Source organism: Sabethes cyaneus, chromosome 2 (genome assembly GCF_943734655.1).
Source record: "Sabethes cyaneus chromosome 2, idSabCyanKW18_F2, whole genome shotgun sequence".
In the NCBI taxonomy this organism is placed as follows: Eukaryota; Metazoa; Arthropoda; class Insecta; order Diptera; family Culicidae; genus Sabethes; species Sabethes cyaneus.
The window spans coordinates 5,794,943-5,867,031 of record NC_071354.1 but is presented as its reverse complement, the minus strand read 5'-3'; the positions used below and the strand labels follow the sequence as shown (position 1 = coordinate 5,867,031).

Below are 72,089 nucleotides of genomic sequence, written 5' to 3'. Positions count from 1 at the left end.
TGTCCTGCCCAACGTATCCGTCCAGCTTTAACCACTTTCTGAATACTTGGTTCGCCGTAGAGACGCGCGAGCTCGTGGTTCATTCTTCGCCTCCATGCACCGTTCTCTTGCACTCCGCCAAAGATGGTTCTTAGCACCCGCCGTTCGAAAACTCCGAGTGCTCGTAGGTCCTCTTCTAGCAGTGTCCACGTTTCGTGCCCATGATTGCTTAACTTGTGGTTTTTAAATTTGAAATTAAATAAAAAGAAAACTATTCCAATTAAATTCTACTATCGATATTTATTCGCGACAGATACGTATTTGCAGGCTTCCTCAATGTCTGTTTTCGACCTAGTTCAGGTTTCGTATTCGACTAAGACGCTCCAAATGAGGGATTAATTGCCGGAGCTAATAAAGCAGAGGTAAAAACCCTACCCGCCGATAGCAAATTGGAAACGAGAGACAACGAAGAGGTAACTAGAGCCCTTCTTAGGGAACAAAGAAGAGAGAATTACCTTAGCGGAGCAGCGAGAAAAAGATACAAAAAGCTAATCGACCTAGGAGTCGATAAGGAGAACGCTCGAAAAATAGCAAAATAGTCTCCCCATGGTCAAGAAAAACTTGAAAACATCAAAAGACCAAGACACCTTGATACGTCCAATTGTAGCGAAGGCAATCCTGAACCCAAAAGGAAGAGGGAGGGTAATAATCCTACAGTTGGTCAGAGGCAGTCGGTCAATAAAAGGTTGGATCTTATTAGAGCCAACAATACCGGGAATGCAAATAGCCCGGACAAGCGAGGTAGAGCTACGAGTTCCTACAGCGATGTAGTTAAAACTATTAGGGTAGGTATACTCCCTAGAGACTACCCTAATATCGAATTCACTGCGGCCAATTTGGAACCTATCGAAGAGTCCATTTTGGCGAAAGCTGTTGAGCAAAGGCGGGAACCTGTGAAGCCCAAATTTGCCAACTGTAGCCTAAAAAATGGTTTTATGGTTGTTTCCTGTCAGGACGAATACACAGCGGACTGGCTGAAAAGCACAATCCCAAACTTACGGCCCTGGGACACAGCCGAAATAATAGCTGTGGATGAAAATCGCATCCCAAAGCCGGACGTGGTTGTTGTATTTTTTCCAAAAAGTGCAGGAAATAACAACGAAACAATTCTGGCCTTGGTAGAAAGCCAGAACGATTTGAAAACTCATGCTTGGAGGATTCTGAAAAGAAATCCGTCAACATGCTCAGTTGGTACTTTCAGTGGATGAAGGTTCCATGCGGAAAATCATCAATTGGAAGTACAGACTGAACTATAAGTTTGGGCTGGTCTACCCACGAAAGATCGGCCCAAACCATATGCTTGGGAAATCAGAGCCTGAGGGACGAAGAGCTACAGCACTGATTACAGCTGAACCAAAGCAAAACCCAATAGAACAGACTGACGAAAACTCAAGATCAGAACACGAAACTGTGGGATTGAAAAGAGCCCAACCTTCTCGTGATTCTCCGATTACGGAAGTTGAAGTCATGAAGTACAATCTGGAGGATGCATGCAGCAGTAGGCAGCTGCCAAAAAGGATTGAAAAGTCCTCAAATGTCCCTCCTGAAAGAAAGCAAAAATACAATAACGCAGATAAACAGACTACTCAGAGGGAACGTAAGGAGCCCCGAGAAACTATAAACCCCAAAAATGCGTAAAACTATTGAATTTATACAGGTGAATCTGCACCACGCGAGAGGAGCTACTGGAATCCTCTGCCGCAGATTCACAAAAGAAGATTTTAACGTGGCTTTTATTCAAGAACCATGGGCGTACAATAATAAGATTTCAGGAGTAACATCCAGCACTGGTAAGCTGGTATTCTGATAAACACAGGCATCAGTTATACTTCAATTACAGAATTCATTAAGGGAGATATAGTAGCAGTTCAAATGGAAATACCGACAACAAGAGGAAAAACAGTAATTGTCATTGCCTCTGCCTATTTTCCCGGGGAACTAGAGGAAGCCCCACCCAAAGAAGTAATCGAACTTGTGGAATACTGTAAAAGAAGAAACAAACAGTTCTTTTTGGGGTGTGATGCGAACGCCCACCATACAATATGGGGAAGTAGTGATATCAACAGAAGAGGTGAGTGTCTGCTAGATTTTATATTATCAAACCAAATTGATATATGAAATCGGGGTAGCAGCCCCACTTTTGTAAATGCAATTCGTGAAGAAGTACTGGATCTAATAATGACTAGTACAAAACTTTCTGACAACGTAATAAACTGGCATGTTTCTGACGAAACTTCGCTTTCGGATCATATACACATATGCTTCGAATATACAGCTGGAGAAATGCTGACAACAAGATATAGAAATCCCAAAAATACCAACTGGGATCTATACCCTTCTAATTTGCTAAATGAAGCAGTATTCTTTGAAGCAAAAATCCAAAACAGGGCAGAGCTGGAACTTGCCTCAAAGAATACTATTTCCAAACACTTGGAAGCATACAATGAAAGCTGTCCAATTAAAACGCGAACATCTAACAAAGAAGCGCCTTGGTGGAACAAGGCTCTTGAGGAGAGCCTTAAGAAAACTATTCAATAAGGCAAAACTAACGGGAAATTGGGATGAATATTAAAGAGCCCTATCTAAATATAACATAGAACTAAGGAAATCACGTAGGAAGAGCTGGAGGATGATGTGTGAACAGGTTGAAAGCACTCCTGCAGCTGCTAGACTACAAAAAGCGCTTTTGAAAGACCATAATAATGGACTGGGTAGCTTAAAAAAAGAAGACGGTACCTTTACTAGTGATTCCAAAGAAACATTGAGCCTGATGATGGAAAAACACTTCCCAGGATCTTTTCCCATCAACAACAATCAGATGCTGAATCTAGACGAGTCAGGGCCAGGAACGAATGAAGCTGAACTAGAAGCTCATGAATTAGCCTAGGCCATTTTTACAGAGTCCAAAATAGAATGGGCAATCGACTCCTTTGAACCGTTCAAAGCGCCTGGTACTGATGGGATATTGCCAGTAATGTTGCAGAAGAGCAAGCAGTTAACTATCCCATTATTGAAAGAAATTTTTAGGGCCAGTTTTATATTAAATCACGTACCAACCGCTTGGAGACAAACAAGGGTAATATTCATACCGAAAGCTGGAAAGCGTGATAAAACACTCCCGAAAGCGTTTAGGCCAATCAGTCTGACTTCCATATTCTTAAAAACTATGGAGAAAATTGTCGACTATTACATTAAAGCAATATATTTAGAGAAAGCTCCATTGAGTAAATTTCAATTCGCATTTCAGAGCAATAAATCTACAGTAGATGCATTAAACATGCTAGTTGGCAAGCTTGAGAATTCTGTAGATACAAAAGAAATCTCACTGGTAGCATTCCTTGATATAGAGGGAGCTTTTGACAACGCTTCTCATAGGTCAATGCAAGAAGCTATGAGGAAACATGGGATTGACATCTACACAACAAAATGGATAAAGGCAATGCTAGTAAATCGTGAAATTACTTCCTCGCTTGGGAATGCAACTCAATCGATGAAAACAACAAAAGGCTGTCCTCAAGGTGGAGTTCTTTCTCTTCTATTGTGATCACTAGTTGTTGACGATTTACTGCAAACATTAACCGAAAAAGGCTTTGAGGTAGTGGGATTCGCTGATGACATTGTGATTCTCGTGAGGGGTAAACACGACGATGTCATTTCAAATCGAATGCACTCAGCATTAAATCACACACTGACATGGTGTAAAAAAGAGGGGCTAAACGTAAATCCCTCAAAGACAATTATAGTTCCGTTCACCCGTAAGAGGAAATATACTATTCAGAATTTCTTTAATTCTATTTCTTGCTGGATGGAATTGAAATACAATTATCCAATGAAGTGAAATATTTAGGTGTCATCCTAGATAAAAAGCTAAGCTGGAACGCCCACGTAGAACAAGTTATAAATAAAGCAACATGTGCTATTTGGTTGTGCAATAAATCAATCGACAAAACTTGGGGGCTTAGACCTAGTATGGTCCACTGGGTTTATTTAACAATAGTGAAGCCGAGGATAACTTATGCCTCGCTTATTTGGTGGCCAAAAACGAGAGAGAGACATCAATCCAAAAAAAGCTAAACAAGTTGCAAAGACTTTGCGTGTGGATCAATAACAGGAGCCATGCGAAGCACCCCATTAAAAGCTTTGGAGCCAATGTTACACCTCCTCCCTCTCCATCAAGTGATACAGTTAGAAGCAAAGAAAACAGCATTGCGATTAAACCGCAACAAATCCTTGCTGGAGGGAAACTTAACAGGACATCTTTCGATCTTGAAGGAAGTCCGTATAAATGAAATAACTACCGGAATAGAAGACGAGCACGACGCCAAACTTCGAAATTCCTTATAAAATCATTTTGCCCGAACGCTCAACCTGGGAACACGGTGGTCCTCCTGTGCATCCAGGCTCAGTAATTTTCTATACCGACGGTTCAAAAATGGACCGGTGTACTGGAGCCGGTATTACTGGACCAGGAATAAACAGATCAATAGCTATGGGTCACTGGCCGACAGTGTTCCAAGCGGAAATATATGCGATTTTAGAGTGCTCATACATCTGTCTACGTAGGCAATATAGGTATGCAAATATATGCATTTTCTCAGATAGTCAGGCAGCACTGAACGCTCTAAGTTCACCCACATGTCGTTCCAAATTAGTATGGGAATGTGCCCATTCTCTTCGACAGCTGGCTGAAATGAACCAAATCAATTTGTACTGGGTTCCAGGACACTGCGGGGTAGAAGGAAACGAGAAGGCTGATACATTAGCAAGACAAGGTTCATCCACTAACTTTATTGGTCCAGAACCATTTTGCGGGCTCGCACCAAGTGCCCTGAAAATGGAATTCAAAGAGTGGGAAAACATTACTATAAAAGAAAACTGGATTGCGGCAGTCGAAGATGTTTATTATACCTAGTGGTAAGAAAAGCCTGGAGCTGCTTAGCTTAAATAAAAAAGAACTAAGCATAATGACAGGACTGCTTACAGGACACTGCCCGAGTAAATACCATCTCACGAAGATGGGCATTCTCAGTGAAGATTCATGTCGCTTTTGCGGATACGACACTGAAACATCAGCACATCTACTGTGCGAGTGTGGTGCGTTAATACAACGCAGATTAAGAGTCCTCGGTAAAGGAATATTGGAGCCTTTTAATATTTGGACTGAAAGTCCCAACAAGGTAATCAACTTCATAAGAAGTGCTGTGCCTAATTGGAACAACTGTGCATACTGAGTACTGACAACTGCTCGGATTACTGGTGGTATGTCAGGCAGTGCACATAGATTAAGGATGGAGCATACCACAATAGATCTAAATGCTGGTCGCAGTGGTCTAGTCTCCTATAAACAAAAAAAGACGCTCCAAAAACTTCAGTTTTCAAATTATTACTTAAAATTTTGATAGAACTAATACACGCTCTGTTTCGATATATCGTTGGTCAAATTTTAAATCAAGCTATAGCCGCCGCGCAGCTTCAGTAACTAGCCTTAAAATAGGGATCAAAATCTGCGTGGTTTCCGGCTCTTTACATAGTCAATATTCAAAAAATAACAAAACCATAATTATCGAACAGAAATCGACTGGTAGAAAAAGTTTACACAAAAAACGTACCCAAATAATTGTTGTGTTCCGATAACCTAGAAGAAAATTGAGAGAATTTAGAACACATAAACGAACTAACGCACTTCTCCAACACAGATATCAAATCAAACAAGAAATTTTTTTGGGACGAGTAGATTTTGTCATTCTTTCTGGCGTACTTTCCAAGCAAAGTCATCAAATTGTTCTACGGGTAATCGCTGTGTTAAGAACTTTTGTTCGAACGAGAAGATTTTGTCACTTTTTCCAGCGTACTTCCCAAGCAAAGCCATATCAAACTGGTCTGGGTTTAATTATCGTAAATAATCTTCGACCTGATGGGACGAGGAGATCCTGACACTTTTTTTAGTCTAAGATCACGTTAAAACTTCTACGACGTCCTTTCCAACCAATCACGAAGTGAGGATTCCCAGTTGAAAAATGCTTCATTATTTTCAGTTTTTCAACCGTGCAGCCTAAAGAACCAATAGAAAAAAATTTCTTTAATTTCAACAACAAAATTGTTATTCTTCGAAAAGGTTCAGTGAGTCATGAAATAAGCAGAAGTTTATATTTTAGTAGTTTCTGTAGGGTGCGCGACGTTAGGCATACGGACAATAGGCATAACCCAAGTAACAATTTGGGTTTTATTACACTCTTATGATGGCATTTAAGACCAAAATTGGTCTTGAAGACCACCATAAGAGTACAATAAAACTTACATTGTTGCTTGGGAATGGATATTAGGCATAATGGACGATAGACATAATAGACGATAGGCATAATGGACGTTGGGCATAATTTACAAAACTTCACTTTTCAATGAATATGCACTTGAGCCAATCATCGTTCCCCCGATTTACCATAAATTAGTTTCGCAATTTCGAGGATTCGATGGAATTTATTTCCTAGAGTGCATCTCCTGTAAGCAACTACTTGAGATAGGTGAACTTGTCCATTGAGTTTAGGTGCGGATTTTTTCTAAATTAAGCTCTGAAAGGTATCACGAAAACCTACCATAAAAAATATTTTATGACTTTTCATAGATTATTCAGGGCGAGACGGCCGCTGGCCGCGAGTGTTACTGACAACCCACCGTTGGAAGTTTATTCGCTTTCCTAGGTCTACCGACTCTTGTTAGTTTTCCCTAGTCCTCACATAGACTCACTGCGCTCATCCGAAGACCGTGAATATTTTCTATGACATTCGACCATTTGTGGTTCAGTCATTCACGTTTCGGTTATTTTTGATTCCATTAGATCCCTGCTATACCATTTATTATTTCGTTCAATTGAGTTTCGATCATTCGTGATTTCTGCCAATCGTAGGTAATCTGTTTCGCCCTATATGCAATGATTTTTTAAACTTAGTCGATTGTTCTATTTGCACCGAACTACCATTATTCCTATGATCTATTATGCCTGCCGTCTATTATGGCTAGTGTATTTATGCCTAACGTCCGTATGCCTAATGGGGTACACTCGTTTCTGTAGGCATAACCGGTTTGTCAACTTTGTGGAATTACATAAAAACAAAATTAGACATTCAAATCTGTTTGAATTACTGTTTCAATCCGATTAGATAGATTTATAAATGAGAGGAATAAATCGACCAGTTTTTAACACTCAGTAAGTATAATTACCTACCCATCAATATTTTTCGTTTTCTTCCAACATTATACAGACATAAAATGTACAACCTTAAACAAAATGTCAAATTACTGAAGCTTATTCTGCTCTCAATAAAATAAAAATTAGAATTATCTATTGAATATTTAAAATACAAACATTAGATAACACTTCGAGCTTGGTAAATGTGGACAAGAGAATATTATACGTAAGCGACGGTTTAGTTTTCTAGTATGAAACTGTGATGCTGGTCATAGATAAATATATGCGCTCATCGATTTTGGTCGGAAGATGTTAAAAACCAATCAAATGACGAGCAACGTTTCAAAAGGTTCAATGTGCCAATGAGAGATTTCTAGTGCATCTCCTGTCTTACGCTTATGACGACGGCATAAATGCACTTGAATGCGACTGTTTTGCATGAAACCGTTGCTGGCGTTATTGACTAGCTAACTCTGAAGAAAAATTGGGTTGACATGCATCTATGCCACAGTAATAAACATAAAAGAGGAAACGCATTGGACCTTTCGACATGTTAGTCAAAAATAAGGGCTTAATTTTTTCACAAATAAATGCGGTTATCACAATAACGTGATATCTGTAACAAAATAATTGACAACGTGCTATCTGTTTTATATTTAATGTACCCCATGGGCCACCACTACTGGTACTGTATGGCTTCCGGCAGCGTTCATCCATTTAGTTTGGATAACCGGTTTTGATTACCTTTGGTTTTATTTCGAATTTTCCGCCATTTTCGTTTCCGCGAAAAAAGTTAAATCCATTCCGTTGTGTAACACACTTCCGTGACAAATGCAGTGTCAGTGTGTCAATCGCTTACGTCTTCTCATTACGAAAACAATCTACATTAGTTTCTGAAACGTGCTTTTAATTAGTAAAAACTTGAACTGGATTGGATTAGATAGAGTGCGAATCTTGTATCCACCGATAACCACGCGACTCCATTTGTTTACTAACGATGGATGCACTTTGTTATCAAGGCTGAGGTGAATTTTTCTAACCAAGCTAAGATCGTAGCAAGCGAAGCGTGTGAGATTAATGACCAAATTTTTTACTATCAAATCGATTTCATATTTATTTTTTGAAACAGTTTTCGGTATAAGCGAATTTTTTCATATTAATCAAGTGTCGAAGTTTACGGTCGAAGTTGCCCTCACTTTCTTGCCATCTGGTGGTGGTTTGTTTACAACATTTTAGAATAACGATTCAAAAGATTATTGTAAATATTGTTGACAGCAGCGGAAAAGTACAAGAACTGCCATTCGGCCGGCCAACATCGACATTGAAGACGGATGTTAGTTGATTCCTTTACTAAAGTCTGACCTCATTTTTTGCCAGGTTATGAGAGTATAGAAAGTCCGAATGGAGTTCATTGTAATTTACATATTCGGGAGTTTGGTCCTAATCATTCTTGTAGCTAGCTTTGTGTCAAGCGACACGAGATTGGAATTGGTTGTTAATTTACTGTACGAAACATTACTAAACAAGATTTAACCGATAAAACCGTGCTGTTATTTTACGTCTTTTACCAGGCATTTTTTTCAAACAGGTTTATTTGTCGCATTTCCAAAATCAAACCATTTAACATGGTGGAGACACTTAAAAAAGCACCGAATTTTGTCAAATTTTACCGAAATCTAAACAGCTGAGCATTCGGTAATTTTTTTATTATATTAAACATTACTAAAAATCTTTGAACTTTGATGTGTCACCGAAATTCTTACGTTTAGCTGTTTAAATTTCGAAAATTTTTTACTGCATTCGGTGCTTTTTTAAGTGTGAGAACTTCAGTCAGTCGTGCTAGATCGATATTTCCTGAATTAACTGCAAAAAAGCAGGAACAACAAGAAGAAATTTTGTAAATAAATTTGATTGCAAATCATATAGTTTTACATATAGGATGCCAGTTGCCTTGAGTATTGATGATAACAAAAATAATTTTCAGTTAGAATGAATAATACGACAGGAGATAAAACATATTTATTTAGGACGATTTAATAATATTTGGGAGAGCAACAATAAATAAGGGGATTAAAATTATATAGGAAGCTTCTAGATTGTTTCCACTTCCATTGTTACAAAATGCAATCTTGCCCCTGCTTGCGTTCCTAATTTAATATAAATGACCACCTCACCGAACCAGTATGTAAATCACAAAAACTAAACTCCGGACCGGACTCAATCTGCACAACCCGGTGACCACTATTCCGGTCGCGAGCAGAATACAAATCATCGGTTAGCCCATCTGAATCAGCATATCGTTTCGTGAATTAAATATCATCCCGTTTTGCTTACCCACCAATCTCTCGCAGCAAGCGGCGGCGTCTATCTACGTACAGCCAAAGCATAAACTACGCCATCCAGCATAACAACGGCTGCTTTCGCCGCCTTCTGTGTGCCACACAATGCCACAATGCTTCTGCTTCTTTTTCTTCTCGTTTCACCGACCGTGAGATGCTCTTTTCCACACTACCAATTCCGGAGATCGCTTCAGGGAATGCCTTCGGTTCACCGCTTCCCACTTGGCCTCCTCTCGTAGCAAAAGGAATAAAATCACTTTATTTCCAGCAGCAGCAGCAGCAGCAGCACCCAGCACCCCGATGCGATGGCTTGGTTATATAATCGTGCTTTTGCTCTGCGATCAACGAGGGGAATTCTAAACGCCATCCATCGTTCACTTTAGCGTGCCTTTGTTTATTCGTTTACCACCTGACCCGTCCGTGCAAACCACACTCCGCCCACCGTTTTTTCTTCGGTTCTGGACCGTCAAGGTAATCGATCCTACGACGTACACAATCCACTCCGGTGGGTCACCAGTAACCAGAACTCAAAATGCGATGCCTAACGCGCTTCCGAACCGATTGATTTGGACTTGCTATTTCCGGGTGGGTGGACTGGGTGTGGGAACTCAAACAATCGAACTGCTGCCGAAGGTGTGACTTCTGCTTTCCAATGCTGTCAACCTTGACAGATTTTTAACTTGCTTTCTAAAGCTTATTATTACACTTTTTGTTTCAACACAAATCTCACTTGCCAGTAATCACATTATGTTGGTGCTGATATTGTTACGTTTAGTTTAAAGCAAAAGCATGAAAGTTTTTCTTTTGTCTTTTAAAGCTGGTTTAACTTCAAACACTGGTTGATTGTTGTTTAGTAGAAAATACACAGACACTAGAAAACTAGAAAGTAGTTGCTTAACATCAAGAACCTACGAAAATAAGTGGATTTTTAGTTTTTTTCCCAGTCAGAGTTTTGCTGATTATGCTGCGTTTCTCTGTTGTAATTGATTTCAATGATATAGCTTTCCGATATATGTGCTTATTATAGTGAGTGTGCGATTTAGTTTTTCCTAGTACAGGTTCCACAGTTAATGTCAGACGGCGAGAACGGAACAGAGGAGACTAAACTCGAGTCCTGCTCGGACGCTCCAATTGAAGCCCCGCTGGCTGGTTGGTTACTATACTAGTACGTAGTGCAAAAGCCACTCGTTGATAAGCAGGCGGTGGCGATTTTTGACGTTTTCCCACGAAGCCCACGAGTGGCAGGATTTTCTGCAAATGAGAGAAAGTCCGATGAGAAGTTCGTCACTCTCACTCACTCATTGATGTTTCGTTCGTATTATCGTTAACGCGGGCTCTACGATACGAGAGCTCGTATGTTCGAGTTCGTGTGCTACTCATTGAAGGCCGGCTTTTCACGCGCGCGCTCTCTCTCTCTCTTTCACTATCGCTCTTGCTACCTCTTTCTGTCTCTCCGAGTAGGTAATATGACGTACGAGTTGGGTGAACAGGTTTCGGGCCTTTACCCGTTTTATGTTCCGCTTTCATTAACGTGGTTAAATTAATTTGAATATTTTAAATCGTGCCAAATTTTAATTTTCTCACCTGAAAGACTATTTACCTTTAGGCATTCATATGCAGTGGTTTGTGGTTAAAAAATATGTTAAAAACAAATGACACGTTCTTCGCAGTGGTGTACCCGACTTTTGAATCAATTATCGCGTCCCATTTAATCCTTTTCGCTTTTTATTCCATATTCATTGCTCCTAACCCTAAAAGTAGACTTCTAATTTTTTCAAATTAGCTACCAGATTGAGTAGTTGAGTTTCTACAGTTACTAAGACTACTCAAAAAATAACAAACGTCAAATTACATAAAATAAGTGATATCGCGTTGTCTGCCTTCAGACACTTATCTTATTCTTGTATTTTCGAATAATAAAATACATGTTTGTGCACAACTTTTAAATCCAGTGTAACTAATATTCAAGTATAATCAACTAGTTCTGATAACCTAATATGCTAAATTTAATCAAAATAAAAAAAGTGAAAAAGTGGTTAGATTTTGAACACTTATAACTCTTTTGTTTCATAACGGATTGCCAAGATTTTTCGGTCTATCGATCAGAAATTGTTTTTCGACTTTATGAGACATGAGAATAAAGGTCATATTTCGATTGACATTAGATATTAGAGGGTCAACCTCAATACCTACATTTTTATCATGATTTCCTATCGGATTTGGCGTTCACTGAAGAAGGTCCTAATTATCGTCTTATCTCGAGAAGGAACACTCAATCTAATTCGGACCCCGCCAATGGTAATTCTGCCTAGATTTCGTTACTGGAAAGACACCCGTAGAAGCTACACATTTTTTGATTGGGCTACATGATGTGCTTGGAGTTTCTTGTTAGACGGTTGAAGTCCGCGTCAGGTCCACTTAACGTGTGATCACTCTTTATTGCAATTTGTTTTATAGTCATTGTTCTTGATTGCATTTTCAAGAAATTAATACTTTTTTGAATCAAATCGGTTCGTGATACTTTTGAGATTTCCTACTTTTTTCAGAACGCTTACTCCTAACTTTCGTTCTTAGTCTTTTCATTTTTTCGTGCGTTTTTATTGTCTTTTTGGCATTTCTTTTCGCTCAATTTCCAAAGCATTGAATCAGTAGAAGTTGCACAAAGAGGATGTCATGCTACAAGCACAATTGAATTGGTTTTTTGTGTAATCCTGGTTCGGCAAATCTCGTGCAACTACGGGTCTACGGTCTATTTAAGCTAAGCTAAGATTTTTGGTATTTCTGTTCGCTGTTTTGCTGTGTTTTTATTGTCTCTTCATGATCTTTTGTGTATCTATTTCTAGCCTTGTTGGCCGTTTTTTTATTGTCTTTATTGACACTGGCGTTTTTTCGGCGTCTTTCGTCGTATTTTTGTCGTCCGTTTGCCTACTTGTCACAACTTTTTCGTCATTTTTCTCCTCTTTGTCGTCTTTTTGTCGACAATTTGTTATCTTTCTGTCTTTCTGCTAGAGTCAATAGGATCTAACCTCGTAATCGTGCTGTACTCTAATAACCAACTGTGAAGTCTGTCGATAAAGAAGGGTCAAATCCTATGAGACGTTTATAACCCAAGACATTGCTTGTTTCGTCATTTTATTGTTGTCTTTTCGACGCCTTTTCGCCATGTTTTATCATCCTCTTGTTGTCCTTTCTTCGTCATCTGTTTGCCGTATTTTTGTCGTCATTTCATCGTGCTTTGCCACCTTTTTATCGTATTTCCGTCGTTTTTTATCTTTGTTTTTGGTATTTTTTGTCGCAGGTTTTGGCGGTTTGTATTTTGCTGGTTTGGTATCTTTTCGTCATCATTTTATTTTGTGCCTTGTTTGTTTTTTGTTATTTTTTTTTTTGCCTTTTGTCGTCGCTTTGCCGACGACCCAAAAAATCTGTCTCAGTGCGCCCAATCAAAGATCCCTTCAGAATTTTAAGTTCCTTGGTGTACAGAAAAAACTGGAGAGCCATGAATTGCAAACAGTTGATTGGTAGAATCAAGAGATGCATTCGCAAAGTTGACATGACGGCCGTACAACGCTCCTGCTTCGACGTCAAACGAAAGCTTCCCCTAACAGCCGATTACTGACCGTTTTCAAATGTACACTAATTTTTTTTTAACAATGGTTAATGTACCTTTAATTTCGGTAAACCAGATCTTCTTCATGTATCTTTGTCTTTTTTTGACAGCTTGAAAAAAATTCCAAAATTTTAGTTGCCACCCGTTACAAAACCACTTGATTTACCAATGCGTATCAGGCCATTTCATTCATCCCTGATCTAACCGATCCATATCATTTCATTTAACTATGTTCATACCGAACCATATACTTGACTCAACAATGATCGTACCGAATCATTTTAATTATCAAGGGTTGTACCTAACACTTTCATCCATCTATGGCCGTATCGAACCATGCCCTGCATTCCACAATGAGTTGGATTTAGTCACCGGGCATTTATGTGCATGTGTTCAAATTGATCTCGATCGGTGAAATATTAAACTTTGTTTATTTAGTTTCGGCTTACCGTTTGTGCTTTATTCGGCCATTATCAGATATTTACTTTATTCAACAACTAGCTGACCCGACAAACTTCATATTGCCGCAAATTAACCTGTGTTGTACATAAATCATGAATCTCGGATTATCTTTGTCACAATCTTGAGTTTTGCAAGTTTCTGAGGAGTTCAACCTTAGATGATTCATTTTGGCAGTTACGTAACTATGAAAGCATCCCAGGTAACCAATAAGCATCTCCAATGCTATTCAAATGTAGGCCAATAAACATTTAAGTCGCCTCAAATGCTACTTAAATGCTATTTTGACAAAATGTACAGCTACTTTACTGATAATCTTCTTATAGTGCTGTCAATGCTAATTTACAGCTAATTACCGACACGAAGAATTTAAATACAATTTTGGATGCCAATTTACAACACCTATGCAGTCAAAAAGCTAATATACAACAACGTGCAGTATAAAATGCCAGATATGCTGATTTGCTGCTTATGTTAATGCTTATTAGTTACCAGGAATGGGTAGTTTAATATACAAATTTGCAATTTTTCCTCACAGTAAAGTAGAAAACAACTCCCCTGTCCCCTCATTGCATAGCCAGAAAGCGGATAGTAATATTCGCCATGATTGTACAACATTTCGTCGAATATCATTTTTCGAAAAACCTTAAGCGGAATGTACCATTTCACGGAAAAAATTTTCGTGGAAAGTATCATTTCGCGATCCTCTCCTTACTCGCTGTCGCTCGTCCCAGGAAACCCAGGTAGACCTAGGAAAACAAATAAACCTAGACAGTAGTGATTTCTGCGGGGAGTTGCCTCCCCAAAGTGGGCCGCGCTTCCGACGGCGGGTCACCGGCAACACTCGCGACCGTCTCGTCCTGAATGATCTAGTGTTATTATAGATAGTTTTTGTGGTCTTGTTATTGACTAATGTTTTATGGAAGAGTGTCGAATTTCTCGAGTTCGATTAGTTTTTGAGTTTCGCAAAAATTTCTGTTTTATTTGTATGAGAGTCCATATCCCCCTACCACAGGGGTGAGAGGTCTCTAACTATCGTAAAATAAATTCCAGACTCCAAAATCTGCCACATGCCAAATTTGGTTCCATTTGCTTGATTAGTTCTCAAGTTATAAGGAAATTTGAATTTCATTTGTATGGGAGCTCCCCTCTTAAAAGGGGAAGGAGTCGTAATACACCACAGAAAAAAATTCTGCCATTTAAAACTCCCACATGCCAAATTTGGTTCCATTTGATTGATTAGTTCTCGAGTTATGAGGAAATTTGTTTTTCATTTGTAATGGAGCCCCCCTCCTAAAGTGGGAAGGAGTCCTAATTCACCATAGAAAATATTCTTGCCTACAAAAACACCCACATGCCAAATTTGGTTCCATTTGCTTGATTAGTTCTAGGGTTATGAGGAAATTTGTATTTCGTTTGTATGAGAGCCCTCCTCTTGAAAAGGTAAGGGGTCCTAATTCATCATAGAAAAAATGGTTGCCTCCAAAAACACCCACATGCCAAATATGGTTCCATTTGCTTGATTAGTTCTCGAATTATGAGGAAATTTGCATTTCATTTGTGTAGAAGTACCCCCTCTTAAAGTGGGGAAGGGTCCTAATTCGCCATAGAAACTATTCTTGCCCTCGAAAACTTTCACATGCCAAATTTGGTTCCATTTGCTTGATTAGTTCTCGAGTTATGAGGAAATTTGTATTTCATTTGTATGAAAGCCCCCCATCTTAAAGGGGAGAGGAGTCATAATTCCCCTTGTAAAGAGGGGAGGGGTCCCAATTTACCATAGAATAAATTCTTGTCACCAAAAACACCCACATGCCAAATTTTGTTCTATTTGCTTGATTAATTCTCGAGTTATGCAGAAATTTGTGTTTCATTTGTATGGGAGCCCGCCCTCTTAGTGGGGGGAGGGGTCTCTAACCATCAATAAAACCTTTCCTGGCCCCAAAAACCTCTACATGCAAATTTTCACGCCGATTGGTTCAATAGTTTTCGATTCTATAAGGAACATACGGACAGACAGACAGACAGAAATCCTTTTTTATAGGTATAGATAACCGTACCGAAACATTTCATTTGTCTAAGGTTATTCACCAAGGGTCGTACCGAACCATTTTATCCATCTATGGTCGTACCGTACCGAGATTTTCTACATCGTTACCACTTCATATTTCAATTTTGTTTAAAATAAATCTTTTAAATAACACAGGTCTGCATCAAAAAAACTGCATAGGATTTTTCAACTGATTCTTATAGATTTTTGTCCACTGAATTCAGAAAATATAATAAAAATTGTCCATCACGTCACGTTTTCATGTAATACTTGTTGAATAATCTTGAAAGTTGGTTTTAGACATAAAGCAGCAGAAATATTCCGGATGTAAATTACATTAAAAAATTGATTTTTACATCAGAATTGTATTTATTAATGTAAACCCTTCCATATTTTGGAAGAAAACCATATACGATGGAGAAACTATGGGAATATTATTTTAAAGCAAATTTGGTGCGCTCAAATACACCCACTTGCGCTTAGTCGACTGTACTGCCTTATAGAAGCAAATTTGATAAAAGTCATTTATGAGACATTTGTAGAACTGAATGCAATCTACAATCTTTCTGAATTGAGTACTCCATTACTTTTGTATTTACGTGGTAATAGTATTGCACCTTTATCCTTAACTCAAACAAACGTTCTATTTATATAACAAGGTTTAAAAGCCGTCTTTATTATAAATGGAAAAAAATAATGCACCACTCTATTCAACAAAATTGTAGATTATATTCAGCTCTTCAAATGCTTCTTACATATCTTTTACAGATTTTGCTTCTGTGAGGCACAGCAGTTGAATTTGCGTAAGTGAGCGTACCTGAGTACATTTACCCAGTGTTGAAGGGCAAAAAAAGAGTAAGATTTAAATTTCATTCCAGTAGTACTATTCCTGTATTTATTAAATAAAAATTTACTGAAATAACAGAAAAAAATCTTATTTAGGTTTTTTAATACGAATCTGTGATAATTTTTCTATCTAATTTGTGACTTTTCCATATAAGAAGCGTAATTTGCAAAAAATCTGTACGTGATGGAGAAAAACAAAAATCAGTTTTGGATTCAGCACCCCAAACAACATATGATTCGCCTAAAATATCTCATGCATCTGAAAAATTTTTTATTTTTGCAGACCTGTGTAATCATTAGATTAATTCAGACATTTCATGGAATAATTTTTCGACTTTGCAGTTGCGCGACAGCAATTGAAACAACGTTTTGCTTCGTACCGAACCATTTAATTGATCTATGGTCGTACCGAACCATATACTTCACCAACAATGATTGTACCGAATCATTTCAGTTTATGACCATACAGAAATATTTTGGTTACCATGGATGGGTAAATTGGTACGGTACCTTACTTACTTTACTTTACTTTAGTGGCAACGGTCCGTTACCGATCCTACGCCGAACGAATTATGGTCCTCCAGTACCGTCGGTCCTTGGCTACCGTTCTCCAATCCCCACGAATACCAGCTGAACGTGCATCGTCTTCGACAGCACACACCCACCGGGTGCGGGGTCTGCCTCGCAGTCTACGGTCTCTTCCTGGTTCTCTGCTGAAAATAGTTTTAGCTACTCTTCCATCGGGCATTCTGGCCACGTGTCCAGCACTACCATTGCACTACCTTCACTATATCAGCATATTTGTATACTTGCCACCAAGTATAGATCGCAAAATTTTACGCTCAAAAACCCCAAGCACTCCCCGATCAGCTTCCTTTAGCGTCCATGATTCATGTCCGTACAGGGCCACCGGGAGGATTAGTGTTCTGTAGAGCGCCAGTTTTGTGCGAATTTGCAAACTACGGGACTTCAGCTGGCTACGTAATCCGTAAAAAGCCCGATTCGCGGCTGCAACTCGTCGTTTCACTTCGCGGCTTACATCGTTGTCACATGTCACCAGTGTACCAAGGTATATAAATTCCTCCACTACTTCATATCGTTCCCCATCTAATTCCACCTCGGCACCAACACCACTTGGGGTCCCACGTTCCCTACCAGCAACCATGTACTTCGTTTTGGCGGTATTAATGGTAAGTCCCAATCTCGCAGCTTCCCTTTTAAAGGGCCTGAAGGCCTCTTTCACTGCTCTACGGTTGATTCCGATGATATCGACGTCATCCGCAAAACCAAGAAGCATGTGAGATTTCGTGATGATAGTTCCATTCCTTTCCACGTTTGCCCTTCGTAATTCGTAATTCACCTTCCAAGGCAATGTTGAATAGCAGGTTAGAGAGTGCATCCCCTTGCTTCAGTCCATCCAACGTCACGAAAGCAGCTGAGGTCTCACCCGATATTCTAACGCATGATTTGGATTCGTCCAGCGCCGCACGAATCAGCGTAACTAGTTTCGTCGGAAAACCATGTTCTAGCATTATCTGCCACAGCTCATTTCGTTTAACTGAATCATACGCCGCTTTAAAGTCCACAAACAGATGGTATGACTGCAAGTTGTACTCCCGGAACTTGTCTAGCAACTGACGCAGGGTAAACATCTGATCCGTCCTGGAGCGACCCTCGAAAACCAGCTTGGTACTCGTCGACGAAGGACTCCGCTAACGGTCTCAGTCTGCAGAACAGGATACGGGAAAGCACCTTGTAGGCAGAATTGAGCAATGTAATTCCTCGATAGTTTTTACACTCCATTCGATGTCCCTTTTTGAAAATTGGGCAAATGATGGTACGGTACCATTTCTTTTAATTTAGCTGTGGTCGCATCAGACCGTTTCGTTTATATACGGAGTTCGGAACAATTATGTTGACCATGTGGACCAAGTATTTCATCGGCAGGATGACATCTTTTCGTCATTCCTTCCTTCGTTGTCTTTTCTTGTGTTGTTCATGTCCTCTCTTGGCTTTATCAGTTTAGACCGACTATCGAGAATTTTTCTCAAAATCGGCGAAACGAACGGCGAAGTAAACGAAATTTGACTGTACTTAGTTATCTTTAGATTTGGATTACATCTAGATTGGATCTAGATAGTTGGATTTTGATAGAATTTGGAAGGGATTTGGACTGGATTTCGATTGAATTTGGATTGAATTTGTATTGGATTTAGATTAGATGGATTGGGTTTAGATTTGAATTAAATTTAGAGAGGATTTGGATTGTGTTGTGACGGAATCTAACGACCTTCTCCCGGCATCTGGGAGATGGTCGTTATATTCCGTCACAACAGCTTGGTTTAGATTTGGACTGGATATCGATAGAATTTGAATGAGACTTGGTTTGGATTCAATTGGATCTAGATAGCATTGTAATTGGATTGTATTTGGATTGAATTTGAGAAGGATTTGGATTTGATCTGGAATGGATTTGGATTGAATTGTCTTTGTTTAGTAGTATTCGGTAAAATTTGTCGTCAAAGTGAAAAATGGCAATAAACAAATCTTCCCATTTTTAATTCACTACTCATCAGAATAAACCTTCTTTACTATTCTGTTCGCTTCTTTCTTTAAAAAGATCTTTCATTAGAGACTTTCTTTTCGGCTATTGAAGAAAAAGTTATGAGTTTCGAGGTATTATTCACTAGCATAGTCTTGATTTTTGTAACTGAAAGTAATTACCTTCTCCGTATCACTGCTGGAAGGATCAGGAAAACTCACTCATTGGGTTGCCAAGGCTATGACGTTGACATCTTAGTCTAAGTTCAAATTGAATTCTAATTCCGAATACCCTAGCGCAAGCTCAAGACCAAACCCAGATCCAAGTGAATGTCCCGTCGCTTCAATCGGGCATAGTTTAGGTTAGTCATGCGGGCGTGTATAAAACACAACCATTCTGATTTTTGTTTTATTAGAATTTTTTCCAAATTCCAACCACCAAATACCTACACTGTATGCTTTCCGTTTAGAATTACCACAACCGATTTTCTGTCAATCTAATTGTTCCGGTAAATTTAACCTTCGTGTTTCGGAATTAGATTGGTGGTTAAAAATTAAAATATAGGTCACGACCAAAACGGCTCCCTCACAGTCCGTTCGCTCACCACATTCGCTACCATCATAGATAGTTAGGTAGGTAGGTATAGGTTGCACCGCCCTTCGACATCAATAATTAACTGTCAATCCGGGCTAAACGACAATTGTCACTTCATGCAACCGCACTATACAGCACAGTACAGGGCTTGGTGTGAATCGCAGCAAAACCATTCCCATCGATCAAGCACCGCACCGCACCGCAACGGAGCGAATAAAACCCGCGTGACGAAAATTAAGGCAAAACTATCGCTCTCCCGGTCGTCACAAATAATTAAGGATCATTATCTGTGGGTGCCAAGGTGCAAACGAAGGTTCAGAAAGTGGCATAAGCGCCACAACGCATTGTTGTGTTTCATTCTTCATAAGTTAAATACTTTCGAACTGTCTTCAAATGAACTAAAAGTACGGAGAAATTATTTTAGGAAGGATATGTGACATTTATTCGTATTAAACTGGAGCAAGCAGAGCTTGCTTTGATAGCAAAACGGTAAACATCGGATGCCCGGTTTCACCGGGTGTTTCCGTACGGTATTTAAAAATAGTAGCGATTCTATGAGGTACATCGTCAGCTCAGCTTCAGCTTCAGCTGATTATTATTATCGTTTAATCGATGTCACGCGACAGGTTTCATCGAACCGTCGTTCGACCCGTCCAACAATGTGCGGGTCACGAAAGGTTTCCAATTTTTGCATGCAAAAATTGCCATGCTATTAAATATTTGTGGGTTGTACCAGTATGAGTAATCGCTTGAATAAATTAAGTTTAATGTTTTAGCTAAAGAAAATATACAAAACTGCCAATCTGAATCTGACTCATTTGCCATTATCAGGGTAGTTATCTGACCCACAACATCAAAGTGTGCTGGTAAAAAAAACGCAACATGTGCTGCCAGTGGTAACGCAGCCATAAGAGATAAGCCATCTAGTAAGCCAAGAGCAACCGCAAAGCTTTTCATATTTGACTTCCCCCCTCGGAGACTGCCGCCCACCTTCGCGCGGCACGGGTGGAAGTCATAATGAATGAAAAGCGCCCGTAATATGAACACTTTGCGGAACGCAGTGGAAAGTGAACCTTTATTTTATGCTGTTGCTTTCAAAAGCCATTCACTGCCCTAAATAGTGTATGACTCTCGCTCTCGGCTTGCACTTCCACACCGGCTAGGCTGTCTCCATCACTGACTGTGTTTTTGAAAACGTAAATGTAGCCACGCAAAGATGAAAGGAAAGAGGGCAAATTATTCCATGAGTGGTGGTTTTTCTTTTCATTCATTCACCATAAGATGCTTCCCCGGAAGGCGTTGCTATCAGTTTGAAAGCTTCTAGGATAGGTTTTTTCAATTGCCTGTGAATGAACATGACACATTAAAGATACATAGCTAGGGGACTCCATCGTATTTAATTTTAATGGAGATGCCCAGCAGTTGACAACAAAAAGTAATTTTAAAACAATAAATGATGAACTTTATTTTTAAAAAATCGAACATTTTCGCTAAATTATCAACATTGACCTAGAAAAGTGAAGTGATGGCTTTCTAAATGTGGCAAAGTCCTACGGTACGTTTGCAAATTTCTCCATTATCAAGCGCCGCTTCTCGGCGCGCGCTTCCCGTTCGACCTGTCGTTTCTTCTTCAACCGCTCGTGCACTCGTTTCATTTCAAGGATTTCCTTCATCTCCTCCTTATCCTCATCCTACGGGGTGAGATAAATGAAAGAGAGAAAAAAAGTACAGGAAAAAGTCATTTAAATTAGGTCTCAACACGTGAATAGAGCAACACATTGCAGGTGATAGAAAAATGAAAATAGTAAAAAGAAGGGGGTGCTGGAGGCGTCCTCTCTCTCTATCAAGGATGCAATGAATTGATAATAAAGCTCATTACGGTCATGCTCAAGCGGAGCACCAACGCTCGGCGTCCATCCGACATCGGTTCGCTGTAGCCCATCAGGTTCTTCAGCCGTTCGGCCGGTGGAACGCCTCGCTCCACTACCAGCACGATCCGGGCCCACTGGCGTTGCCATTCGTTTTTCGTTTCCGCAATCTTCGTGTACGTGTTGCCCATCATGGCGATCAGCAAATTCACCAGCAGAACGGCCACGATCACCATGTAGATGACGAACAGAACCTGTGAGTGGTAAGATTAGCTTCGTTCGAATTTCGTGGCAAGTCTGTCTTACCTTGGCACAACCCTCGTGAGCGGTATTCTCCAGTGCTGCATAGTAATCGCCAAAGTTAGTCAACGACATCAGAAACATCGCCACAACGGACTCCATTGGCGATGGCATCGGATTTTCGTCGCTATCCTCTTCGCCTTTGTACGAAAGGAAAATAATATAATAGGCCTGCGAAAAGCCCATCACGAACACCAGATAGATGACAACGAATCGCAACAAATCTCCTATCACCATGCGGTAGATCATCACCACGAATGGACCAACCGTTTTGAAGCCTCTAAAATTGTCAAAACATTAATTAGTACTTCGGAACAACCCAAATTTGACTTTAAACTTACCGACAAAAGAAGAGAAAGTAAGGAGCTGTGGTCAGCATAATCACTACGGCGACGTGATCCTCTAGTTCGGTGAAACACAGAACTTTCAAAAACGGAACAATCATCATAATGCAGCAGGAAAACAAAAACATCACCCTGGAAGGTACCGTCATCTGTGAAGAAATCATTCACAATTAAAATTTCAAGGTTATGTCGAAAACCATTCCGTCTTACCAAATTCTCTATGAACATCTTTCGTCCTAAGAAACGGGACTCCCTCAAAGCGGCAACCAGATAAACAAACGCCCCAATCAGTATGATAATCTCCGAAACCAGCCGTAGCTTTCCTTGCAAACCATCGTACGCCATCGTGGGACACTTGGAGTTGAAAAAAATATTATTTCCCAAACTCGCCGGATCGAAAAAGGCATCGCTCGCATTAAGCCCAACAATCTTCAAACTAATCTCGCCCGCAAGCAGCGTTGTCAGCGAAACATTCCCCAAATCGGAACCATTTTTCGTTTGAGTATTCGCGGCAGTACGGTTCGCTTCGGCATCGTCGAGCTTCACCGGTCCATTCCGGAGGGTGAAGCTTACCAGCGAAACGCAAAAGTAGCAGAAAAACACAATAAACTGGCGGTAGAATTTATCCTTCACGAACGTGTTCCACTTGGTCTTGAGCAGATCGATCAGCACTCCCTCAAGCAGGTCCAGATGCTCGTCCTTATCGCCGAACACCACCAAATTCAGCGCTGAATCCTTTTCAATGTTTCCCGTTTCGATGTCAATCGTATCGATCAACGCCAACGGATAGGCGGCACACGTTATGCTCCCCAATTGCCAATAGATCTCCCGCTCAATGTTCATAATGTGGAAAAACATTTCCACCCGACCCAGCTTCGCTGCCAGCGTCAACGGCGTTAAATTCTGTAAATTTCTTATGTGCAGCGATGATCCCACCTCGTACGCCATGTCGAAGGTCGAAACCTTTTCGTAGATCACCAGCATATGCAGTACAGTATTTCCATTCGAATCCTGATTATCCGGATCAGCTCCCCTTGCAAGAACAAGCCGATAACATTCCTCCTGACCCAAACAAGCAGCAAAGCTCAACGGATACTCCCCCCAGTAAACGTAACCATCGTAGTTGGTCATCGGCAGCACACAAATGATCTCCGTTTCAATGGAATCGTACCGGCTTGCCTTCTGATCCTCGGGACACATAAACGTCCCACAGCACCGTTCGTCAGCATCCGAACCACTATCCAACAAAAACTTAACCATGGCCGGATCTTCATTGACGATCGCAACGTGCAGAACACTCTCCCCGTAGTACTCGTCACACATGTAAATATCATTAATCAATTTCGGATAAAACCGTAGCAACCGCTTAGCCAGATCGGCATGCAGCGACGTAGCATTCAACAGGCACAGATGAAGAATGGTCTCGCCAACGGCTCCGCGTTCCTAAATTAAACAACAACAAAAATTAGATCATAGCAACCGCACACCTCACCAAGAGCATGCAACAAGTGGCGAACAAACAAAAAACGAGCAGCCTACTCGGCTCACGCGAGTCAACTTCGGCGCGCATGTTTCTCACCTTGATGTTCCAGCACACCTCCCTGTACCCGGACGGGTTCCGCTGGTACTCGCCCTCGCTCACATCCGGACAGGATGCATCAATGTCGTAATCTTCTTCGGGATTTTCCAGTGCTCGAATTTCCGGCAGCTGCTTGTGCCTCGGTCGCTCCCGATTCCTCAACAGCACCAACTGCGCCACCGGAATGTACTTGCCTTTGCCTTTGTTGTACAGAAACGGTTCCACCTTGGTTTTGATGGCGTGATCGATCTCCGCGTACTGTTTGTTTTGGATTGCTCGTTTCATTATGTCCACCAGCAGGCCACCGCCTTTCAGATTGACAAACTTGTACAGTGCCTGAGTGGAAACTCCGGCCTGCTTTTTAACGCCGCTGGTAACGTTGCTTTCGGTATTTCCCATGGCGGGAAAGTTTTCTCCGTTTTACATAACAATTCCTTCACGGGGACCCGAAAACGGTGCACTTCCTAGGAAAAGTGGCCAAATTTTCCGCAGTAAATTTTCTCACTATCGAACCAACTGTCGAAGCACGTTACCGTGGAAACCACTGTTCCCGGAACAGTGGAAGACACACTGGCACTATTTTCCCCCCCAGAAATCCCATGTGCTCGATGACACAGCAAGCACCCCTTGCAAGGCTGGTGTTTAGCAGCGAGCAGTAAGCCATGAAATACATTTTTGAGTTATTCACCTATAAGGGACTGATTGTGAGAAAGGTTTTGTTTTTTGGTCATAGATTTTTATCGGATTATCCAATTTCGAATATTTTAAAGCATTTGAAAGAATGAAGCATTACGTATCTTTTTACTAAAGACAGCATATATTTTTCGCTTGAAACAAAAAAGTTATAGTGAAATTGGGAGACAGAGTATTTTTTAACCAAAAAAAAGTGTCCCCGGTTCGAAGAATCCACACAGAAGAAAAGAAAATGTAGAAAAATGAAAATAAAATATTACAATCATTTATTAAAGGGACATAGACAACTAAATTATTTGAAAAAGTCATAAATTTTTCATTTCAGGTTTTGATTCTGCAGTCTTTTTCGCTTATTTTGATACAAATTTTGTAATGATCCGACCACGGGAAGTGGCCAAAAGACGATCGAACACATAAGCATTGCAGTACGATGTGGAACAACCTCGCCGGAATAAAACGCTGCCCCTGTAAAACCACGATTTTCAAACTTTATGTACCTTTTTCTCAGAAACTACACAACATATCGAAACAAACTTTTTTTGTTTTGTTGATAGAAGCTTGGCAAAAGCTTTTATAACTTTTGAGCTTCTGTTTTGGTTAAAAAATACTCTGTCTCCCGATTTCACTATAACTTTTTTGTTTCAAGCGAAAAATATATGCTGTCTTTAGTAAAAAGATACGTAATGCTTCATTCTTTCAAATGCTTTAAAATATTCGAAATTGGATAATCCGATAAAAATCTATGACCAAAAAACAAAACCTCTTTAAGGGGTTAAGGGGACACCAACCATTTATTAAAACCCCGTAAATGCAAAGTAATTTATCAGTTTCTTAAATTAATCATCTAAATCTGAATTGCAATCATTGCATGTAAAAACAGGAAGTTCTAGATCTCAAATTTGCAGCTTTTGCTCTCATGTGCCTGAAAAATGTTTGTTATCGTTGAAGCCTTGAATAATTGATTTTCTGAAATTTTCAAAACCGGATAACTCAACTGTTTCACGACCGGTAACATTGTTTGAGTCCATCATTTCAAATTTCGAACACATTTGCCACAAAGCTTCCTAAAAGCTGTATTTTGATCGTGTGTAAGTGGAAGTAAAACCTCGAAACAGTGCTCGTTCACTAAGGGATCCGACAGCTTCAAAAAAAAGTTGAAATTTTCGCGAACCTTGCACGGCGCTCCCACAGACCGTTATAATAAAAAAAAAAGCTCCAATGTTGGGTAACACAAAATAAACCATGTGAAGCACAGTTTGACAGTTTTTTTAAACCGGCTTTCGCATTTCAAACCTTGAACGATTCCTGTAAATCACTTGAAAATGAAGAAATCCAATTCTGTTGGAAAATCCAAAGTTTTTAGTTTTAACTTTGAAAGTGGTTTCTGTCTTCACGATGTCCATCTTATTCGTACGGATACTCGGATATTACTTTACGAAAAATAGTCGGTTTTCCGCGCAGTTAGACAATTAGATATTTTTAATCCTAAACAAAAAAATTTAATTATGAAACTGATCTATAAAACTTGTAGACGGCTTTGTAGTTTACCTGAAGTTGACGATGTTTTATTCAAGAGGAATTTGGACACAGCTGGTTCTGATACACTTGGACGCTTACACTTGCGAAATTCTGTTCTTCCAACATTCTTTCCAAAACTTCTGAACGTTCTGAAGCAGTGCAAACATGTTTCTTCCCTTGGTAGATTTCTATTAGACGCGACTGTCACACATTCATACGATTTCGGTTGAAAAGAATTTGACCGTTTTTGGTCGACCAAGCTTAACTTTTCTTCCAAATATTATTTTAGTATTATTTGTAATTTTTTTGTTGACGGAGAACAGACAAAACGACACTTAGCACACATTGATGGAGGGTAAATCCACTCGCGGACATCAATAACTTTTAGATATTTATTCCGGATAACATCACGAATTTCACCAGGAATTGGTCTTACATTTCTACTGTTTGTAAAACTTAAAATACAAACTTTCTTACGAATATTTTCATGGGTATCCATGATTATTAATTTTACATGATTGTGAGATGTGCGGCGTGTTTTCACTAAAACAACATATCAACGCTTAGTGTACGGGAGGGTATTTTCAGCAAGTTTCTAAATTCAGCCTTTTCTTTCCCAAATAAAAATACTTTGCCGACATACAATTTTAATATGTTATAACTATTTTCTCAAGACTATAAGTAATCTACTATTTTTTATTCCAAGAACGTCAAAACCACCTGTTATTCTACTAGAACTAGGCCATAGGCCGAAAAAAAAGATGCAATCGCTTAATGGGCCGAAAATACCCTCCTGTCCTACTGTTTTTTTGTTTTGAAGAAATCAGCACTCTGCTAGACGTGCATTGCTATGGTTTTGAATGGGTTGAACAGGTTTAAAAGATCTACAGTGGTAGTGGAGTTTAATTAAAATATTTAATATTATTATAAATGGTTAAAACCCCATGATAGTGCATCCAGTTTTTTCTAAGTTGCGGAAATTCGACAGAAAACCTATGGAAAACTGTCAGATTTCCTCCACGTTTTCAACACCGGATGCTTTGTATTTGGGCAAAAAAATATTCAAATTTTGGAAATGATATAATAAAATCAAATTTTGTTTGTTTTCAGATGTTTAGAACACAAAATGTATTATTCAAATCCACCATTCCAGAGTGCAGAACAATATTCCAGAGTCGATCTGACTAGAGAGCAGTAACGGGTGACAACTAAAATTTTGGAATAGTTTCGAGGCCTCTCTCTCTCTTCTTTTTGTCAATATTTTTTGTTTTGTTTATGCTTGCCCAGTTTTACTTAAAATGGCGTCGAAACAAGAAGCATTTCGAGAGCGCGTTGTACACTTCAACAAATTGCCACATAAATCTCGGCAAAAAGTATACGGTAAAACATTTAAAAAGCAAATATGTTGCGGCTTCGACTGTTTACCATATCCTAAAATGCCCAACAACTATTCGCAAGCAAGGTAGTGGAAGACCAGCCAAACTTATGGACGCAGAAGCAGGGATGGTTCGATCACTTTAACTGAATTTTGATTCATTAGAGAGTACCGCCTCAGCCGAGCCAAATTTGACAAAGTGATGTATGAGACATTTGTAAAACTGGTTATTATCTATAATTTTGCAGAATAAAGTTTTGCTGTATCTTTTGTAGTTACAGCGCTACAATGCTAGTAACTCCTTAGTGACTAAATGAACGTTCATTTAGTTACTAAAGAGGTACTAGCATTGTAGAACCGTAACTACAAAAGATACAGCAAAGCTTTGTTCAGCAAAATTGTAGATAATAACTAGTTCTACAAATGTCCAATACTTCATTTCAACAAATTTTGCTCGGCTGAGACGGTACTGTCAAATGAATCAAAATTGAGTCAAAGTGATCGAACCATCCTTGCGCAGAAGGACATCGTTCTCTTTCTCATTTCTTCAACAACAAACCGTCTGTACAAAAACATCATGCAGATGAACAATACGTGTTTTGGCCGAATAGAGCATCATCGCATTACGCCAAAAAACACAATCGTTCCTGAATACCCATTCGATCCCATTTTTACCCAAAAACCACGACCCGACAAATCTGTCTCAGTGCGTCCAATCGAAGATTTCTTCGGGATTTTGACTTCCTTGGTGTACAAAAATAACTGGAGAGCCACGAATTGCAAACAGTTGATTGGTAGAATCAAGAGATACATTCGCCTAGTTGACATGACAGCCGTACATCGCTCCTGTTCCGACATCAAACGGAAGCTTCGCTGAACAGCCGATTACGGACCGTTTTCAAATGTTCACTTTTTTCGGCAATGCACAATGTATTTTTAATTTCGGTAAATCAGATCTTCTTCATGCATCTTTGTCTTTTTTTGTCAGCTCGAGAAATAAATTCCAAAATTTTAGTTGTCACCCGTTATAATGCTTTTTACGGGAAACCAGCAGTCATTACCTTTTCGTCAGAAAGCCCATTTTCGGAAGCAGTTTTTGAGCCCAATACAAGGGCAATGTTTTTAAAAATGTATTCACTGCATTCTTCTTGCCAATCTGAACACGGAGAATATATTTTCATGAACAGAAGTTTTATTTCAAACTTTGGCTATTTGACTTTTGACTATTTTCAAACTACTTGATATGATCGATCCGCTCGATAGTGCTCGATAGCAGTATGTAGTTATAAATAGCAGCATCTTTTTTGCGAGAAGGATATTACAGAACACTTTGAGGGATTTACAACGATCCTTTTTAGGGTGCACCAATTAGCGGAAATATCCAGCTGGTGTTGGAGTGTGAGGTAGTCTTCAATCGAGCGGATTCGGGAGAATATTTTCAGAACATCGGCATATGATAATCGTGCTGCTTCAAGCACGAGAATCACGTCGTTGAAATAAAGCAGGAATATGAGCGGTCCGAGTTAACTGCCTTGCGGAATACCTGAAGTGGCACAGAATGTACTGAATCTGGAATCGCCGATGGCAACCATTAGCTGATGATCAGTAATGAAACAAAGATGTTGAAAGTGTCTCCAGCGCAAAACAAAACGTGTAGGTGAAACCATAAACTATAATGGGAGCCAACTGTAATTACCGCCAGGAGTGGAGTGTAAGTGCGAAGAGCTCGAGAATCTGTGCCCTTTCCATGATAAACTGAAATTTTAACAAAAGCTTAGCGTATCTTGCAAAAGTTGTGTGCTGCGAGCCGAAATGACCTTCCTTTGAAACTTTGAGCTGAAGTGCCGAATGCTGTATTAAGAACACGTCTCTACTCCTCTGGGCTCTGGGCTACTCGTCCCCGATTCCTAGAGCGTCTCGACTCTCGCAAATCACCTTCGATCTATTACGTCGAGCCTCTTTATTTCTGGTGCCGGTAGAGTTCATGAAGAGAATAAATTTCTGGGAGACAAATATTGTCCTCTCCTGAGGCTCTACCATGAGGTATCCTAAATCCGTACGATGCCTCTTGGTTCAAAGGTGACGGTTTCCGAGCGGAACAGGCAGAATATTTTCGAAAAAAATATTTAAATGTATACTCCATTCAAGCATTTAAACATAGTTGAAGGAAAGTGCATTATTTGTTGACCTTAATACCAGGTGCACGAAATTAGGAGCCAAAATCAGCCGCACCGAATTAGGGCTACTCACGGTACTTCTCATGTACATATTTGGTTTTCGATGCATTGATTCTTAAACAAATCCTAGTTCCTGCTTTTAGTCTGATGCAGATTGCGTCCACCGATGTACTCCCGACATTTCTCGAGGAATTGTTGGAGTGTGAAAGTTTGATCCGTAGTAGCACGGGACCACGGGTCCCCATAAACCCTATCTTATATTATCCTACGAATTCTCCTGCTATTAGGGATAGATAACGTATCAAGATTTGGGAGAGCATCTTATAGGCGGTGTTGACCGCAGTGTAGCGCCACGGTAATTATAGCATTCAAAGCCATCGCCCGTTTTGTACATGGGTCAAAAGATCCATTCCATCGGTAGTCTCGGTTTCTCCCAAATTCAAGATATCATCCAATAAAGTGTCGTTTTGCTAGTGGTACCCGGGGCTGCTTATAGATTTGTGCCGGGATCCTTTCGATCCTTTTCGGCGATTCTCTTAAACTTCAGCTTCCCGATTTCTCGCCGAATTTTCTGGAGATCGGAAGCTGGGATGCTACTATCGTTGGCAGGCCTTCCCGACCCACCGAACTTATTTGTTTAAGAGTAGCTTATTCAATTACTGCACTGCTAATATCCATAGAACAAGCACTTAAGAAGCTATTATACAACAAAAATGTTTCTTGGGGGGCTAACGTTCAATCCGCTCTCTTTTGTTATAGCGCCATTAAGATGCTTATCGAAGAAATGCTTTCAGCTGTCGACCGCCTCGCGGTCATTTGTGACTAGGCTTACGTCCTTGTCTCAAGACATGTCCGGTTTCGAAATGTAGTCCTTACGAGATTCCATGACCTTTTCATAAAAATTTCTCATGTCATTAGACCGAAATAGTTGTTCCAATTCTTCACCAACTGCGTCATCCTTCTGTTACTTTTTCCATGCTCGGGATTGTAGTTAACTGAATCCGAACCGAAATGTGTTAAATGTACTATCTGCAAGAAAGACCACAAGATGGATTGTGAGAATTGCCGAGCTATCAGCTGGTTGTCGCCTTCTAAGTACTTTCCCAACTCATCTGCTATCGATTGTTGCTACTAGCCAATAGATTCATGGAAAATCAATAAACCGGGTTTATGGAAGGTTGGTGCACAGAGGACCGAATACTCCAGAAATGTCACGAATTCCGAGTCAAAACACATCACCTATACATCGACTTATAGTCGAAACCCACGTATGGTAGTATGAACCTACAAGAGCTATAAAAAATTATGGCCGAAAACGGTCACTTCGACTTCGACAAAGTAATGGTCTTTTCTGTCTGCTTTTCAATAATCCTCTAGAAGCTGTTGAAAGGCGTGCAGCGATCAGCACGCGGGTAATGTTTTTTTAATAAATCCGGTCAACCGTTCTCCCTGTCGCCAGAACCTTTGAACCAGTAAAAAATTAATACACTAAACTAAAACACATATCAGAGAAGATTGCATTGAAAATAAGTCTAAAATAAAGTGCAACGTATGTGATAAAAAAATGGACTGATTTTAACGATTTTCCATGCGATTACCCTGATTGCCCAGGGGTGAATTCATTCGATGCATCGCCAATCATAGCAACCCTTTGAAAATTTGACTTCCTTAGCAGTGGATTTGCAGCCATGGCGAAAGCAGTCAAGCAACTACGCTTGATGCTTTGTTCGTTCTACCACCTTCACCCCGAAGCGAAGAAGTTGGACATCGTGAGGCACTACGTGGCCACCGGATATGCGGAAGCGTCAGTCAAGCCCACTGTGTCTGAACAGCGGGCAATCCCTCAAAAGGTCCTTTTGTGGCTGACGCTCAATGAGAAGAAAAAGTACAAGCTGCTGTTCTTTCCTTCTGGGCTTACGGTGAACGAGAATATATACAGTACCGAGCAGAAACGGAAAAAAATCTCTTCTAGATATCAAGATCATAGAAGCGATCAGATTCAGATTCATTGGCATATCACTACATCAAAGCAAAGCCATGGGTATAACCGTCCTTCAGAACTTGATCCTTCTTTATCGACATGCTTCGCAGCCGGTTATTAGAGTAAAGGAAAATTACGGGGTTAGTGCAAAGATCCTATTAACTATGTTCGAATCTCGGCTAGGCGGTGCTGCTAGATAGAGTTAGTAGGTATGTTGCACCAGCCCCGTAACTGTCCTGTATTCTAATAACCGGCTGTGAAGTCTGTCGATAAAGAAAGGTCAAGTCTTAGAAAGACGTTTAAGCCCAAGGCTTTGCTTATCAAGAAGAAAGGACATTCTTTTCTCATTCCACCTGCAAACATGACAACCTTTTATGCACGTGTTATCTTTTGCTCGAGGAGTCAGGACTTTATTATTATTACTGTTGTTGTTATTAATATTATTAGCTAAATATAACAGGTGTTTTTAACATGACAATGTTGTTCGTTCGCTCGTCTCTTGTAAAATGTCGCGGAGTAATGAATAAAGTGTTAATAATAACATGTCAATAAGGGGGGGTCACATATTAGCGCGACTGTTCGAATATATACCTCAATTGCAGTTTAAGCCGAAGCACGAATTAAATTCGTCTCCGTTCAGTGTGATGGAAGAAGGACAATAAGTAGTTTTTTTTAAACAAGACATAATACTACATTTTGCGTGATGACAATGAATGATGTTTGTTCGTGATCAATTCGCGTCGTGCGTTCAAATCAGCTCGACGTAATTTGCAGGAAACAACCCGTAGGTGCCGTCGGGAGCCAGACCCTGCCACCAGCCCTCATCGATTTGATCGATGTGCGTGATGATGTCACCAGGATCAAAGCTTATCTCCGAGTCGTCTGCAGCCTGATAGTCGTACAGTGCTCTCGCTCGAAGCATATTGTCCTCATCGGACAGATCGATCGTTGCATTCGGATCAAAGAATTCCTGCGGCGGTTGTATCGTTTCCGCCTGTCTTCCGTTAAGCTCCCGTTGCTCGGCTTCCAGCTCCGCCCTCAGTTCGTTGATCAAGCTTGCTTCCTCATTGGATGAGTCCGGTGACATGGCCGGTTCGGGTACAACCGGCTGCTGCGGGATCTGCACCGGCAGTGGATTCACCGGGGCGGTACTGTTGAGAAATCTGGCCTTAACCGAGCTCACTTTACCGCTAGCTTCGGCGACTTGCTTAATTTCCCGCTCCCGCTCCATCCGGCTGCTGTCGGGCGTCTGACGCGTGTCCACTTTAGCCGGACTCTGTGCGTTCTCCAGGGCCGCTTCCCTTTTCTCAAACTCGCGCTCCTCCCGGCGACGGCGTTCCTGAAAATGTGAAAGAAAATCGGTTTTGTTCAAATAAAATCGAGAATAAGTAACAAGGGGCAAACCTCTTCCAGTTTAATCGTTTCGCTCAACTTCCGCTCGTACTCCAACTGCAGCCGGTGCTTTTCTTCTTCCTCCTCTTTGCGCCAAAATTCATCCCTTTCTGCCGGATTGATTTCCTTCGTTGGAATGACTCTATTGTAGTTAGTACCAACTGGTTTGGGGGCGTCTAGGAATAGAAAGAAAGCTGTCTAAGCAGGCGTGAAACTGAAAAGGACTATTCCGCAACTTGGAAAACCAAAACACAGTAACCTTCGAAATTTGAAAAGCGTGAGCACTGATGAAAGTAGTTAGATGACCGCATGGATTGAACGGTGTCGCACTGCGAGAAAAGGTATTAGTAGTTTGATAGCACACTGCAAAAACACACAATTTTTTAAAGTCAACAAAGCTAACAACGGTCTGTACTTGCCGAATTCCACATTGTTGCCAGCGAAGAAACGCGTGACTGGCCTGAAACAATTCTGATCGTCAATACTGATGGTTGGAAAAGGTTTACACTCGGAACAAATTTTTCCTATGTACAAGTTTAAGTTTTATAAAATATAGTACCCAAATACTTGCAGAGTAATGTCGATTTAATGGGAGTTCAAAATCTACAACCTTTTAACGTTCAAAATTTTAACCTAGGGATGATCTATTATCAAACCGTACGTGGACTTCAAATCAGAATCGACGGTTTTTAATTGCTGTGATTGAATAGAGGGCCTTGATTTGATCGTCTCAGCGGAAACTGGCTTTCAATTCAAACTCCCATGGCTTGTAAGCAGATTCAAAGATTTACGCTCGAGTTACATGCTTAACGCGAGTATTACGAAACTCTCCGTCATCTCTTGTCATCGAATAAATAAGCTCATCTCTTTAAAATTAGGTTCTGAACGCCGGTACTTTATATCAGACTACCTGGCAGTACGGACCAACTAATATCAACAACTTTGCAACTGCCAATTTCTTATCGTTTTTTTTTTCATTAATGTAAAATCACTCAAGACGGAACAACAGTCTGTGCAATTTGAAAAACCACGCAGAATTTTTCATCGACTGGTTTGGTTACAAGAGGAAAAACCTGGGGATCCCGGATTTTAAAAATTTCCCAGTTCAATTTAAGCTGGACGGCTAGCTTCTCGACTTGTTCGTGCATCAGCATAGGATTTGAGACATGATCGTCTTGCTGCTTAGCAGAAAGATGGTCGATGAGGTTTTGAGGCGCCAGGTTGAACCTGAGGTAAAGGGTTAATAAAGGCATCGGGTTGGCGACTTGATTTCACTGCTTCTGAATAGCGAGACCTCTGTGGGGCGATGACAGGTCAGGAGTTTCGTTACGCGTTTGGTAGCTGTCTGCTGCTCTCACATAGTGTTGCTGGGTAAGTGGCATTCACATTGATTTAAGAAAAAGTACTCCACCGGGTTCTCAGGTATTCCTTTGGGATCTGAGCCAGTGTGCTCTTCTTACACATCTTTGGCACGACTAAAAACCGATCCCGCTCTACTTACATTTGTAGACATCAAGCGCTCGATTTCTCGTTTCTTCTCCAGCGATTCCTGTCGAATAGCTCGTTGCTTAGTTTGAGACAACTTTTCCTGCTCTAGCTTCAACGCTCTTATCCATTTTTCCTCGTCCACCAAGGCCTTCTTCTCCTCGAATTGTCGCTGCATTTCTTCAAGTTCCCGCATTCTTAATACTTCTTGCTGTCTTACTTCCTTACTCTGCTCCGTTTAAATGCGTTCTTCCTCTGCCAGCCCCATTTCTGCTTCGGTCGTGCCTAACTAGAAGTCGAAGCCTCACTCGTTAAGGGTTTTCCGATAACCCTAATCGTAGGTGTATTTTTAGATCCGCGGCTTTCCTTTACTTATTTACTTAATTGCACTTACGTCTTATGACAAGGACTCGTTCCACCTAGTCCTGCCACCTCGCTCGCTGTGCCCCTCTTCATCTTGCTCCTTACCGGATTCGACGCGAAAGACCATTTTTGCAGGATAATTTTCGGGCATTCTGGCAACATGTCCTGCCCTACGTATCGATCCAGCTTAAACCGCTTTCTGAATACTACTTCTGAATCTTCTCTGCTTAGCGTTTTAGTCTGGTGTACTGATCCTCCACCGCCTCAAATGTTTGGCCGACAGCTACCACGACGTCAGCAGAGCAGATAAATTGACTGAATTTATTGAAAATCGTGCCCCGCATTTCAATCCCCGCTCGGCTTAAAACACCTTCAAGCGCAATGTTGAATAGCATACAGGAAAGACCATCTTCTTGTCGAAGCCCCTGCAAGATTCGAATGAGTCCGACAATCCATCCGATTTCCCTCACACAGCACTGGATCCCATCCATCTCCATCAGAACTTTCCGTAGCTCTTGTCGGTTTACACTATCATATGCGGCTTTGCCATCAATGAACAGGTGATGCGTGGGGACTCGGAATTCGCTGCTTTTCTGGAGGGTCTGCCGCAGGGTGAAGATTTGGTCCGTTGTAGACCGACCCTCCATGAAGCTGGCCTGGTGACTTCCCACAAATTGTCTTTTGGCGATAGTTGGTAGAAGATTACTGGCGACAGCATATTGTAGGCGGCATTCAGGATATCCAGCTTATCACCTTTGCTGTAGATAGGGCAAAAAACCCCGTCGAAAACTGTGCTGAGCGAAAACCAAACCGTTACTTTTGCTCTGATAGCTGGTGGATATTCGAGTCATACTGAATAGATTGTGGATTCGAGCCCACCTGTGCCGTGATTCTTTGGGAATATCATCGAAAGCCCAGGGATTGCAAGGTGCCGACGCTTGAAAAATTTAGTGCTACCCTATAGACGGAAAAACAACCGAAGTGTCGCTAAGCAACGTGAACCAATAAATCTGTTGTCACTTCCGAAACTCGTGGAAAAAAAGAGCTGACGTTCGCTGAAAAAAGATGCCGAATTCCCGTTGGTGGCCATGTGGCTGCTGTTACATTGAAAAAAGGGTAGTCCTAGGTAAGAGGCTGAATAAAGCCCCGATTGGAGGTGAACGATTGCGACATTAAGTAAGGATGCGAATGCTGTCGGCGAGCGAAGCTATGTCGGAATCAGTTCCTAAAGTCGTTTGGAATCGCCGAGAGGAAAAATCGATACCTGGTCGAGATGAGTCGCTGCATGTTATTCGGCGTTAAGCTTGCGGAGTCCTACTGAGCTGAAGCCGTAAGTACTGCTGTCTATTCACAGAACCAGTTACCACCGAAATCAGTCCCTAAAACGCCATCCGAGCTTTGGAGTGGAAAAGATGAACCCAGCCACTGATGTTTGGACCGTACAGCTCGTTAAACTGCACATTGCAAACAAGCTGATAAATTTCGGGCCCGAGCGCAAGCTGAAGAAATGGAGGAAAAAGGCGACTCCGACTATGACAAACCAGGAAGCTCTCCGATCGAATTGAAATACTATAACAAAACGGACGTTAAAGATGTCGCTTTGGACCCTTTGGACGAATGCGATAACAATGAATCAACCGAGGCAACACTGTACTGAACGTCGGTTGTTTTTGTGTCTGATTTCTCGCAAAGTTTTTGCTATTTAATACATGTTAATCGTTAGTTTCACTGTTCATAATTCGTGCAAAGTGTGAATAAAGGCCTTATTCGGCGTTCCATTGTCGAAACAACGCTACTGGAATTTAACCGAAGTGGTTTTTTGTAATTTGCTGCTACATAGTTTTGCTGGATCTGGATTTGTTTGTTTACATTGTGCACAGCAGCCGATAGATTGAGCGATACCGTATCGTTATTCGTTACCTGCTATATCGATACTCGCGCACGCAGCTAAGAGCATACCTACTGGTACACACCTAACACGATATTCGTTTTTTTTGTCAAAATGGCTGATTGTACCGCTTGCGATCGATGTGCGAAAACGATAAAGAAGGAGGAGGACCTTTTAAGATGCATGGGTTTTTACGATCAAGTGTGTCACACTCGGTGCGCTGGCTTGAACGCTCCTTTCATGAAATTCGTCCGGTCAAACAATTTGTTTTGGATGTGTGATGAATGCCTCAGGCTTATGAAATTCGCACGTTTTAAAAGCACCGTTTCGTCCCTGGCAAACGTGATATAGTTCGTCGTAGTAGGGCAAATGAACGGAATCTCGGAGCTAAAAGACGAAATCGTGCGGAACTACAACGAGGTACCCAAACTCGCCGATAAGGTCAATGCGGCAACCCCGATGCGAATACCAGCTCGCGATCGTCCTGCTAAACGTCGTCGCGGTGACCCGGAAACCCTGAATAAACCGACTACTGGTACTAGACTCGTTGAGAACCCCGAAAACCTTGTGGTCAGCACCCCGCCCAAGCTATTCTGGGTGTACCTCTCGCGTTTCCACCCTCTGAGGTTGTCGAGCGGCTTGTTCGAGATGGTTTACAAAACCAGGAGCCCGTTTGTGTAATTTCACTGGTGAAAAAGGGGGCCGACCTTCAATCGCTCAACTTCATTTCCTTCAAAGTTGGCATTCCCCTGGCGTACAAAAATGCGGCCTTGAACCCAGATACTTGGCCACAGGGAATAGTATTTAGGGAATTCGACGATGCGCGAACGAATTCAGCGGTATGGCTACTTCCCATCGCTCCCGCTACTCTTTTAGTTGGATACAACGATAACTCCGGTGCTGGCTCATCATCTGTAACTCCAATGGTGCTAACTCCAGCCCCTTTAGAACTCCCTTCAACTGCAGCTCTACCGCTGACCCCTGCAGTAGAGGGACCATAGTTCCCGTAACACCGACGATACTTGACTGCACCGAGTTTCTACTGGCCGACTTCTGTCAACCGGACGCTACTGTCATCTCCAAACGACCGATTATTTCACCAAACATGACACTGGGACGCACTGTTGTTAGTATTATGGATGCCCCCAACCCCCCACCGTAGTCGCGCTATTGCCACCAGCGTTCATCAATCGTTCCGATCCTACGCGTGAGTGCGGGGAAAGGGGCTTCCAAAATTCTCTTCACGGCAAGTACGCATTTGATAATTTACATCCGGTGACTAATTCGTTCCGTGTTTCCAGTACTACACATCAAGGCAAGTTTGAAATCGCTGATCCCAGCTCCACTGTTGATTCGTTCTTCGCTTCTAGTTCATCGCCACCGAGCCTCTTAAAACTCCATCCCGTTCACGTCTATTACCAGAACGTTGGTGGTATGAGCACGAGTGTTCCTGACTACCTGCTAGCATGCGCCGACAGTCCGTACGAGATAATTGTGCTGACCGAAATCTGGCTTTTGACAACCGTACGTGTTCTCGGCAGATATTTGGGCCGAACTACGAAGTCTTTCGCTGTGATCGAAGTGTGCTCAACAGCCGCAAAACTACGGGAGGCGGAGCCTTGATTGCGGTCCACCGCCAGTTGCTGACCTTCGTCATCGAAAACGTCGAGTGGTTGCCGGTCGAGCAAGTATGGGTAAATATCAAACTTTCAGATCGTAGACTATTGTGTGCCATCTATGTACCTCCTGACGGTTATTCTGAATACACATATTAATTCAGTTAACCTAATAGCATCGATGGCAAAATTTGACAGAAAACCCATGGAAAAACTGTCAAATTGCCGCAACGCAGTAAAATCCGTATGCATTGTGTCTGGACCTTAACGCTAACGGACGCGTTGACACAGCATTCTCACAGACAATGTTATTCAATAAATTCAAGGCCTACTCGTCAAACGAAAGGTACTTCGCCTTTGCGTTAAGGCCCAGACACAATGCATACGGATTTTACTACGTTGCCGCAGGGTGGTAACTCAACCAGGAAAACCGGGAAAACCAGGAAAAGACCAGGAATTTTTTGTTCACCACGAATAACCGGGAAAAAACCAGGAATTTTCACCCAAAACCAGGGAAAAAATTTAGTTGCTTGCTGGTTGCTTAATTACTTGTGTGGTCATGTCCGCTGGTTCGACAAAACCAAAAAGTCTGCTTTCCCAATTGTCGATGGTCATATGCCCTGGCTTTCACCTGTCGCCAGGAGAGATTTGCGTCAATAGTCTGAACCAGTTGACTGACGTTGACGGCGTAGCCCACCAGTAGCCTCTAGGGTTGCCTCTTCTGCTCTCCCTGTGGATTGCAGTTGAATCCGGTTTTTCTGCAGATTTCGTACGATTCTCTTCTCAAAATATGTCAGATCCACCTCTACCTACGTTTCCAAATTTCTGTTTCTAACTGGCGCTGGTGATATCAACGAACGAGTGTTAGGCCATCAAGCCCGAATAATGTATTCAGGCAACGATTAACGAAGACCTGCAGTTGTCTCCGATCTGATTTGAGCACCAAACGTTCCAAAGTAAGAACCAAAAAATCGCCGCTAGACATCCTGATTTGTTTGTCTATATCGGTCTTGGCGCCACCGTCTGGGGTTGTCTGGCTACCAAAATCTTCCACCTCCTCAACCTCTACTGTGAAATTGGAGGAATTGTTATTGTTCACTCCCACTGACTTGGTCTTTGCGACGTTGACTATGGTCGCAAAGACCTGGAGTTGTAGCACAGACTTTTTAAATTTCTCTGCATATGATATTGCCATTGGGAGAGCAAGAGGATGTCGTCGGCCAGCTCGAGGTCGTTTAATTACTCCATTGTCAAAGAGTTTCAGGGTAATGCTCGGTTAGGTTTGCTATCAATGACAATTAAAATTTTATTCATGACGACGAGGAACGGTATGTAACCCTGTCTCACTCCTGTAGCAACCGTTATAGGGCCCCCAGTAGGTAGGGCAATTTGCACGAAATCGCCTCATTCATACTGAGCGTCGATGAGCATTCAGGAACTACTTTAGGCCTTCAGAATACGCCGAGATGTGTTTGTGTTTTAGTCGGACAAACGCTTTTTCGAAATCAAGAAGCACTAACAGAAGGCAGTCCTGGATTTCGATGATTTGCTCCAATATTATACTGAGTGTCGTGATCTGATCCACACACGATCGGCCGGCACGGAATCCAGCTTGCTACTGCCGGAGAGTAGGATTTTCTCCTGGATTCGCTCAAAAATCACCTTTCGGAGTGCTACAAGAGCGATACAGAAAAACCTGACGCCGCCCTAGTTCCCACATTTAGATTTTGATTTAGATTTAGGTTCTGTTTCTTGGTGACTTACTGAAACGCCTTGCATCCAATCCACCGGAAATGTTGCAGTTTTGCAGATATTGCCCAAGAGCTGATGCAACATTTACGATGACAATACTGGGCAAGCTTTCAGCCTCTCGGCTGAAATGCAGACTTCCTGGTGCTTTACAAGACTTCATATATTCAATTTCAATTAACAACGGCACCTTCGGGTTGACATGGCCGATGCGGCGTACTGTGGGCATCACGCACTGCTGATTTTTCTAGTCCGCGGAATTTGAGACTTAGAAGAGTTTTTTAAATGTTTAGTTCAACGGTTAAGCTTGTCTCGGTCGGTCGGACGGTCGATCAGTAATTAGCCAGCTCTGCTCGTGACGACATCCTCGCATTGGTGCTAACACCACTAAGGTAGCAAAAATGCAATGCAATAAGTGAATATGTCTGCTGGTAGTGACCCTCTTCAACTAGTTAGTTAACCCTGGCTCTTTTGTACCGTTTACATAACTTCTTAACAGCCCTTTCCAGCTTGGTGTATCGTTGATGGGTTGCTGTTTTAGTCGCCCTGGTTCGTGCACACTCAATCTTGGTTTTCGTTGTGTTTGGGATCAGGGTACGATCATTTTTATTGTTTATTCGCTCCGAGACTCGTAAGCCTCTTGGACCTCGATTAGTTCCAGTGTTTGGAGCTACAAACTGCTAACTTTTCTTGCCCATTGAGCCAACTGGCAAGACAAGTTGTTGGGCAAGGGTGTGTGAAGTAATCTGTGGCCACATTCAGCAACTCTTAATTTTACAAAATTAAATAGTAAGCTTTCAATTCGAGTTACAGAATGATTTAAATTTTAAATAAGTACGAAATTTCTCTCCTTTACGTCCCCGACATCAAAAATGAAGGTACTTTCAGTTACACTTTTGGCTCTATCTCCACTAATTTTCAATCGATTTTTATGAAACTAGTCTTAAAAGAACCATATTAGATTGGCCTTTAATGAAAATATATGCAGGTAAATTATGGTTCCATTTTTCCGGAGATATTCCAGATCGCGGTGGGATTTTTTTTGACGTCATAAGTAACAGATGAAATAAAATTAGAAATCTGTTTAATTGACATCGCAAAAGTTATCCATTTTATTTGTAGTCACTAATAATGACTTGTACACTATCCTATAGAGCGCTGGCTTACGCCTCACTCTCCGGAACATCCGTTGTCGGTTCTACCGGAACTCAAAAGTGGTCATTCAGTATTCTCTTCGAAAGTATGGCAAATGGGGTATCAAATCACAGGATTTTTCAACACGAGCTCGTTAGTGGACATTTGGATGTATTTTGAGTCGATCTGGACATTTTGGAACATCCGGCATCGGTTCTACCGGACTTCAAAAGTGGCCATTTGGAATTCTCTTCAAAAACATGGCAAATGGGGTATCAAATGACAGGATTTTTCAACTCGAGCGCTTTAGTGGACATTTGGATGTATTTTGAGTCGATCTGGACATTTCGGAACATCCGGCATCGGTTCTACCGGACCTCAAAAGTGGCCATTTGGAATTCTCTTCGAAAATATGGCAAATGGGGTATCAGATAACAGGATTTTTCAACACGAGCTCTTTAGTGCATATTTGGATCTATTTTGAGTCGATCTGGACATTCCGGAACATTCAGAATCGGTTCTACCGGAACTCAAAAGTGGTCATTTGGAATTCTCTTCGAAAATATGGCAAATGGGGTATCAAATCACGGGATTTTTCAACTCGACCACTTTAGTGGGCATTTGGATGTATTTTGAGCCGATTTGGACATTTTTACACCCCATTTGCCATGTTTTCGACAAAAATTTCAAATGACCACTTTTGAATTCCGGTAGAACCGATGCTGGATATTCCGGAATGTCCAGATCGACTCAAAATACATCAAAATTTGCAATAAAGAGCTCGTGTTGAAAAATCCTGTTATCTGATACCCCACTTGCCATATTTTCGAAGAGAATTCCAAATGGCCACTTTTGAGCTCCGGTAGAACCGATGCCGGATGTTCCGGAATGCCCAGATCGACTCAAAATACATTCAAATATGCACTAAAGAGTTCGTGTTGAAAAATCCTGTGATTTGATACCCCATTTGCCATGTTTTTGAAGAGAATTCAAAATGGCCACTTTTGAAGTCCGGTAGAACCAATGCCGAATGTTCCGGAATGTCCAGATCGACTCAAAATACATCCAAATGTCCACTAACGAGCTCGTGTTGAAAAATCCTGTGATTTGATACCCCATTTGCCATGTTTTCGAAGAGAATACTGAACGATCACTTTTGAGTTCCGGTAGAACCGACAACGGATGTTCCGGAGAGTGAGGCGTAAGCCAGCGCTCTACAGGATAGTGTACAAGTCATTATTAGTGACTACAAATAAAATGGATAACTTTTGCGCTGTCAATTAAACAGATTTCTAATTTTATTTCATCTGTTACTTATGACGTCAAAAAAAATCCCACCGCGATCTGGAATATCTCCGGGAAAATGGAACCATAATTTACCTGCATATTTTTTCATTAAAGGCCAATTTAATGTGGTTCTTTTAAGACTAGTTTCATAAAAATCGATTGAAAATTAGTGGAGATAGAGCCAAAAGTGTAACTGAAAGTACCTTCATTTTTGATGTCGGGGACGTAAAGGTTAAAGTAGTTAATCGTACTAGATTAAGTTAACTTATGGAAACGGGTGGTTTCAATCCTCAAAAGGTTTCAGAATTTTTGGCTCGGGAGGCACGTTCTCCATATTTATTTTGGATATTTGTGCCTTGCTGCTTTTGCCTTATCATCATCACTTACCTGCTGGGAAGGGAAAAGGATCAGGAGGAATGGGAGGGTTTGGATGGGGGAAAGTAAACGTCACAAAAACCTTTAAATAAAAGAAAACCTGCACTCCTGAATAGAAATGCCAATGCCGGGGGGTATTTCGAAAACCGGGTTTTCGGTTAAAAAAAATTAAGTTTTAGAACGCGAAGAGAATTTATCACGTCATCCCTTAAACGAGAACAAATGTTAATGAATAAATTCTAATGAAAAAACTTGTGGAGGCAGAGAATCTTCATTCAGTGTCCTCGCAAAAAGGAAGTACCTTACAGAATTTAACTAGCAAAACATTCTTCATGCCTTGAAAGAATATTACAAAGTCATTTGTTTTTAAATCACGAATAGTGCGGTTAATTATAAAACGAATAAATTTAAATATAGGAACTTTCTCTGAAGTTCTACCAAAATAGTGAATCGAACAGCAGTTGTGCGAGATGTTCCGAGAGCAGCTCTAGAGTCGTAGAGTTTACAATTTTTCCGGTACAGCAATTCGACAGCAACCTAGAGTGGTTCTGGCACTGCAACGATTTCTTCATTCTTCATGAATCACTCATCGCATAACTACAGCGTATATTTACTTTTTAGATCAGGCAGAGACGTTCGAAGCGATTATTGATGCCCGTAGAATTGGCTCACCCTTGTCAACAGGCTATTCTAAGTAATCAGAAAGTTATTTCTATTCCAGTTTGTGTTTGCAACCGAACCTTCTTCTGTGGTTTGTTCTGGCATTTCTCTAGAGTACTCCGTCAACTTTCACTGAAGATTTTCTGAACAGCCTCACTGTATATCGCACATTTCTTTTGTTGCGCAATATTCTTAATTAATTGGCGCATTCAAGTAGGAAATCGGACCTGCTTTGCCCTTCGCAAAACGCTACGATCAAGAAGCATACGCCGCTGTACGAAGCTGACAATGTACAAAACCCTTATTTAACCGGTAGTTCTTCACAGACTTGAAGCTGTGACGTCACTCACAGTGGAAATACGCGCTCTTGTCGTGTTTGACCGGAAGATGCTGCGGATGATATTTGGCGGAGTACAAACTGAAAGCGGAGAGTGGCGGGAACGTTTTATGAATCACGAGCTACATACACTTCTTAGAAAGATTGCAATCGTATATCTAGCTAAAGTCAGTAGGCTACGGTCGATACCGGTGTAAAAGACGGACCCGGACGAGAAAAAGTATCTTATCCGATTTTGTCTCGATTTTGCTTCTTTCACAGATTTTTCTCATAATGTTTACCTTTAGATGAAGTAGCCGACCCATTTTCATAAGCGTCAGCGTAGCAAATATAAATTTTTATATTTACTCTAGAAAAAAAAAGTAAAAGGGAATAGATAACCCGGCAAACTTTCCAGCATAATATTCAACACAAAAAACTAGTATTTTTCCATTCTTGATGCTAATTTTGTGTTATATTCGAAAGCCAGGAATTTTTTTAAAATCGACCAGGAAAACCGGGAAAAAACCAGGAATTTGAAATCACAGATTGAGTTGCCACCCTGTTGCGGCAATCTGACAGTTTTTCCATGGGTTTTCTGTCAAATTTACGCAACGTAGTAAAATCCTCATGCATTGTGTCTGGGCCTTTACAGCGAGACACTTGCGGTATCAAGCGATGATCGTGGGGCCTCGCAACTAAAACAAACCCTTTAATAACCCCAAGTAAAAATACTGGATAGCAGCAATGGACGAGGAGTTCCGATTACTGTCTCAAGCGCAGTTTGTATGGACTGAAGCAAGTGGCCCGACTGTGGAAATGTGTGAATCAAACCATCGACGACGTCCTCAAGCAAGCAGGATTTCATCAGTCAGCTGCAGATGCCTGCCCTTAGAAAATGGGCAGAGCTCGTTCCTTTTCATCTACGTTGACGATATTCTGGTCGAGTCCAGTAGCAAATTTTGAGAAGTTTGATTTAATCAGTTTTGTTTCATGGATGCTAAGGGGTCCAAAATTCTGTTGGAGCCTGGATACTAGAAAAGCATGAGAATTCGCTGGAAGTACAAGACCACTACCTGGTGGGAGCTTAGCTGTATATATAATTTTGGGGCGTTCTGTCAGTAAACCAATGGCCAAGGACTAAAAGGAGACCAAAAGACTTTGTGGTGCCGCTTGGATCATTCTACGCTGCACTGGAGGTCTACTACGACGTAGACTTTGCGGGAAATACCCGGGACAGAAGGTCTAATTCTAGCTTCCTCATTTTCCTTGGTGGCGGAGTCGTGGGTTGGGCCTCAAGAAAGTAATTGTGCGTGGCCTTATCATCCACAGAGGCGAAGTTCATCACACTAGCCAAAAACTTCAATGGATACTGAAGCTATTGAACGGCCTTGGGAATATAATTGCTCACCGGATCTGCATCCACGAGGACAATCAAAGCTGCCATCCGGCAAGTTGAAAATGGGAAGGTGAATCAACGATTGCAGCATGTTAACGTGAAACATAAGAATCAGTTTGCTTTACTGTTCGACCGAAGACATGTTGGCAAGCGCTAAGTTAGCAAAACTACGGGAAGCAACCGGAATCCTAGCCTTCGATGTCGAGGAGGAGTGTTGAACTTCCGAATCGAAACCCGTTTGATTTGATCATTGTAATGACAGCAGAATATATAATTTAGTCTTAGTCAACTGCCAAATGGCTCAGTTCATTTCTTAGTCCCTTCCGAATATCCAATAGAACAAACAAAATTGATATGTCAAATCAGCAGGTCTACTACGATGGGATTGTTATCACTGATAGTCGTTTCCTCGGTTCCTAGGATACAACACTGCTTAACTCAGCAGTTCATTTGACACAAGAATTGCGCAAAGGTCAATAATTTTGAATGCAGCTAAAATAAATTCAGTCTTTTGATGTCTAATGAAAAGATTTCATATTCATGTTGCATGCCACTTGTTGCCAATCTAAACGCACCTTCATCTAAATTCTATTATATTTACAAGAAAATTTCTTTTGAAATATATGAAATATTTTGCACACAATCAGTAATTAAAAACGTAAATAAAAAAGAATAACGACATATGATAATAAAAAAAATCTCAAAGCATTACAACCGCAACAATCAACACCATCGCAGAAAACAATTGAACAATTAGAAGCATGCGAACCGGTTCGAAAGTATCAAAATTGATTAATTATTGAAATCTGCTGCCACTTCCCCGTTCGTTTACAACTTGCTCGTGAGGCAAAAGAGGAAAAAAGCGAGTGCCGTTTAGTTTCTTCGCCTCGCCCTCGGGCCTCGACATCGGCGTCAGCGATCGGATGCACGGCACGGTGGCTGACTCAGACGGCGCATACTGTGACTAATGCACCAACTGTTATTTTCAATTCCGAACGATTATGACCTACTTGTTATAGTTTTACGCTCTCCCCTTTCACCGGCCGCTTGGATGCCGATTGGGCGTTCACTACAACGCTATATGCTAGCGAGTAAAACATATTAAAAAAAACTTACCATTAACTCTTGAGTAATCTTTGACCTTGAAATCATTGACCACCACTTTCTGAAGTTTCTCCAAAATCCTTGCTTCCTCTACATCATCCTCATTGGCAGCATGAATCGTAATGTGAGCTCCTTTTAGCAGATTGCAGACATCCCGAACATGCTTAGCACAGGAACCCTTGCGTGAAGTAGGCGCACCCTCACCCTAAAAAGGTAACAAATATCATGATTAACACCGATCGTTATCTTATCAGTGGCATTAAACTATTCCGACCGCGATAAAAATAACTGCGACATTTACCTGCCAGTTGATGAACACAAACTTAGCAATTCCAGTCTCTTTGTTATCTACCCGTACGAATCCGTACTGCACCTTGCCGGAATTGAACTCGGCGGCCAGCTCGGCGATTCCATCTTCACCGGTTTCCTGCACCTTCAGAACGTTGCTTTGCGCTTCGTAGGAAAACAGAGCCCAATTGGTGCTGCTCTTGGTATCGACGACCGTCTTCCAGGCCCGCACCAGCGAATCGCGATGTTTGTCCAAATCTATTGACATTTTTGCCAATTGTTTTTCAACCTTGAGCCACCCTAGACCGTACTAACATTTACGTTTTGACGATGACCATATGCAAGCTCTTTATTTGCACGACACATCACCGAACACCGTGGCACCCGAAAACGGTTCCAATTTAGACACAATTACGGCAAAAATATTTATACCTTTTTTCGGAACATCAAACCAATAATTTATTCAGCACCAGACCAAGTTAGTGAGAAACTTGTTCGCTTCTCAGTACTGTCGACCGATTGTGCAGTGCAGTGCTGATGGTGGAATGTAGTGGCTGTGCCACTGGCTGAGTGAGCAGAAGACGGTACAGAGCATATTCTCACTGTTCAACATAAATATGCTCTTCTGATTGAGTCGGTTACCAAAGAGTTTTGATTTCTCTTCTATGAAATAATGTCTTAATTTTATTTTAAATAGTTTGTAAATTGTAAGCTTAAGTTTCAATAATTTCTTTTTTAAATTTTTATACGAATTTTGCTTAGCTAAAACCGTTAAAACTTAAACGTTGGATCCACCGCTGGTGAAATACTTTTATACGTTTCATCGCACCAGACAGACTGCCATGCTTAAACGCAAGGTGTCACCTTGGTGAGAGTTGCCTTTCTATCTCATCTTGATAGAAGGTAGTCTTCGGTTTCGGTACTGAACTGATGGTGTGGGCTGGGCAAGTGCTTACTCCGCTTACTCTTGTTTCCGTTATTTCTCGCTCACTCTCAGACGCGTTTCTTCCTCGCTTCGCTTACTATTATTTACGTTTTGCTGAATGAAACATGTGTCAAAAATCGTATCACCGACGGCTGCACGATTTTCTCACTTTCTCTTCGCATTTGCAACACACATACAGCCAGCACAGCTTCTGTTGTGCTTCTTATAAGAATTCGAAACCAACAAATTGTGATTGTCCAAATTGTAAAAGAAAATCAGAGGGGTTGTGTACAAGACACGACCGCATATATAGATGACGCAGGACTACGTAAGTCATGCGTTGTATGTAACATTTATCAAAGTAGTAACATTGCATACGTTCAATCCTCAAAAGATTTCAGAGTTATTTCTATGTGCATTTGGAAACAATTGAACAAAATCAAGAACACAAACTATTGCTTGCCTGCTACCTTACAGAAATTAAAGATTGTTTTTATTACCTATGGTTCCCCACGTTGAAGGGATTTTACCAATTCAGTCCTATTTTATCAACAGCACATTTTTTCACTACACTTCTAATGAAACGGTAAGCATGCGTATTCAAACAGAGTCATATTATAACCGTACATTACAACTGTACCACATTTTTCCGACACAGATATCAAATTCGCCTACTGTGTTACCTGACTCATAACGAACTCCTATTTCCGGAATGCTAAAATCTCTCATGCTTTTATTTTTGGAGTAAACATGTAATTTCTTATGTTATATAGTTGACATTTGTATGCTCAATTGGAATTTATGATCAATTAAACGTAAAACCACAAAGTTTGTGAGTTACGAGACCCTCCCCCGTATATAACGTATAATTGTTATGAGTCAGGTTACACAGTAGGTTTAATCGTCTCGCAGTAAAGAATTTGCGATCTGTTGGGACAACGAGCATTTTTTCTGGCACACTTCCCTAACACTGACATCAAATTTGTTATTATTTGTTATTTGTTATTTATTTGTATAATTCATCCGACAGAAATGTCTTAATGAATAATGTTGTTGATTGGGAAAAGCCGCCTTGAAATGCACACATGGCAGTTTTCAAGCCGGCACAAAAACCCATTAAACCCAAACCCAAATTAAACTAGGTTTAAGCGCGTTCGTAAGAAATCTGTTGGCACGAGGAAGAGGGTATCCCGGTCAACCACTCGTGAAATTCCTTTGTAGTTCTTTATACAAAAATAAAGCTTTGTGACGATAAATCTTTACGTTTAATTTTCAATAATATCGATACGAATATTTGAACTTCTTCATAGATCGATACTCGCATTTAAAACATTTTCTTTGTCATTAATTTGATAAAAATCTTTAAAGATATTACACTAAATTTTGTTTAGTATGAAAGTATCGCAAAAACTTTAATTTTCTTCGCAGATATTTATCTAAAACAACTTCTGTTTTGATATCATTGTATCTTTTAACATTGATAAAGGATAATGAAGAATGGCATCGATGCGTATACATGTGCATATATGATGTATGTTCAACCCGAAATTAACAATATGTTGGCCGAATCATTTGAACTGAGTTATATGAGTGTTTTAGAGGCAGTCTCTTTGCTCAACATGTTTTTATTGATTAATTTCTATAAATTCCTTTTTTGTCTGTTGCATTTCCAAATCCTAGAATGCCGCCTTAAATAGTATCGATAAAGCTAATATCGACACTTCGCGAGACATATATCGAGGGTAGAGTGACTATATACAGAGTGGCGACAAGTCATCCCAAATGTATGCAATGCGGTTTTTCCAAGGTTTTTCTTTCTCTTTCCTGCATACGCGTTGGATAGGTCGTCTGCTCGATTGGAATGACACTGACAGATAATTATCATTCCAATTTTGACATTGTCGCCGCTCTGTATACAGTCACTCTAATCGAGGGTATCGATAAAGCAGCGGATTTGATAACGATTTAATGGCTAGATTTATTGAAGTGCACCGCATGTTAAAAACGTTTCATAACACTTTTTAGCGCGATGTTGAACAAGAGACTGGAAATACCATCACCTTATCGAAGTCGCCTGCGCGTTTCAAACGGGCCATAATCAGTCTAGCCTGTTTCCTGGGAAAGCCGTTTGCATCCATGATCTTCCATAGCTCTTCACGGTCGCAGGCGGCCTTGAAATCTATGAATAGGTGGGACGTAGGAACTTGGTATTCGTGACACTTTTGAAGGATCTGTCGTAGTACAAAGATTTGGTCCGTTGTCGATCGCCCGTCCGCAAAACCAGCTTGATAACTTCCCACAAATCTACTTACTAGCGGCGATCTGAGAAAGCACTTTATATAGGCGGCGTTGAGTTCTTGTTCAGTTCGTTCAGTTCTTGAATATTACTCGGTAATTTGGAACCCTCATTACCTCAACGGAGTACACAGGATCGAAGCTGTCCAACGAAGATTTGTTCGATATGCTCTTCGGCGGTTACCCTGGAATAATCCACACCAGCTACCAAGTTACGAAAGTCGTGCACAGCTTATGGGACTTGACTCAATGCAAGTGAGGCGAGAGCTTTCACGTCCTATGCTGATTGCTGATCTGCTAACCAATCACATCGATTGCCCTTCGCTTCTCGGCGAATTAAATATCAACGTCCGCTCTCGAGCTCTTCGCGATAGTGCCTTATTCAGATTGCCTGTTCGACGTACTAATTATGGAACCCACGGTGCTGTCATCGGTCTGCAGCGAACCTTTAATAGAGTTTCTTATGGATTCGACTACCACATTCCACGTTCCAGAATTAAAGTGAATATTTTAAGTATACTTAAGCATCATTAGGACCATCTGGGTCTGTTGATTGGTAACAAATAATCAATCAATACCTATAAAGAAGGATTTCTGTCTGTCTGTCTGTCTGTCTGTCCGTATGTTCCTTATAGAATCGAAAACTACTGAACCAATCGGCATGAAAATATGCATGTAGAGGTTTTTTTTGGGGCCAGGAAAGGTTTTAGTGATGGTTAGAAACCCCTCCCCCCACTAAGAGGGGGGGCTCCCATACAAATGAAACACAAATTTCTGCATAACTCGACAACTAATAAGCAAATAGAACAAAATTTGGCATGTGGGTGTTTTCGGTGACAAGAATTTATTCTATGGTAAATTGAGACCCCTCCCCTCTTTATAAGGGGAATTATAACTCCTCTCCTCTTTAAAGGGGGGGGGGGGGCTTCCATACAAATTTCCTCATAACTCGAGAACTAATCAAGCAAATGGAACCAAATTTGGCATGTGAAGGTTTTCGAGGGCAAGAATATTTTCTATAGTAAATTAGGACCCCTCCCCACTTTAAGAGGGGGGCTCCTGTACCAAAGAAACACAATTTTCCTCATAACTCGAGAAGTAATTAAGCAAATGGAACCAAATTTGGCATGTGGGTGTTTTTGGAGACAAATTTTTTTTCTATGATGAATTGGGACCCCTCCCCACTTTAGGAATGGGGGGCTCCTATACAAATGAAATGCAAATTTCTCCATAACTCGGGAATTAATCAAGCAAATGGAACCAAATTTGGCATGTGAAAGTTTTCTAGGGCATGAATATTTTCTATGGTGAATTAGAACCCCTCCCCACTTTAAGAGGGGGGGCTCCTATACAAACGAAATACAAATTTCCTCTTATCTCGAGACTAATCAATCAAATAGAACCAAATTTGGCATGTGGGAGTTTTAGATGGCAGAAATTTTTTCTATGGTGAATTACGACCCCTTCCCCTTTTAAGAGGGGAGCTCCCATACAAATGAAATTCAAATTTCCTTATAACTTGAGAACTAATCAAGCAAATTTTGGAGTCTTGAATTTATTTTACGATAGTTAGAGACCTCTCACCCCTGTGGTAGGGGGATATGGACTCTCATACAAATAAAACAGAAATTTTTGCGAAACTCAAAAACTAATCGAACTCGAGAAATTCGAGACTCTTCCATAAAATATTAGTTAATACAAGACCACAAAAACTATCTATAGTAACACTAGATCATTCAGGACGAGACGGTCGCGAGTGTTGCCGGTGACCCGCCGTCGGAAACGCCGCCCACTGGAGGGCTTACAAAACTCGAGATTGTGACAAAGATCATCCGAGATTCATGATTTATGTACAACACAGGTTAATTTGTAGCAATACGAAGTTTGTCGGGTCAGCTAGTAAACAATAAACTAAAGTAGTCCATTTTTAGAAGATTGAATAAAGAACAATAGTTAATGTTTGGTTGACGGATCGGAATTAGCAACTAATCCGAATTACCTAGGTTCACGGTATATCGTATCACCTTTCAACGGGTTCCCATGCTGCAGTATTGACGCCCGCGCTGCATTCTTCTCGTCTAACATCCTCTGGCATTCACCCGACAGCTCAGCCTCAATCTCAAGGATTGCGCGTACAGTAGCGACCTTAGGTGACTTGAGTCGTTCCAGCTAATACCGTGCCGGGCGATGATACCGAATGTTGGTACAAAGGAAAGTCTTTGGCGCACTTTAACCTTCAAAAGGAGGTGGTCAGAAACAATCTATGCGCCATCGTCGATGACTATTTATCTGAGAAGTGCCTTCCATCAATCAAAAGGTTGTCGATTTGCGAGTCCATCTGTTGTGGTGATCTCCAAGTGTACCGATATGGGATGCTGTAGGTACTTCACTTAGCCATATTTTTGGAGGCGGCGAAGTCAATGAATGCGCTCAAAGGTTTCGAATGACGGGTGCTAAGAACATCTTCAAGAACCAAAACCGACGCTATCATTTGACTTGGAACCGTCCGAATATCGTTTAGTGTAGATCGAGTATTTTGTATGCAGTGTCTCAAAGACCGATTGTCGGACTGCGGAGGTGTTGTCTCCTGCGCGGAATCTGTATTTGATGGGTTTTGTTAGATTCAATTGCGGGGCGTCTCAACTTCTCGCTCCGGTCCAGTACAGTTCGGCTACCGGGGTGAGCGTTTACGTTTAGTAACACTTTTCTCGGAGTAGCCTGTCCGCCTAAGCGAGAAGGAGAATCCTACCACTAACAGGTGTAGTTTTTCCAGCGGAGCCAATGGCTCTCTTGCAAATAGTTGCCGTGACGAGATGATCAAACGGCAGTGTAACGCTTTCTGCGTTGGTGGAGTATGCCTGGGTTGATGGAAGGAGTTCAGAGGCAGTGCTGGTGGCCTGCCCAACAAACATTTTATTTGAACAGTAGATTATTCAACTGTTATATAGCCAATGTTAAGGAATCAAGCGCTTAATAAGCAATTTTAACGATAGTTCCCGATGCAGACTAGGCTGTGTTTATTTGCGCACACTACGCATTTGTTGCTTTGATTTGACGAAAGTAAATATTTTGAAAACGAACCAAATGTCCAAATTTTTAACATCCGGATTATAGAACATAGGAAAACCATTCAAAAATTCTGACTGAAGCAGTCGATTTTGTGTGCTGTAGAGAGATAAGTAGCGTTCATGTACTGGCTTTACTAGAGTATTTCTTTAACTTTATTTTCGATTTTATCAAATCTACATCCCAACAAGCATGTTTATTTAAAAATAGCTTATTCAACTATAGTACAGTACCTTGGAATAAGGGCTTGATATGCTATTATACAACAAAAATATTGCTTGGGAAAACGTGCTGCACAATTTTTTAGCAGCTTCAATTCGTTGCAGGCAAAAAACGCTTGGCCACGCTTGACTGTACGTGAGCTTAATGTACCTATATATTTCGTTTGACTAGCACCTAAGCTGAACTAAAGTTTTTGGAGCGTCTTAGTCATCGGGGTAGCAAACTGACAGCTTCCATATATAAAAAAGCGTACCTAGAAATGCTGGTTTCTGGTTCCCAATAACTCGAAATGCTAACATACAATACGCGTGCAAATTTTTGTTTTAGTATCCTATTTAGAAATTATTGGTTCACTCCAAACTGTGGTCCAAAGTAATGTTGGAATGGAACAGAAATACCAAAATCATCGGCGTAAATGCTTATTGCAACAAAGTTGATCTATCTTTTCATCCTACTTTTTTGTTGAAATCTGCATTAACAAATAAAGAACAATTATTGAAGCATGAATCTACAGAAAGGCATGTGTGCATACGAAAGTAAGTTTTAGTAGCTTAGTTGATTTCACAACTTTCATCGTTTTAACATAATGATAGTTCTAAACAAGCAAATAAATACAACAAAGAATAAAATCTTTCGATTCACAATCAACAAGATAAATGTGCTGATAGATAAATGAGCTTTGAAAGTGAACGTTTTTCTATAAAAATAATGAATCACTAATTATGAACGGCCTCAAACGCCGGTCACAATACTGCTAGCAATTATGGGAAACATGCCCTGAACTGTCATTATGTTAGGAGTTAGGTTTTGGTAGAATACGAAACCTGAAATTAAAGAAAAGTAGAAATTTTTTTTCCAAATGATGTTCTACTATTTATATTTATTCCCAGAGACGTATATTGCCTACGACTTGCAGGCTTCATCAGTGTCTGTGCCAGTGCTGGGAAAAAGCACATAAGCCGTTGATTTGCTTGACAAAATAAATGGCGACGAGTTCGTCCGCGACGGTCATAATTCATCGATAAGGTGGGAAATTTACATTATAATGGTAGATCATTTTTAACCCATTGCCTCCCAGCGTTGCGAAAACGCAACGCACTATCATTCGATTCTAGAGAAGGCCCTGTTTAAGATATCAACTTGGACCCTGAGAAACAAAGATATATTGGAAAAAAATCTAATCGACCTGTTTTTGCTCAAAGGTCAGATGTTACATGTAACATAATTACAGCTGTGACAAAACAACAGGTTTTGCTATTTTTCAGACAGTTAAGGAAAAATGCTCATAAAACTCGATTTTACCTCTATTAACGCCTGACCTATCAATCAGTGTTAGTAAGAATCGGTTTCTTGCCAAAAAACACTTGTTTCATAATTTTGATTATTTTTATAATTTTAAGATAGGTTTGAAGCATTGCGTTGCGAAAACGCAACGCTAGGAAGTAAGGGGTCGTGCACTAATTACGTAAAGCATAATGGGGGGAGGGGGTGTTCCGTGAAATCTTACAAAATCTTATTTGGGGGGAGGGGGGGTTCAATCATTTCTTACGTAAGATTTTCACACACGAACAAATTATGAAAAATTCACCTTTTTAATAGCAACTCATATTACTTGTTACAAAAAATTTTAAATTGATAAGTTGTGAAGTGTCGAAATCCTTCATACTGCAAGGAAAGGCGTAGCAACCTGCTAAGTATTTTAGTCTGTCGCACTCAGGGAAACAACAGTTGGGCTACTTGTTCTTAAGCCATCTGATGTCATCGGTTTATGTTATCCAGCTTTCCACGAGTGATCAGGGTGGCTGATTGGTACAACTTTCTGAAGGGCACAGCTCGGTTTTGACATTCAATGCGGGAGCGGTTACTGCGGTTACTGTGGAAACCACTACGGTTGTTTGCTGGTTGAGTGGAAAAATGTAAACATTGTTTAGTTTTCGCAGACCAGCCGAAAAGGAATTTAGTTATACGGAAGCGCAGCTTTGTAACTATTCTTTGCTAAAATATTGTCACATTGACCCATTGCAAAGACTATTTCACAAAATGATAGCTAAGAAAGCACAAAAATTCACTTCTCTTCAACTAAATTCCTCTTCGGCTGATCTGCGAAAATTAAACAATGTTTACCAATCAGCAAACAACCGTAATGGCTTCCATAGTAACCGCAGTAAACGCTCCAGCATTGAATTTCATAACCTAACTGCACCCTTCAGAAAGTTGTACCCATCAGCCGCCATTATCGCTCGTGGAAAGCTGGATTATTCCAACATATTTCGTTGCATAGGTAGCTTTTGCTCATGTTTACCGCTAGATGGACACTAAAGCCCCACGTGGCATATTTAGAGTAAACTTTAAGGCTGATGCAGATTACACGTCATAATTTCTTGCCGTTCGGTTGTTGTTGACGGTAGATAACGGTTAATCTGAACCGGTCTTTTTTAGGTGGACCAATCAGATTGCAAGGCAGTTTGACAATCGGTCATAGACGTTCGTCGAGTGTGTTTGACAGAACATGACTATGCTGGAGCCATCTGTGAAATTTTTTAGCTTTTCCAATGATTTATTGCTTATTCCAATCCCGCAAGGCAGCCGCAAAATCCCTTATGATATCATGAGAAACAATTTTGTTTAAAAGTAGCTTATTCAACTAATGTATAGCTGTACCAATGGAACTAGTGCTAAGCTACTATCACCGCTATTCTGTATTTCGAACGAAAGTTCTTTCGAACGAAATTTTCGCCAGCAAAATCTTGCCCATTCGTTCGAAACAAGTCGAACGAAATAAAGATTCGTTCGAAATACAGAATAGGGGTGTATACAACAAAAATGTTTCTTGGGATGTATTGTTCTTCTGTTCCTAAAGATCTTGAATGCCGCATGTGACCAGAGTGGGGTCCGTATTTTGCTTCAAAGGAAACCGCGGGTGATCATTACAGATCTGTACATTAGACGCAACGGAGTGCCAATTCCAACGTAAGACTATGCCGCGTGTCATCTAGAAGAGGCAAAGAAGTTCTTTGTACGCTATTTGACGAGGACACGTGTTTAGACGATTTAGAGTGGATCAATGTGAATTAAGTGAACGCTAGTGAGTTTCTGAGCAAATACCAACATTTATTGACAATCTCAATGCTGAAATACGTTCTGTTCGTGAGTGGGCCATAAAGGGATTTACAACAGATAATGGACATTGTTTTTTATTAATTCCTTTGAACTTTGGTTTTTATAAACTTGTTTAAACTTTGTTGACTGTTTCAATATTCTTTCAATGTCTAACTTTTTAAATAAAACTTGAATTTTGATGTTTCAAAAAATCTTACTAAGATTTTTCACGTGGGGGAGAGGGGATTGGCCAAAATCTTACAAAATCTTATACAGGGGCGAGGGGGGAGAGGTTCACAAATGAGGAAAAAAACCCTTATATAATTATTGCACGGCCCCTAACGATATTCAAAATTTGGAACGGGAACGTTTGTTTTCGTTCGTTCGCTGCGGTGTTTCATTTGATGTCGTTGCTTTTTAGTAAACAAATGAATGTAAATCTTATTTTTCGCTTATTTAAAATATCCCGGAAACATTATAAAAGTTTAAATAACATAGAATTCGCAGCTTCAAATACTGATGGCAGATGGAGTAGCTGATGTGACAAGAGCGTAATAAAATCGTTAAAGTAACTTTGCCTCCGGAATATCTGGAAGAATTGAGTGATGGCAACGACAGTTTCATAGACCCAAATTTAATGTTACAATCTTTCCGGAACGTGTTGGTAGGCATTTAATCATCTGCGATGACATGCATTTAGCATTCAAACTGCATACTATGCGTCTAGTGCAAAGATGGTCTTTAACCCAAATGTTTCAATATCTATCATAAAACATAACATGTAATACTCTAAGTCGTTCATTTAATATTTATTAATACTCAAAATCACAAAAAAAATCCCAAATTTGATTTAACGGTAAAAAAGTATGAAGCATTTATATGCATAATAATGAAGATTTGCAAAAACGGTATACCCTTAACGCCCAGCGTTGCGTTTTCGCAAGGTAGCGTTACGGGACACAGGGTCAAAATTAAAAATACATGTCAGCGGTTTTTTCTTAGTTGACCTAAAAGAGAATTTTTCTGAAAGTTTCAACTTTCTATCCCCGCTGGGAAATGTGTGGGGCATAATGGGTTAATTTCAGCACCTTCCAGTAACTGTCTTGGACAAAAATGGCCTTTGCGTTGGCACTCTGCGTTTCGCGATGATTGCGTTCCTCTTTCCCATAAGAATTGAATCATTCATCAAAATGTTACGAGTGCGAAGTTCGACTGCATTAAAGATTAGCTATCCCATTCAACCCGTTGGGTACACTGGAAAAGAAAAGGACGGCCAATGCTGGATTTCCACACCTTCGGTTGGCTTTGTCATTGACAGACGGTCACCGAAAGCGCAACACACAGCAAGACGAAAAGAGAAAAAACAAAACAATCAAGTTCAATTTGTACAGTCTCCTTCTGCGACGGACGAGAGGTTCGTTGTCTGCGCTTAGTTTCCAACAGTTTGCCAGCCAGAGGTTTTCAGGAGCAGAAATTTGTACACCATTCGGATTCGCGTTCGTTTCGTTGACCATCGGTTGCGTGGTGTTCCGTTTGGACCGTGTGTGTTTCCGTTTTTACGCCGTTTGCCGATTGGCCCACCGCGGATGGAACTTTTCGACACAACCTATCGGTAGTCGGTTTATCGTTTTAATTTTTACGGTTTTTTTTTTCCTGCTGCCTTGCTCGCGATCCTATCAAATCGCCTCGATCGTTCGTTTAGGTGAAAGGTAGAGAAAAAGAAATTTTCTGCACACAAAAGAAACGACAAAGTGAGCGGGACAAGAGTTGGCTGATTGATCGCGGCGGAGAGAAAGAGAAGATCACACACACGATCGGTTGGCTGGTTGGTTGAATAAAAGTGTTGGGCAAAAGGAAGAACGGAAAAAAAGAACGTCCGAAGGAAGTTTTCTTTTTTGACATTTTGATTTATCTTCAATTCGTTTCGACGCATGCTGTGTTAACATTATTGTTGCTGTGATTGTTACGGATTGCCTGATTGTACCGGATTTTCCTTTAGGAAAGTTTGTCCTAAACACTAGAAGCTGCGGTCGAAATCTCAAGATCGTTTGCCGATAACTTTACAGAAAATTAGTTCGACTTAAGGTAGGGAAGAATCCCTGTTCATTTTTCTTTTGAATCCGGTTATTATAAAGCTGCAAACCTGAAGAAGTTAGTGCAAACCCGTCTCAATATGATCCAGGATCCGGGCGCTGGTCCGAGTGAAAGTCCAGGTAAGTTAGCTGCTGTCAATTTCTCTGTTGAACGGGGTGCTGCTAACCTGTTGGTGTGTTTTGACCATCCATTAGAACCACAGCCAGCCAGCAAATATGAACGGGTCGCTTACGACATTCATCGGCCACCGATGGGGGCAGTTGCACCAGCACCCATTGCAATGCAAGTGGATTCCGAATGTCCGCTGGACATGACCGTACGTCGGAAGGATTGCGATCGACAGGGAGACACCTCTCCGGGTGGAGAGACCGCAAACAGTAGTGCCAGGAGCAGCAGCACCAGCACCACAGACGCACCGATTAATCTGAACATGCGCCCAAGTGTGATAACCAAGGCTCCCCCTCCACCGATCAAAAAGCGTATCAGTAGCATGCATAGTAATGGTAATATTTTGTTTAATATTTGTTTTAAAATCCTAAATTGTTTGATTTCTTTTTCAGGTGAAATCGTGATAAAAAATACTGCAGGTGATAATCTTTCTCCGGTAAATTGCGATGTGTTTATCGAAGAGCATTTCCGAAGATCTCTAGGTAATACTTATGCGTCCATTTATGGACCTAACAACAATAATACCACTCAGCAAAAGAGTAGTGGCAGTGATACCAGAAACAGTAGTACTAGTAGTACTAGCAGTATTAGCAGCAGTAGTTCCAGCAGCGCAATAAGCACAAGCAGCAGTTTGAACAGTTCGAGCGGCATCAGCAGCAGCAACCTAGCAAATTTCAGCATCGCAAGCCAGCTGCAGATTGCTCCCAATCCCGTTGTCAGACCGGCTCCGATTGCACCGCTAGAAGTCACTCCAATCTTGAAGGTTAAGGCGGAAGCCGCACTAATTCAGCCGCAGCCGCAGCAACTGCTTCAGCACACACGGCCCGAGTTGAAAACCTCCCAAAAAGAGCCCGGCACCATGCAGCACGTCGTTCGACCGGACTCGGAGGAGGAAGTAGACGATCACTTTGCTAAAGCTTTAGGAAACGATACTTGGAAGATGATACAGGAGAAGAAAATGAACTTGTGAGCTGTGTCGCGGCCGAAAACAAACAAAAAAAAAACCAGCAATCGTTTAGTCCTCGCGCTTGGGGACAAAAATCTTTTTGAACAAGGTTTGCGTTATATAACGACTAAGAGAACCGGTAAGAAAAACTAAACCACAATCACGCGTCTCGTGGCTGATGGGGCACCAGCAACATCTCATGTTAATCCACCAGCAGTGCCCGAAGAAAAAGAAAAAAAAAGAAGAAAACTGTAAAACGAACTGAAACAAACGCCGCAATCACAGAGTCCAAGACTAGAACTCATTTAAAAAGAGACCCGTGCTGCGTCGCGTCTCGGTTAGAATTGTGGTCAATTGTTAACACATTTATACCATTTTTTACTCTTAATTACTCGTACTATATTATCAACTATTGCTGATGTCTGTGTTAGGAACGCTTTTCTTTTTTACATATACATATTCTCTTAGACGGTCACTTGTTCGAAACGAGCGCATTTACTAATTCCTTGTTGTTTGTTGTAACATGATATATTTTTGTTCCTATAGATTCGTTTTTCCCAGCTCTCGGTCCTCGGTGCCTTCACTCACTATATTGCTCGACCTCGGCCGACTGTCGATCTACAGGAAGATTCACGCGAATATCATTGATTTCAAAATCCAGTGGCGCAATTCACATTTGTGCTCGAATGTAACCTGAACTAATCACACGGCAAGTGCAATTGTGTTGGGCAAAACGTCACGTTGCAAAGTAGAAAATGTAGATCTCCTGTTACTGAGTGATTGACACCCGCTCCGGTTGGTTTAATCCTTCATCCCAGTACTGATTTCGAATGGTGCTAGAGGCTATCGAACGCAATCTACCCACCCTTGGAAACCAGTACTTGTGAAGATCCTAATCCCCTGAAAAAAAAAACACACTCAACCTAACTATCAATTTTGAGCTCTTATAATCAAAAACCCTGCATCCGATTTGCAATCAAATTTTCCTTAGTTTTCTATTGTTTCTACCCTTTAAAGTGGAAGTTTAAAGCTAAAGATGAAGCCTTGCTTTAGTGCTATTCCGTTATTTTTATTTTCCTCCCGTTTTTTTTTATTTCCTTTATCATCGAATAATATTAGTGATAAGTTTTAAAACAAAAACTAAAAGTGAGTAAAAATATTAAAAAAAATCACTCGCGCAAACTACGGCAGAAAAAAAGTACCATTTACGGCAAGGAAAGCAAAACACTGTGTAACAATGCTATGTAAGTGTAGAGTTCTCGATGAAAACAGTAATAAAATATTTTTTGTGATAGAAACTTCCCCCGTAGAAGATAACTCAAAAAAAAAATTAGACCCGTGCACACACTTTGTTCTTATCACCGGACACAAAACACTGCTGCCTCCGGCAGATCAGGACACCAACGAGAATATTCCGAAAGCCGGGGATGGATAGATGGATGGATGGCTGTAATGGCTGTGGATACCGGTTGTAGTAGTGTGTAGATCTGGCCAACGCCAGCCAGCGACTGCGGTAAGCTCGACGCAAAAAGGTCGGTTTAAATGAAACTTAGATGTTACAGGTGACAAATCTAGAACAAAAAGACATCCGATACACACCTGGTAGTAGGGGGTGCCCTCCCCGAACCTCCGCGGGCGCGGCGGTTACCGTAAAACCGGGCGGAGGAATCACCTCAATGTCGTTTGTCTGTCGGTTTTTTTTTCTGCATTCGACTGTATGTGTGCAAGTGGCAGTGGCTGTGCTCACTGAACGAGAGGCAGAATTATGAAGAAATAATAAAAACGGATTGAATTACCCATTTGAGGCGGTTTTCCTCTTTGCCCGGTTTCGTCAATCGCGCCATCGCGCCCCGTTTTTTTCTTCATCGTATTCTCGACGCGCAAGGCGCACTCAGCTTGGCTCAGGCTCGGAGGCTTAGGCTGTGCGAAAAGCAAACGCACAGATCTGGTGGATTCTGTGTGCGATGCCGGTAGGGTTTCCATCGGTGCGAACTGGCATCGGGCAAGGAACTGGCAAAGAACGGCGCGGTTGTAGTGATGGGTTCACATCGCCATGTAACAGAGAACCCGATACCGACCACTTCATGCCAGAGTGGTCACATTTTGTAACAAGCCTGTCTGCCAGGTTTGCCTACCTGTTCGGGTGAGTGAGAGGATTCCGCGCAGACGCATCAGGGACTGCGACCGGACACGCTTCGTGGTGTAACATTTTGAGCCTCTGCCTCTGCGCCTAGATCTTCTGTGGACTGTGCACTTTGTTGCAGACAGGAACAATAGCGCAGCTCATCTACGAAGGCTATTGCAACTCGGGCGTCTAGGTGCTGCTACTGGTTTTATGGTCTTTTTAAATTGGAATTGAAAACCAAGCTCATGACGTAAACGAAGTTTGAAACGAAGAAGATCTGATGATACACCAGAAAAGTTTTGTATTTCAACTTGTTTGGTGATTGCCCATGCGCTGCTGGTAGCATCCAACAGCAAAATTCAGGTTGGGTTTACCAAATCAAACATGCTGCACTGATGAACAATCATAGTAGGCACAGCAATATTTTATATTCTTGTTTTTTGTTTTTCAGGCAAAAAACGCCAGCACTGAAGTGCAAAAATTAGTTCAACAATCACGCCTATTACCAAAAGCCACCTTTTGAAAACTGGATTGACCATAGAACTGTGCCCGAATTCATGGTTTATCCTCCGTCTTCATATTCTGTTCTCCTGTACGTTGACGAAGATCCTTAGCAGTCGTTTTTCGAAAACTTCGAGCACTCGTAGGCTCGTTTCTCGAGTGTTGTTCACGTTTCATGCCCGTAGAGCAGAACCGGCCCTATGAGCGTCTTGTACAGGGTACATTTTATATGGGGGCTTAGTTTGTTCGACCGCAATTGCTTGTGAAGCCCATAGTAAGCACAACTTTCACGGTTAATACTCCTCTGAATCTCATGGCCCGTGTCATTGTCCACCGTTACCAGTGCAGTGGTAAGCTAAGATAGACAAATTCGTCAACTACCTCAAATTCACCGCCGGTGATCATGGTGCCACCGTCACAGATGTTCCACGGATAGTACCCACGTCATCGGCAAAGTAGACGACTTGCTATGCTATGCTGAACAATAGGCATGCGAGGCCATCACCTTGACGAAGCCGTCTGTGTTATTCGAATGAACTTGATAATCCACCCGAAATCCGAGCACAGTGCTGTGTTCCATCCATCGTAGACTGAATCAGTTTAGTAAGCTTACTGGGAATGCAGTTGTCGTCCAAGATTTTCCATACCTCTTTTCGGTCGATGGTATCATATGCAGCTTTGAAGTCAACGAACAAATGGTAAGTGCGAGTTCTGTATTCACTGTCTGTTTGGAAGATCTGCCACAGTGTAAATATTTGATCCGGTGTTGACTGCCCTCCAACAAAACCGATAAATAAATGATAAATTCCTACAAATCTGTTTGGCAATTGGTGATAGTCGGCGGAAAATTGTTTGGGATAGCACTATGCAGGCGGCATTGAGAACGGTATTTGCGCGACAGTCCAACTTGTCCCCTTTTTGTAGATCGCTGTTCTGTATCTCAAATTCTAACAATCAGTCGGTGCAGACAAGTGGCCAGCTTTCCCGTTTTTTCAGCACATTTCGGTCACGATCGTCCGTCAGGATACTGCTTATTCCGACACATTTCGGCTCGTAGATTTGTAGACGGAAGGTCCTTGTGGATACGTCAAAATCGGACAAATGATACACCGCTTGTAATCGTTCGCTCACACTCATTACAGGATCACTGTTGCTCTACAGTGTCTCTTGGAGGTTGTCGTTGCCTGTCTGGGCCTTAGAATGCGTTGTGATGCGTTGTCATGAAGTTGCCCAAGCAGTGTGGGATTCAAATGTTTCGATGCCAATCAATGCACACCGGTCTTTATAAGGAGGCAGATCTTGCGGGTACGTCCATGGGACGTTACGTAGCGCTTATCGAACAAACCTATGCTGCACTGATTCGAATCAGGAAATCTGTATCTTTGCATAGGGCGACCATGTAGTTGACTCGAATTCGAGAATAGATACTAAAGAACTAGTACACCGATCCACGGTGTGGAACTGTGGTAAATGGAACCAAGTTGGCGGTTAGCCTTGTCCACAATAGATGGACAGTTGGTGAGAACACCTAAATCCTTGATTTGGGCGACACGATTCAAAACAGTTCCATCGATGGAGTAGTTGAATATAATTGGATTTTTCAGATGCACTTTGCTATACTATAGTTACGAGATGATTCAGCCGACACCACCTGGGTAAGCTGTCGAACATATCCTGTAGTGTAGATAGACGGAAGTAAATCATCTGGCTTGCGGATGACGAGGTAAATTTTCGAATCATCCGCATAGATCAACACGCTACTGTTCGGTATAACCGAGGAGACATCATTGGAGAAAAGAGCGAATAGAAGTGGTCCTAAGTTACCTCCTTGAGGATTCCCACACTGCGGGTTGAATATTGTTGATTCAACCGATCCTATCTTTGCGTATAACTATCGGTATGCTAAGTAAGAATTTAGCCAATCACAGAGTCCAGCGAGAAGCCGAGACGTCGAAATTTCATGGTCCCCTGTGTCAAAAGCAGCAGTCCATCTTGCTGATACAGAAGGAAGTAAACTCACAAAAGTTCGTCTCAACAGAGCGCTTGCGGAAAAATCCGTGCTGAGATGGCGTAATGTAGTGTTTGCATGCTTCAAAAATCACTTTGATCAGTATGGTCTTAAAGCATTTCGACCTGGCAGAAAGCGAAGTTATCTCACGGCGTCATACACGCGCTTTTTCGGATTGTAGGGAATTGAAAATCGCTTGCTCTACTAGAGCACCAGAACGCTTTCAGCACACACGATGGGATACCGTCAGGCCCGGCAATAGATGATGACTTCAACTTGGCCGTCGGCATTGATACCGGAAACATCCATGTCATGGAGCATTGCAGAGTTGCATACATCCCCGAAGTGTTAAGCGAAATGGTCGCACTTTCCTCCATCTACAGTAGAAGCGGTTAGATCGCCCAACTTCATACACGTAGCTAGACCATAATCCTTCCGCTTAGAGTTCACAAACGACTGAAACGAGCGGAACTGTTTCGGATGCCTGCGTAAGTTGCTTTCTTGAATAGCGATTTTCACTCATAAATTTTCCACGGCATGTCTGCAGGAAGGATGAACAGAGGCTACATTGATAATCTCCACTAAGGTTGCTCGTATCCTTGATGCTCAGTTGATACCACAAACACGCAGGAATAGTAATTGCTAAATATAAGCTTATGAATCATTGTACAATAAATTTTATGCCTGCGTGTGCGCAAGGCACCGAGAGTACGCATTATGCAGCTGTTTACCAGTCAGTCACATAACCAGGTTCATATATCGATTGGAAAAACTGTGCTAGTAGGGGACCCGACCGCACAACTCAGCAGAAACGTTGCTGGCATACGTTCGCCAGACTTTAATTCATGAATGGATCTTGCAAAAAATGGCAAACATATCAGAAAACAAGCAACTTTTCCTCCGTCTAGATGAACCCCCATCACGCCAATGGCGCACCTGGTGTCCTATGTTAGAGCTTCATTAAAGAGTAGCTGATAACTGCTCTGATCCAAAAGCCATGCGTTCATCCTTTCTTGGTTTGTCCGGCACCAATATTATATTAAGTTAAAGTAGTTCACGGTTGAACAGTAAGACATCAATTCTATTAAATAAGAAAATACCATTTTCTTCAATTACAGAACTCATCCAATACGATGTTGGAGCCATTAACGTGTGTAACTCTGGCTGCACTGTCAGTTTGTTTATGTTGAGTTTTTTTTAACGCTTCTATAATTAAACCGTTTTTGCAGTGATATTGCTCATTAAGTTCGATTTTGAGTTGATTATACTCTTTGCTGTGTTTAGTTTTGTGAAGGGTCTGTGGAATATCGTTTAATTGGTGTCTAAAGTTCGATTCACACGAACCGTCAACGGGACGCCTTCGTAAAACAGTCGATTTTTTTTACCAAATTGCTGCTGTTTAGTACATTGCCGTGTAAGTTGCTGCTGCTTGTTGCGTTATTTTGGAAGCGGCGCGATACAATGGGCACTGAAAAAATTTGTGCTAAGTGCACCCAGGAGATCACCGGCATCGATTCCGTTACTTGCCGTGATTTCTCGTGCCCTCACTAGTTACTTCACGTCACATCGAAAAAATTTATTTTGGATGTGTGACCAGTGTGCTGATATGTTTGAAAGCAGTCACATCAGATCCATTACGAAGCTGGCCGATGAAAAATCACCTCTTGTGTCCCTCACGGCTGCAATTAACAGTCTACAGTCGGAAATAAAGCAGTTGTCATCTAAATTGGCAGCTGGCTTCTCGTCACCGGTGATCAAGCGTTGGCCCTCTATTGAACCTGTTCGTGCTGCTAAACGCCCTCGTGTACCTGATGATAATTTAGCTCTAAAAATGTCCAAATGCCAATCTGGCTCGAAGCAGTCAGGACAGAACGTAGTATCCGTTCCAGTAGTTGGAAATGTGGCAAATAAATTTTGGCTTTATCTTTCCCGCATTCGTCCGGATGTAACAAACGAACAAATTTCAGCTATGGTACGAGCGAATTTGGAGCTGACCGTAGAACCAGAAGTTGTTAAATTGGTAGGAAAAAGTGTTGATGTCAGCAGCATGACTTTTATTTCATTCAAAGTTGGTATTGACCCCGCTTTGAAGTCGAGCGCACTTAGCCCTTCGACTTGGCCTGAAGGCATTGTGTTTCGCGAATTCGAGGACTTTTCTACGAAGAATTTTCGAAAGTCTCCAGCAGTGTGCCAAACGCCAACGTTGACTACATCGCCGGAAGCAATGCAGCAATAGACAATGTTTCGACTTGTCTGAACCTGCCTAGTAAAGGATTATCGACATCATCCCGGAATACCGTAAACATTTTGAAACGACAAGGAATTGATGTTTCCGCCACACCGAGACGCACCGTAGAAAGCATTTTGGAAGCCCCCAGCCCCACCAATCCAGTCGCGCCTACCGCAGCCAGCGCTCAGCATAGTCGTCTCGGTCCTGCGGTTGGTGGTGGAGTGGGGGTTTTCTACCTTGCTTCCAAAGGCAAGTATTTTTGTGACAATAGTTTCTCTCTCTGTGATGAGCTCTCCCACAACCAGACTATTACGACTTCCCCCGAAGATACCGAAGCGGATGGTTGGATTCGATACGCTGTGGACTTTCATCGTTCACTGGGATGCACTACAACTAGCAATATGGAAACTCTGGAGCCCCCCACCACAGTCGCGCCTTTGCAGCCAGCGATCATCAGTCATCCCGGTCCTGTGTGCGGGAGTGGTGAAAGGGTTTTCCAGAATGCTATCAATGGCAAGTATGAATCGGATCCAAATAATTCTGGCGCTGATTCGTGTCCCGCTTCCAGTCTTACGGTTCCCCGATTCGATCGCCTCATGATTTCCTACCACAATGCTGGCGGTATAAATACTTGTATTGACGAGTACCTCTTGGCCTGCTCTGATGATAGCTACGACCTGATTGCCATCACGGAAACATGGCTGAACGCAGAAACCTTGTCGTTGCAAGTTTTTGGGCCCAACTACGAAGTTTTTCGCACCGATCGAAGCTCACGCAACAGCTCTAAGTCTTCCGGCGGTGGTGTGTTACTTGCAGTTCATCGCAGTTTAAAAGCGCATCTGATTGAGAATAGTGTAAGCGAGTGTGTTGAGCAGGTTTGGGTACGAATCTCTCTAGACGGATACTCGCTCTACTTCGGTGTTATATACATACCGCCCGATCGAACACGTGATTTGACACTGCTTGATGCGCACAACGATTCGCTGAAGGCGATATCCGCTCGGGCCCTTCCTGTCGATGAAATCGTTATTGTCGGTGATTACAATTTTCCCGGTTTGAAATGGTGTTCTGCTGAAAACGGCTTTTTGTATCCTGATTCAGAACGTTCATCTTTTCATGCTGGCACTAACAGCTTAATTGACTGCTACAGCTTTAATCTATTGCGTCAAATCAATCCAGTAGTGAACGAAAATGGTAGAATCCTGGATCTCTGCTTTGTTAGCTGTTCTGATTATGCACCGAAAATTTGTGAATCGCCTTCCCCTCTTGTCAAGAGTGTTAGATTCCATCCTCCTCTGCATATGGCCCTCGACGTTAAACGTGCTACTCTTGGCTGTCTAGTTTCCGACATCGTCAGTTTCAATTTCAAGAGAGCTGACTACGATAGTATTATTGACATCCTGTTGAACATAAATTGGTTTGAAATTCTTGACAATGACGATGTCAACCAAGCTGTAAATACTTTTACCAATATTTTGAATTACGCCATTGATCGTCATGTACCCAAAAAGGTTACCACTCGGCATTCTAGACTACCGTTGTGGCATACTGTGGAGTTAAGACGTTTAAAAATAAGTAAAAGGGCTGCACTGAGGCAATACACAAAGCATGGTGGTTACATACTGCGCCAGCGTTACGTACTAATCAACAGAGTCTACAAGAGGACAGCTAGACGCTGTCATACACATTATTTGCAGAACGTCCAACGCAGGCTTAAGTCAGCCCCAAAATCATTTTGGAAATACGTAAATGAGCAGAGGAAGGAACCTGGACTACCCTCAACGATGCACTATGAAGCGCAGACTGGCTCGCGCCCACAGGAAATTTGCCAGCTGTTCGCTAGAAAGTTCGCCCGCATTTTTTCAAGTGAGACGTTGTCAATGTCTGATATATTGCTTGCGGCGCGTAACGTTCCCACATCAAGCCAGTCGTTAGATTGTATCGATATCAATGAATGCATGATACATTCGGCTATAAGCCGAATGAAAACATCGACGTCTGCGGGTCCGGATGGGATACCATCAGTCCTTCTGAAACATTGCTGCGCTGCCTTAGTAGCTCCTTTGAAACATCTGTTTGGCATGTCGCTCACATCCGGAATTTTTCCAACTCTCTGGAAATCTTCATTTATGTTCCCAGTTTACAAAAAAGGAGATAAAAGGCAAGTTGATAATTACCTTGGGATTACGACGCTGTGTGCCGTTGCCAAACTTTTTGAAATGGTCATCTTGGAACCTGTCTTCAATCATAGCAAGCTGTATATTGCCGAAACTCAGCATGGATTTTTACCAAAACGTTCTACCGTTACGAACCTCTTAGCATTCACAACATATGTTACCGACGCAATGTCCAATGGCTTTCAGACTGACGCCATTTACACGGACTTATCGGCTGCTTTCGATAAAATTAACCATGCCATCGCGATAGCAAAGTTAGACAGATTGGGTTTTGGTCCTAACGTTCTACGTTGGTTCCAGTCGTACCTAAGAGATAGGCGTTTGTCAGTCAAGATAGGTGACTGTATATCCAAAGAGTTCTCTGCCTCTTCCGGAATTCCGCAGGGTAGCCATCTCGGACCCCTGATATTCCTACTTTATTTCAACGATGTGAACTTCTCTCTTGAATGCCCGCGGTTATCTTTTGCCGATGACCTTAAAATATTCTGTGTAATTCGGACCACCGAGGATGCTCTCTTTCTTCAACGTCAACTAACCGTTTTTGCTGAGTGGTGCCAAACTAATCGTATGAGCTTAAACAACAATAAGTGCTCAGTCATCACTTTCACACGAAGGAAAATGCCAATTCGATTCGACTATCATCTAGCAGGTAACGCAATCAATAGAGAAACATGTGTTACGGATCTCGGACGACGAGTAATTATCTTTCAAACAGCATACTTCCTATGTAGTAGCCAAAGCATCTCGTTGCTTGGGATTCATAATGAGAGTGTCTAGGAATTTTACAGACATTTACTGCCTGAAATCTCTGTACTGTTCACTCGTGCGTTCAGTTCTTGAATATTGCTCGGTAGTTTTGAATCCTCATTACCTCAACGGAGTACACAGGATCGAAGCTGTCCAACGAAGGTTTGTACGATATGCTCTTCGGCGGTTACCCTGGAATAATCCACACCAGCTGCCAAGTTACGAAAGTCGTGCACAGCTTATAGGACTTGACTCACTGCAAGTGAGGCGAGAGCTTTCCCGTGCCATGCTGATTGCGGATCTGCTAACCAATCACATCGATTGCCCTTCGCTTCTCGGCGAATTAAACATCAACGTCCGCTCTCGAGCTCTTCGCGATACTGCCTTCTTCAGATTGCCTGTTCGACGTACTAATTACGGAACCCACGGTGCTGTTATCGGTCTGCAGCGAACCTTCAATAGGGTTTCTTCTGGATTCGACTTCCACATTCCACGTTCTAGAATCAAAGTAAATATTTTAAGTATACTTAAGCATCATTAGGACCATCTGGGTCTGTTGATTGGTAACAAATAAACAAATAAACAAAATAAACAAATAAACTCGAAGACTAGACGGAAACAGAAGCCAGTCATTGCATCCATCTGCTTCTCAAGAAACAAATACGATATAAACACTTCGTAGTTTCTGAACTCGTCTTACACAGCAGGTCAATCTAATATCCATTCGTGATACACTACGACGTCAATGCATCCTATCACAATATGGAGCAACTCGGACAGGGGTGAGTACCTACTTGAGTACCTTACTTTTAACGATGTCAATGTAATGAATGGAAAGAATGACCTAGCCTTTGTAAACATCATAGGACAAGAATTGGTATTTATTTTATACTAGCAGTAGCCTACGTGCGTCGCCTCGTGAATCGGTGACACTTAAACAAACTTTCTATAACTTTGACGAATTAACACTGTGATTATCTAGATTCACTATAACGGAGATAACCGGAATGTATGACCAAAATGCCAAATTTTGGACGTAAAACAAGAGGACATTCATTCAAATTTCGGGCGTAAAACTAGAAGAAGGTATTTCGTATTTCATATTTTGGACGTAATACGAGAGGATATTAATTTAAATTTCGGACGTAAAAAGAAATCACGTAAAATGAATGGACGCAGGAAGAGATTCTAGTGTACTATTAATACTTCAGCAATATTGTAGTCAATTATTCTACAAGTATCGCATACATACCTTTTCCAAAGCAGTAAATTAACCGGTTTTTGATATTTCTGGTATTTTTTTCTGCACGTGGTTGTACATTAGTTGTATATTGACTGTATAGTTACGGTAAATTGGCATCCAAAATTCTATTTTAATTCTGCTTGTCAGTAATCAGTTGCGTATAAGCATTGTCAGGACTACAAGAGGGTTAGCAGTAACGTGACTGTATATTTTGCCAAAGTAAGTTATAAGTTGCAATTAAAAGGATTTTAATACCTACTTATTGGCTTGCATTGGTAATGCTTATTGGTTATCTAGGATGTCATTATGACTCCGTGCTACAAGAAATCCCCTGAGTAATTTTATCTTATTTATTAATGCGCATGTATAATTGCATTTATGACGAAAATTGATCATTAAAATCGCAAAAAGTATGTAATAAAATGCAGGTTTATTTTGTTTTTGCTCTAAACTATATCAAACAGCAAAACCATAAAACAAAACGTCTTCCTGTTTATTCTAACGAGCAAAAAGCTCCATTCAAATCGATTTTTTAGTGTTGAAAATGCAATAGTATGTACCGGTACTTTTGCATGCCCATGTGCATCTCACAACACTTGCTCAATAATCCTCGGAATGCACCGCTGGGTCCATGTGCGCTAGTTCCTCTCAGTCTCTCGCTCATCTTGCCTGTAAAAGTATTGGTATTACATAGATTTGTCCTTCAAATTCGGAAGAATGCACTGCTCACCAACACCACTGCTCAGGCTAGCGACGCTCGGAAGTGCATACTAAATGTGCAGAGCAAAACTGTTGCATACATTCAGGATCGATTCAGGCTCCAACAGCTTGGAGCTAGTTCTACCAGTGCAGTGTGCAACGCTGCTGCACGTGCATACATACATCGGGGCGTTCGAAACGGATTGAATAAAGTGCAAAAATGTTACAAACAATGTATAACTAAGGTACCAGAAAGTTTGCGTTCGCTCGAAGGCTCTGTGAAACAAAGTGCTAATTTGTCCAATTTTCAAGTTTCACGCGAAAATTTCCCGTGCATTGTGATTCAACCAACAGTTTTAACTTGGGATCTGTGTGTGTAGTTGCAGGCAGCTGTCATCAGTTATTGTTTCTACGTTGCATAATCGAATTCTCCGGGATGCGCATGTGTCGGATCAAGTGCATTTGTTGTTTTTCTTTTTCGCGATTGCATACACGTGTGCGATTTTCAAATCGGTGAATGGTCCGTCCGGTGGTGGTAGGTTGATTGAAAAAATGGCAAACAGGGAGAGAGTCTGCGACTTAGCAAATACCTAGTGTCTGCCTGCTTGTTTCTCTGTTGTATCGGTCTGGGAAGGATTTATCAGACAGTGTTTCTTTATTTAAATTTTAATTTTTCCAATCTATTTTCATTATAAAATAATTTGTTTTTTAATCAACTTGCAGTTTTAAAACAAGTACCAATATACATATCTTATTGTTAGTGAATAGATCATGTCTAATTAAATAAGAGAAACGTTTAATGGTGTGTAATGCATAGAAAATCGGTTGCAATACAAAATTACATTTATTTTTCAGCTGAATGGAATTTTGAAAACAATTATTCGTTAACTAGTTGAGAGGTTATACTTAATTGCATAACGTTATAACGGGTTTTCCGGTTCCAAAGAAAATTTAAACAATTGCTCCTACTTGTCGCTCACCTTACACTCAT

The 72,089-nt window shown here is 41.3% G+C and overlaps 3 protein-coding genes across 3 annotated transcripts; 1 reads left to right on the top strand and 2 right to left on the bottom strand.

The window, feature by feature from the left end:
- Positions 1-21,212: 21,212 nt before the first annotated feature.
- LOC128737427 (transient receptor potential cation channel subfamily V member 5) lies at positions 21,213-24,152 on the bottom strand. Its single transcript, XM_053832060.1, has 6 exons — positions 23,754-24,152; positions 22,385-23,617; positions 22,172-22,323; positions 21,837-22,110; positions 21,542-21,784; positions 21,213-21,353 (listed from the first exon to the last, which is right to left on the bottom strand). The coding sequence occupies exons 1-6, from the start codon at positions 24,150-24,152 to the stop codon at positions 21,213-21,215; spliced, it is 2,442 nt and encodes an 813-aa protein (XP_053688035.1).
- A 7,744-nt stretch (positions 24,153-31,896) lies between these two features.
- LOC128737047 (drebrin-like protein) lies at positions 31,897-47,087 on the bottom strand. Its single transcript, XM_053831594.1, has 4 exons — positions 46,567-47,087; positions 46,278-46,470; positions 32,902-33,065; positions 31,897-32,836 (listed from the first exon to the last, which is right to left on the bottom strand). The coding sequence occupies exons 1-4, from the start codon at positions 46,819-46,821 to the stop codon at positions 32,246-32,248; spliced, it is 1,203 nt and encodes a 400-aa protein (XP_053687569.1). The 5' UTR covers positions 46,822-47,087; the 3' UTR covers positions 31,897-32,245.
- Positions 47,088-57,570: 10,483 nt separating this feature from the next.
- Positions 57,571-60,661, top strand: LOC128734993 (osteocalcin 2-like). Its single transcript, XM_053829438.1, has 3 exons — positions 57,571-58,373; positions 58,449-58,757; positions 58,815-60,661. The coding sequence occupies exons 1-3, from the start codon at positions 58,334-58,336 to the stop codon at positions 59,390-59,392; spliced, it is 927 nt and encodes a 308-aa protein (XP_053685413.1). The 5' UTR covers positions 57,571-58,333; the 3' UTR covers positions 59,393-60,661.
- Positions 60,662-72,089: the final 11,428 nt, after the last annotated feature.

Bases quoted from the DNA above. Each gene is read 5' to 3' on its own strand.
- LOC128737047 (XM_053831594.1), bottom strand. From the start codon at position 46,821: ATGTCAATAGATTTGGACAAACATCGCGATTCGCTGGTGCGGGCCTGG. The intron at 46,471-46,566 runs GTAAATGTCGCA...TTACCTTTTTAG, and splicing joins TTGTGTTCATCAACTGGCAG to GGTGAGGGTGCGCCTACTTC. The intron at 33,066-46,277 runs GTAAGTTTTTTT...TTCTATTCCTAG, and splicing joins AGATTACTCAAGAGTTAATG to ACGCCCCCAAACCAGTTGGT.
- LOC128737427 (XM_053832060.1), bottom strand. From the start codon at position 24,152: ATGGGAAATACCGAAAGCAACGTTACCAGCGGCGTTAAAAAGCAGGCC. The intron at 21,785-21,836 runs GTAAGACAGACT...TACCACTCACAG, and splicing joins CTCACGAGGGTTGTGCCAAG to GTTCTGTTCGTCATCTACAT. The intron at 21,354-21,541 runs GTAATGAGCTTT...CTCACCCCGTAG, and splicing joins TGCTCCGCTTGAGCATGACC to GATGAGGATAAGGAGGAGAT.
- LOC128734993 (XM_053829438.1), top strand. From the start codon at position 58,334: ATGATCCAGGATCCGGGCGCTGGTCCGAGTGAAAGTCCAG. The intron at 58,374-58,448 runs GTAAGTTAGCTG...ACCATCCATTAG, and splicing joins TGGTCCGAGTGAAAGTCCAG to AACCACAGCCAGCCAGCAAA. The intron at 58,758-58,814 runs GTAATATTTTGT...TTTCTTTTTCAG, and splicing joins CAGTAGCATGCATAGTAATG to GTGAAATCGTGATAAAAAAT.